The sequence below is a fragment of the Vanessa cardui genome, chromosome 3, assembly GCF_905220365.1.
Source record: "Vanessa cardui chromosome 3, ilVanCard2.1, whole genome shotgun sequence".
NCBI lineage: Eukaryota > Metazoa > Arthropoda > Insecta > Lepidoptera > Nymphalidae > Vanessa > Vanessa cardui.
Window position 1 is genome coordinate 14991334 of NC_061125.1, and position 60948 is coordinate 15052281.

General features: G+C 32.3%; 6 protein-coding genes across 6 annotated transcripts; 5 read left to right on the forward strand and 1 right to left on the reverse strand.

Moving 5' to 3' along the window:
• Positions 1 to 2603: 2603 nt before the first annotated feature.
• LOC124543899 lies at positions 2604 to 8876 on the forward strand. Its single transcript, XM_047122219.1, has 9 exons — positions 2604 to 2831; positions 3410 to 3573; positions 4628 to 4821; positions 5427 to 5651; positions 6616 to 6787; positions 6855 to 7029; positions 7435 to 8095; positions 8168 to 8283; positions 8742 to 8876. Exons 1-9 carry the CDS (start codon positions 2604 to 2606, stop codon positions 8874 to 8876), a joined length of 2070 nt encoding a protein of 689 aa, XP_046978175.1.
• An 18551-nt stretch (positions 8877 to 27427) lies between these two features.
• LOC124543900 (ubiquinone biosynthesis O-methyltransferase, mitochondrial-like) lies at positions 27428 to 31734 on the forward strand. Its single transcript, XM_047122220.1, has 6 exons — positions 27428 to 27483; positions 28064 to 28192; positions 28692 to 28800; positions 29119 to 29253; positions 29521 to 29791; positions 31554 to 31734. Exons 1-6 carry the CDS (start codon positions 27428 to 27430, stop codon positions 31676 to 31678), a joined length of 825 nt encoding a protein of 274 aa, XP_046978176.1. The 3' UTR covers positions 31679 to 31734.
• A 3082-nt stretch (positions 31735 to 34816) lies between these two features.
• Positions 34817 to 39490, forward strand: LOC124543800 (ubiquinone biosynthesis O-methyltransferase, mitochondrial-like). The gene is made up of 7 exons (XM_047122106.1): positions 34817 to 35119; positions 35190 to 35260; positions 35337 to 35516; positions 35924 to 36038; positions 36365 to 36499; positions 38283 to 38553; positions 39308 to 39490. Exons 2-7 carry the CDS (start codon positions 35223 to 35225, stop codon positions 39424 to 39426), a joined length of 858 nt encoding a protein of 285 aa, XP_046978062.1. The 5' UTR covers positions 34817 to 35119; positions 35190 to 35222; the 3' UTR covers positions 39427 to 39490.
• Positions 39491 to 40228: 738 nt separating this feature from the next.
• On the forward strand, positions 40229 to 43262 carry LOC124543652. Its single transcript, XM_047121912.1, has 4 exons — positions 40229 to 40418; positions 41205 to 41426; positions 42097 to 42264; positions 42998 to 43262. The coding sequence occupies exons 1-4, from the start codon at positions 40328 to 40330 to the stop codon at positions 43240 to 43242; spliced, it is 726 nt and encodes a 241-aa protein (XP_046977868.1). The 5' UTR covers positions 40229 to 40327; the 3' UTR covers positions 43243 to 43262.
• A 2-nt stretch (positions 43263 to 43264) lies between these two features.
• On the reverse strand, positions 43265 to 51157 carry LOC124543651 (aarF domain-containing kinase 1). The gene is made up of 6 exons (XM_047121911.1): positions 50566 to 51157; positions 49863 to 50273; positions 49532 to 49705; positions 48809 to 49009; positions 47445 to 47651; positions 43265 to 44570 (listed from the first exon to the last, which is right to left on the reverse strand). The coding sequence occupies exons 1-6, from the start codon at positions 51001 to 51003 to the stop codon at positions 44451 to 44453; spliced, it is 1551 nt and encodes a 516-aa protein (XP_046977867.1). The 5' UTR covers positions 51004 to 51157; the 3' UTR covers positions 43265 to 44450.
• Positions 51158 to 52728: 1571 nt separating this feature from the next.
• LOC124543796 (60S ribosomal protein L18a) lies at positions 52729 to 54917 on the forward strand. Its single transcript, XM_047122101.1, has 4 exons — positions 52729 to 52837; positions 53274 to 53450; positions 53833 to 54012; positions 54711 to 54917. Exons 1-4 carry the CDS (start codon positions 52820 to 52822, stop codon positions 54867 to 54869), a joined length of 534 nt encoding a protein of 177 aa, XP_046978057.1. The 5' UTR covers positions 52729 to 52819; the 3' UTR covers positions 54870 to 54917.
• Positions 54918 to 60948: the final 6031 nt, after the last annotated feature.

Consider the following 60948-nt stretch of genomic DNA (forward strand, 5'->3'; position numbering starts at 1 on the left):
TATGATATAACTATAATTTGTACTCTATAGAACTCAGAAATAGAGTAGCTTTCAAGCATTGAAAACACATTTAGAATAAGATCATTAGTTCAGATTAGCCCAACGTACAAAAAAAAGTAGAAATTTTACCTCCGTAGAAAATTTGTAGAAACGTACACATAAAAAATAAGACCAGTATTAAATATCAAACACAATGTAACAAACTAAAAAACGTTTGAAAATGCCAAAATACCCAAGAAATAAAATTGTTACACTACCATGTGCATTATAAAATTAACAAAAAATAAATTAAAATAATGTTATATTAATAGGTTTATAATAGATAGAACTGTTTCCCTTCAGGAAGAGAAAGAGAGGAAAAGTTCGCCTGACGGGCGCATAAGATTTATTTCTTTAAGTGACGATATTAACCACTCTACTTTGAGACGCATAAAATAACTCAAATTTATCTATACTAAATTAGGCAAAAAGTAAATTAAGAAAAATAAAAATGTTTTAAACAACTCACTGGCCTTGAACGGACATCTCACAGCAGTGGGTCTTTCTGTCTGGTCTGGGATTATGCAAAGAAAGAATGAGAAGAAGGAATTCCTTATGGACCCAATATGGGCAGGAATATTTACAATCAATATCCTAAAATGGTCAGACCTATTGGTTCTCAGAATCATTTTAAAGTCAATCAAATCAATCGCATAAATCTACATATAACTCATCAGAGCACTATAGTGGAAAGCAACATTCCAAGGAAGAGACATTTTGGTGAAATTTTATATTTGCTAGTTTTAAACTTCAACAACTCAAACTCCAGGAAAAATCCATATAATTATAAATTCTAGTATCACAAGACTTGTTTCGCACAATACTCGATGTAGTCTCGACTTTACTCATAACAGGAATTCCAAGACATGCATGTTTAATTAAAATTGTTCAAAAGTTAATGTTCATTATGCAAGTTTGAGAGTTAAAAGTGATCTTTTCTTTGTGACTCGCACTCTAAGTTCTGTGGCTATAGTGTGACTATGTAAAAACTATTGAGTTGGATAATATAGATAGATAAGTAGGATTGAGGCACGAACATATTACAAAAACAATATACACACCTTTAAAGTGTATGTAATGTATATTACATAATTTAAAATACAAACAAGAAATAAAATATTTACATATGTTTGCAATCGTGTGCCAAATGCATCATTCGGCTTCCAAGTTGGAATCCAAAACCCAGCACAGATTTTTAATTATACTACTTGCAGCTGTGACGGTAACAATGTGTCTGTGTAAGACACGTAAGATAAATATATATTAATAATATTTAAGGTTTAAAAATTAATAATAGACACAATAACTCACACAAAGTTCTCATAAACAAATTATATAAATGAAATAACTAACATTGCGCGTTTACGAGGTCTAATAAAGTAGGTATTCCAGATATTTTCATTATGTACTTGCGTCAGATATTTGTCCATTTAATTAATTACAATGAGCAATAGTCCGGTGCTTAATTGTAATCCTCTTTATTTAAGTTCAACTGTTAATATACATAATATATTAGTGTAGGATATTTCAAGTTTACGGACTCGTAGTGGTTGAAATATTATCAGTCCTCTTTGAAAATAAAAGCTGTAAAAACAGGTAAAAAAATCAGTACAAATTTGGAACAAATTTTCTACTTTTATTTGAAAATCCGTGGTTACTTATTTAAATAATTTCATAATTTTTTATTGCTGTAAGCTAAAAGAACTGTTATAGAAACTTTTTGACTATAAACTAAAAATATAATAATAGTATAAGGAGAATTAGTGTGACTTTCCGAACGTCATGCGTCAAGCTGACAGATGGCTTTTAAAATTCGTTCTCATTTTGGCGGGAGGGGGCGCGAAATGCGGTCAGGCGTATCATTGTTTTACTGTTTTTGTAATAATATTAGAAAACCAGAAATTGATTGAAGTAATGATTATTAGTTTATATCATTGTAATAAATTTGTTATAAAAGTAATTTTGTTTTGTTAATAATAAGTTATGTATACATTTTCATTCCCATTAAATATTTACAGCTTTTTTTTTTAAATAAGAGGCGGATCAACGAAACCTGCAACTGAAAATGTGTATTTTATTTTAAATCATTGATTTTTTAACGCATTTGTTTGTATAACTTTAAGAAAATTTCTAAATAAATATAATATAGATAAACAATTGTAGTTATGTCATGTATATATTGGAATCTAACATAATATATTACAAACACCATTACCTTATAAAAAGGAATTTGTACCTTATAAAACAAAATATGTACAATAATAATCTACCCATTTTTTAATTATATCCACATATCTCTATTTGAGGTACGAATCAGCTCCGATATTTAAACCTAAAAATTACACAACTTTACAACAATATTTTTTAAGATCAAATTTCGGTTTAAATATAAATTAAAACCGAGTTCAACAACTTGTAATCCAACATTATAATAGAAACTCATTATCTCTTAAGTCAAATGAATTATCCAAAAAGGTAAAACATATTTCACGCCTGACAGATATATCAAACAAATATTTATCATATAATCGTTTATATAGTGTTTAACATATAATTTTCGAGTTATGAGCAAGGGTACACAACACAAAAATGTCATTGACTTAACAATGTTTTCTAAAAGTACATTCACACTGACCTTTGGTATTGAAATTCTTGGTATGGACGTCTGGCACGACTGTATTGAAGGATGGTTGGATCTCGGTCCCTGCCATCAAGCTTTAAAGATACAATACCAATTATACGCAGACCAAACTTTTGAGTTAGACATACTAATATGGCCTCACATCGCAAAGGTAAGAACTTTAATCGAGCAAGGCTTGAATAGTTGTAATGTTGTCTAATCTTAAGTAGTAAAAAGTGTCTAATCGTAAGTAACTTTAGATTATATATAAAGATCTCGGTAATACAAAGAAATACAACTAAATTGAAAATTGTTTAATATATGTATGTTATGATATTTTTTTACTTGGTGGTAGGGCTTTGTGGCAAGCCCGTCTGGGTAGGTACCACCCACTGAGTTATTCTACCGCCAAATAACAGTACTCAGTATTGTTGTGTTCCGGTTTGAAGGGTAAGTGAGCCAGTGTAACTACAGGCACAAGGGACATAACATCTTAGTTCCCAAGGTTGGTGGCATGGCATTGATGATGTAAGGAATAATTAATATTTCTTACAGCGTCATTGTCTATGGGTGATGGTGACCACTTACCATCAGGTGGCCCATATGCTCGTCCGCCAACGTATACCATAAAAAAAAAACATATTTACATAAAATTTTGGTAGAAAATATAGGAAATCGAAGAAAAGAAGAAAAAATCCTTCAAAATATGAGTTTTAGCTTATATAGTGTGAACAATCAATAATATAACAGATCTGGTGTGGAGCTCAATACGGCTATGTGCGGACGTGGCAGTTTTTGGAGAGGCGTTGGTTCGCATTTTCAATTCGACACGCTTTTCCAGTCAGAGTGCTTGACTTAATGAATCACTTGGTTGTAATTAATTGTACTATGGGACTTAACGCTCTTAGTAACAAGTGGGTATCAGAATTATTTATAGTACAATAATTTGTTATCATTTTCCAGTAGTTTGAAAATGAAAACATACTCTTTAGAAAGAAAAATCTCGAAGTGACTTGGTCCAATAAAATGGCATTGATTTTTTATGTGAATTTCATAGTTCTGATGTTCAACCATTGAAGTCTCGCTTTCACGCCAAAACTACTGAATCGATTTAAATGAAAATTGGTATACAAATAGTCTAGTAACAGCTTGTAAATTACCCACTGCTGGGCTAAGACCTCCTCTTCCATTAAGGAGAGGGTTTGGAACATAATCCTCAACGCTGTTCCAATGAGGGTTGGTGGAATGCACATGTGACAGAATTTTGATGAAATTAGACACATGCAGGTTTCCTCACGATATTTAGTGAAACACAAATTAAGCACATATATATAGTGGTGCTTGCCTGGGTTTGAACTCGAAATCATCGATTAAGATGCACGGGTTCTAACCACTGGGCCATCTCAGCTCACATACAAATAGTCTAAAGCCTGAGAAAGGACGTGCAACTGTTTGGAAACAAAGAGGTAAGGCCTCTTAGTATACCAATCATCAACGTAATAATATAAGTTAATTAGTAAATATATTAATATTCTACGCGAGCTAAGCCGCGGGCAACAGTTAGTTATTAAATACCTAGTAGTAATCAATCGTTTTTAAGTTACGACTTGTTTAAATATAATAATATTTGAGAGACTTACCATCTCTTGTTCTTTAAACAGTAATAAGAAGGAATCTTTACGCTTGTGTATTCTATCACCAAGCAGCAGTTCTCAGTATTGTTGGATTCTGATTTGAAGGGTGAGTGAGCCAGTGTAATTAAAGGCACAAGGGATAGAACATCTTAGTTCCCAAGGTTGGTGGCGCTTTGCCGATATAACTTAAGAAATGGTTAATATTTCTTACAACTTGATTGTCTATGGGCGTTGGTGAGCACACCAACAGGTGATCCATGTACTTGTACATTTATTTTGGGTCATTAGAAATTTATTATATTAGTCTCTCTGATACGCAATATTCTTTATTTAGTGCCAAGAACGATAAGAACATAGAAGCGTTTCTCCCTTCCCTAAAATTTGGGGATCAGCGTTATTTTGCTCCGGTATTGGAAGGAGAATATACATTTGAAACATTTGTACAAGACATGATTTGGAACGTCACAGAACCCCATATACCAGCTTCCTGTTTAGATGGAACCTTCAATACACCCTCTAATGTTATAGGTACGTTGGCCAATTTAAACAGCACTTATTCAATTACAAGTAATCATAAGAATTATTATTAAGTATAGTACGACACAACTTAGATGCCGCATCGGCAAAATTCGTAAAACCGATCACATCCGAATTAAGTACGCTATCCCAAATTATCAATATGTATTTCTTATTTGAATATGATCTTTACACAAACATTATAGCTTGTAATTTCATGTGATCTAATATATTCGTCAATTTGACACGTCGATTTACATGCACTTGCTTTTTCGAATTAAACTGACGTGAGAAAATATAGCGACGAATAGCGTCGAATGTCGAGATAGGGAACTATATCTATTGGTTGTATAAATCGGCAGTAATCGGTTTTATACCCAATCAAAAATTCCTGATCCAAACCACAGTAAGATCTGTAATTATTGCCCGCTTAATTTGTATATATAGCTTATAAAAATGTTAAGAAGGTTTCCTTACGATATTTTTAAGAATTTCGATATATCTTTTGCGTAGAGGATATAATCTCGCTTTGAAGCATCGTGGTGGATTTAGCTCCCAGCAGAACTGAGAGATTCAATGAAACTATTATTTTACTTTTTACTTAATTACTGTTCCAGATAAAAGACATCAAGACACAGTTTTGTTTAAGGTAAGAGAAGCTATTTTAAAAGAAAATTTACCAATCAAAGAAGAAGTGGAAGTACCGTCAGATGAGTTTATAAAATCAAAAAACAGAAGAGAATCTAAAGTAACAAAGGATAAGGATAAAGAAAAGAAGAAAATCGCTGACGTACAAAAAGAAAAATTTATGATAAGCTTATCGGGAGACGCGATTATTGCTGGTTGTAACCTTTTTAATATGTCATTGGTAGACTAGCAAATCGACCACGTGATAGTGGTAGTTTTTTTATGGAATATGTTGGCGGACGAGCATATGAACCACCAGATGGTTAGTGGTCACCATCACCCATAGACAATGACGCTGTAAGAAATATTAACTATTCCTTACATAGTGCATCCGCCACCAACCTTGGCAACTAAGATGCTATGTCCCTTGTGCCTATAGTTAAACTGGCTCACTCACCCTTCAAACCGGAACACAAAAATACTCCGTACTGTTGTTTAGCAGTAGAATATCTGATGACTGGGTTGTACCTACCCAGGCGGGCTTGCACAAAGCCCTACTACTAAGTACATTGTACAGTAGTTACATTGGCTCTCTTCTGGTCCGAACACAACTGTACTCAATACACCATAAAATAGCGATAGACAATATCATGATATTTACTAAGTTTCTTATTGATTCTTCATTCCGAGCTGGTGTTATCTTTACATTTAATACAATATTTAAAACAGTGATACTAAAGTGTTTTTGTCAAAGGCCACTTAAATAAAATATATTTTGATTTTTATCTTATTAACTGGATGAACCTACCCAAATGGACTCGCACAGCCCCTTTAAATTAACACTTATTTCTCTGAAGATAGTATTAATTGCTTATGAAATAATTCACTAATGTATATGAATATATCAGAATTGTTAATACTAAAATGATTACTAAAAGATTCTTAATTATTTTAGTCAAGCCGTCCTCTTGGGTTGTTTCAAGTACGTCAATGGACCACTTGAGTCTATAATAAGTCTGTGAAGGGCCTTTTTAATAATAATTTAAGTAATATTTAAAATATATTGAATCGATCATCAATATTCCCTGTAGGATATCATTCCTTTTTTAAAAAAAAGGTTGCGAGATTTTTCGTTTCGATTTCGAATTTTGAAATTAAATTTCTGATCACTCTCATTAGGTACTGGAAGAATTTCCACTTTCGGATATTCTGGAGAACGTCCAAACGATCAAAGTGATATTATAGTATTGATCAGCACCAATAACCTCCCAGCGCAAGATGATTTGCCGATCATATTTGTTAACATTGGTCAGCTATACGATGCACCATTACCAAAGTTTAGAAAGGCAAGGTTAGGTTCTAAGCAATATATGGTGATTATTTAATTTTCGTAAATGTTAACATAAATATTTTTACAGAATAACACAGATATATACGCGATGGAGGGTAAATGGCGAAGAACATGATTCAGAAAAACAAAATATAAAAACGGGAAATCTTATTGATTTTAATGATCATCACATCATACCTCTACAACTTACAAACGCTTCTGAAATCACAGCAACGTTTTTAGACAATCCATTCGAAATTCAGGTTTTATTAATTTGTGATCATTTTTATCATATATAATTTGTGATTATTATTATATTAATTTTTACTTATATATTTTTAACGAACAATCATTACTGGTGTTAAGGAAATTTATGTTTATAATTTCGTAACTAGATGTTGAAGAAAAACATCGAGAAAAATCTTTTTTGTGACGAAATTCAGTGTGTTCAAATAAGGTCCAATTTTTTCCTTCAAACAAATAAAGTATCTTGCCAATATTTAAAAGCTAATTTCTACTTTTACTTTTATTGTAATGTTAGTTATTTATTCAGAATTAGAGAAAAGTATCTACTATAATAATCCGAATATATTTTTTATACTTATGTGTGTCTGTACACGGACGAGATGTTTGAAATAAATATGTCATAATAACCAAATTTATTTCAGATTCGTGGATTGCGAAATGCTGAAATAGTACATAGCCATCAAAAACTTTTTGGAAACGATAAAAATGATCACAAATTTGATATGAAATTACCATCTAATACAAGCAGTTACAGCGAAGATATACTAATTGCTGTAACTAAGATTGATGCCAGTATAATTGCGAAAAAGAATAGCACGATTATATCAGGAGAGTTTTCTCTTTTTCCACCTCAAATTTCAAGACATAAGCCTGATCGAATGGCTAATTCTACTAACGATATCAATGCTGTAAAAATATCTGAAACGCCTGATATTATAATTCAACCATCAATTATCTTGGACGCACATATGACAATTGATGTGTCCATAGGATTAGTTGGATGTAGACCACGAGATATTGTTCCAAGTTACTCAAGGATGTATTGTTCAACGGTTAATTCAGATGCATTTAAAGTTATTTTAAATGAAATAACAGAAGTCAATGAAAAATTTCACAATACAGATGATGTAAATAATATATTGACAGGATTTGCTATAGACACCTGTGATATGGTTATTTTCTATGTCGAAGGAGAGAGAAATGGACCGATTTCAGGAATATGGGAAATGTCGGGTCGTTTTTATCCAACAATTAAACCTGTATTTTCATGTTCGGAACAATATTTAGATCGAATTTATCCTGGTAACATTTTTTTTATTAGTGAAGACAGTCATAAATTCATGGACTTCTACTAATTTATTTTTTTATCTCTAGAAATGATATCAGCAATCTCACCATTTGATATGCTAAAGATGGTGATTCCACTAAATACTCTTCTAAAATGTCCACAAGCTTACGTCAAGCCTGCCTTGCCAGTGCCTGCTAAGTCTGTAAGTATATTCTTAGCTCTTCCGGACACTACATCAGACACAAATGATATCATTGTTATAAAGTCTATAATAACAGTTCACTGACCCAGAAAGTTATAACAATTGACTTATTAAATTTATATATATATTTATATTTTAAAATTGATGATATAAAACAATGAAAAAAATGACAAGTAAAATCGTACCTAAATCTTAAATATATATTACGAATTCAATGAAATAAAGAAGTAGGTGATAATAATTTACGTTATATGATTGTGGATACCATTTATATGACATCTAAAAGGGTACAAAATCAATAAATACTACCCAGTATCAAATGAACTCAGGAAGTAACAAATTATAAACATTTAGGGATGATAGGGTAGGGATTCCGTCTCGTATTCGTATATATATGTTCATTAGCTTTCAAGTGATTGACGAGCAAAGAAAATATTTATATTAATATATACTTACAGGCTTTGATGAAAATCGGTCGACTGGTCAAAAGCAAAATTAAAGTAATACCATTTAAAAGCGAAATGCCGACCACCGAAGAGCTGAATAGTTTTAAACTTGAGTTATGTAAACCGTTACACAATAAATCAATATGACGAAAGAATAAAATGGACTATTTAAAAAATTATAAAAATAAAATCATATTATATATAAACGTATTTTCTGTTTTTAAAACTTGTGCATGCTTAATTCCATCACAGGACACTAATTATTGATAAAAAAACAGCATTGTAAATCTGTTTGTTTGAAAAGAGCAATCATGCGAGTGTTCTGGCTGGAGGCCGCTTTCCGAAACGATGGTAGTATTTAAATGTCGACGATTCAAAACAGCTTCATTGTGCAGTTTACTTGAAAGAAAATTATTTGATTTTAGATTTGATTAAGGAGATTTTTATCCTGCAAATATCGAGGCCCTTGGTTCAAATCACGGATCGAGCAACTAAAGATATGTTATATTATTTTATCCGTAAAATTTCAGTAATTACATACGAGTTGCAAGTTCTCGCACGTCTCGAAAAGCGCAAAAAGATTTTTCGCCGGAAATTCTTACAGATCTTGTCGAATTGCCGTCCCATCGGGATAGTGCCACTTAGGGAATTTGAGTGCATCTGTGTATGTGCATTACAACCTCTCCATTAACTAGTCTTCAGGCTGAGATAGGCCACTGAGGTCATTATCATAGTAAAGGAAATAATTATTATAAATTACTATACCAACATCTGAAATATTTTATGACCTAAACCTGACCTGAAAAAGAAAAACGTTTCCCTTCAGGTTACTAATTACTTTGTAACTAAAATAAATGAATCATTAAAACTGAAAAGTTTTACCGAATATTAATATTTAATATTAATTTTCCGCTTCTTAACGTAACATAATACTTTAACCAGTTTTCAAAGGCGAGCAAGAATGTTAAAAAAAATCGAAAAAAATCCTCAAAACTTGAAGGCGCATAATTTTCAACAGTTTGAAACATCAACACTTTCTGACTAACCGGCCACACCACGAGTTTCTTGTGAAGCGTAATTACGGACTAAAAACTAGCGTACAATGTGAATTCGCTCATTAAAATGACTGAACTTTGCCAGTGTTGCCACGCCGCTCAAAGTTTTCCCCTCATCATAGCTGCTTTATTTTAAAACAAGCTGTGCCCGCGACCTTGTCGCGTCTGAATTTAACAAAACAAAAATATTATTGTACGTGTATACATATCCATGGAGTAAAATGGGCTATTTTAATATTACAAACAAACACTCCAATTTTATTATATGTCTAGATAACACGAATACTATACATAACACTGCTGCAAACATTTAAGGATATTCATTTATTTATTTACGAACAACCATCAAAATCAACACTTTAATTTTTAAATAAAACTAGCATTTGCCCACGACTATTCTCGCGTGAAAGTTAAACAATAAACATGAATTATTATATATGAAAGGGTTAATTGAGGGTTTAAATACTAATCCTCACTAATACTACTGAATTCGTGGGCTCAATTGATCTTTATAAGTCACTTTGTGAGGCAATACATCGTTAGGAAATTTAAATGTCTTGTATGAAAATGTTTCACCCCGAAACATATTCATCAGTATCGAAGCAGCGTGATAGTATAACTGCTCCCCTCTCTTTAACGATTGGATCTTTTTTCATGCATTGGAAGCCTACACAAAGGTACCTGTTCTTCTGGGAAGGATACTGGATTATATGGAAATCCTTCCCACTAAAACTACTTTTATGGCCCTCCTCGGATCGGCCCTTTGGTGCTCCGCTCCTCCGCTCATGGCCGGTGAAGCACTAATCTGAAGGTGAAGGTGATCTCGACCCCTGCAATCTCGCTAGAACTGCCGTCCTCTTCAGAGAAAACATGAAGCCCCCAAGGTGGGGGCTTTGGGGCCGTTGACACGTAAGGACGTGTCAACGGCCACATTCTATCTTTTAAGCCTCGAGCGTCGAGCCTGAAATCTTGGAGATCATCAAAACCCAGCTCTAATTCACTTACAAGCTGATACTTAAATATATGTCAAAGCAGATATGTGGAAATGATATCGCACGTATAAATATTTATGAAATAAGTTTGCAATTTCAAAATATAAACTATAGCATTCGACGTTCATTGCAATTCTGTTTGCGTCTCTGCAACCTCAAGCGGAATTTATTATTCCTATTTCACTCCGCCGCGCCGAATACATGCGGTAGTTGCTGAGATTAATACTAATTATGACAGCTGCATACATACCCTATTCTAACCCGAGTTATAATGATAAAGCAAAACAGCCTGTAAATTTCCCACTGCTGGGAAGGCCTCCTCTTCCATTAAGGAGAGTGTTTGGAACATATTTCAACACGCTGTTCCAATGCGGGTTGGTGGAGTGCACATGTGCCAGAATTTCGATGAAATTGGACAGATGCAGGTTTCCTCAAGATGTATTCCTTCACCGCCGAGCACGAGATGAATTATAAACACAAATTAAGCACATATATGTAGTGGTTCTTGCCTGGGTTTGAACCCGTAATCATCGGTTAAGGTGCAAGTGTTCTAACCACTGGGCCATCTGAGCTCAATAAAGGTAAACGAAATTTAAATTTACTAATAGCTTGCTATATTTCACTACATAGTATAAAATAAAAATTTTAACAAAAAGAAAAACCGACTTCAAACAAAACACTATTTTAAAACAAATGAATATGCACGAAAAAGTAATAAAAATAATTGCGTATTCAACATATTTTTTAGAGTCTTCCTAAGTTAAATGAAATGAAAAATATTAGACTACTTAAAAGTCGATTAACGATTATATCATGTAGTTATAGTTATTGGTATATTTGGAGCCGGTGTCAGCCACGGTGCCCTTGCCCCAACAATCAAAAGAAAGAAGCGATACGAGCCCCTTGATTGATCCAGTATATTATTGTGTAAAAGCTAATTTGTAAAAAACATATTTGTTAAAGCATTCTCGTATTGTTTTTTGATAGATATACTGTAGGGTTTTATTGGCTGACACCGACTCCAAATATAACAATAATTATAACTACATGATATAATCGTTAATCGACTTTTAAGTAGTCTAATATTTTTCATTTCATTTAACTTAGGAAGACTCTAAAAAATATGTTGAATACGCAATTATTTTTATTACTTTTTCGTGCATATTCATTTGTTTTAAAATAGTGTTTTGTTTGAAGTCGGTTTTTCTTTTTGTTAAAATTTTTATTTATTTTTTGATTTTAAGTGAAGCTGATGTTGACTAACTAATTTTTTTTAATATGGATAGATTTAGCGTTCCGTTTATATGAGTCAGAAACTACTTCGAGGACAATTTCAAAGGAAACTTGCGAATAAAGCAAAAATAGACTTTCGAAAATGCGGATTTAATACGTCACGCGGCGTAAACTACAAGGATCCCTCGAAAGAGCTGTAATCGAACTCAGCAAAAAAACTTTGAAAAAGACCAACTATATTTCGTACATCATATGACATCGTATCACATATACAAAATTTGATTAAAGATAGTAAGAAATTCTGCCCCATATCGCACCCTAACTGCGAGCCGTATAGGAGTTCCATCACTACATAGTATAAAACAAAGTCGCTTTCTCTGTCCCTATATCTTTAAATCTGCGCAACGGATTTTGATGCGGTTTTTTTTTAAAAGATAGTGTGATTCAAGGGGAAGGTTTGTGTATATAATACATGAACAATATAGTAAAGAAACACTGATAATTTTAGAAGTTTGCGATGTGATGTCGTAAATAAACAAATTCTGTAGTATATTTAGTATCAGTATTGCACCCGTGCGAAGCCGGGGTGGGTAGCTAGTTGATTATAATATTCGACTATGATAATTACATAAACATAACCACATTACGGAAGGTGACTCAAATATCCAAATAACCTATAAATAAAAGATTCGACTGAGTATCGCTAACGTGCTCCTCAGAATTGTTCCGTTCCCTTCCGTTCCGTTACTTTGTCATGGATCCTGTGCTCAGAACCTTACCAAACTTTCACCAAATTACCCTTGAAGTATATATTTTATAATAAAAAAAGAATTATCAAAATTGGTTAACGTGATTTTCAGTTATTCACCTATTTGTCCCGCATATACATAATGCAAATTTAAGACTTATGTCGTTTTCATATGGATACCATCATCGGAAAAAAATAAAAAATAAATGGGACCCCACGGGAAGCACTACCTTTCAAACAAAAAAAAAATTATCAAAATCGGTCCACCCAGTGAAAAGTTATGAGGTAACAAACATAAAAAAAAAAAAAAAAAAAAAAAAATACAGACGAATTGATAACCTCCTCCTTTTGGAAGTCGGTTGAAAAGAAAGTCGCTTATCGCTGTCTGCCTCTCTCTTTGAATACTTAGATCTTTAAAACTGCACAACGAATTCTGCTTTTTTTTTTTTAAATGGAGAGAGTGTTTCAAGAAGAATATGTATATGTATAATACATGCACAATATAGTTGATAAATGATGATAATTTTAGAGGTATTTCGAATAGAATATCGTAAATAAACAGCTTTTCTTGCGCTATCATTGCAAATGTTCGATAAAAGTGGTGCAATATTGTTCACCTCAAGATGGTCTACAAAAATGTCTAGGATGGTATATGTCCATGTCTTTTGCACTTAATATAGATCAATATGGCCCTTTACAGTATTACACCCTTGGGCGGTGGGGCTTGATTCAATTTTCTTTAATTATAATATAACACTGATCAACCTTCTTTTATCTTCCATAGTTCCAATCATAATTTCTACATATGTGGCAGTTTGAATACATTCAGAATAGGTAATCTATACTAATAATCTACTCTATTTCTGAGTTATACAGGGTACAAATTATAGTTATATCATATCCTTTTCTTTATTAACAAATTACTCGGGGGAAGTCGGGGCGGGTCGCTAGTCCTTTAATATAAACGTTTTACGTACAGCCTTGTTATATCCGAGAGAAGCAGGGACGTGTAGCTGTTAGATAAAAACAGTATTTATAGTTATAAATTAATAACCATGATATCTCGTATTATATTGTTTTTTTTTTATGGTATTAATTAGATTACTACTACAATTTTATTAACCGATAGAACGTCGTAAAGATTGGTATAAATTGATTCAATTTATGTTACACATGTGAAAATTATAACTGATTTAGTGTTTTTTTTTTATGTTGGCGGACGAGCATATGGACCATCTGATAGTAAGTGGTCACCATCACCCATAGACAATGACGCTGTAAGACATATTAACTATTCCTTACATCATCAATGCACCACCAACCTTGGGAATCAAGATACTATGTCCCTTGTGCCTGTAGTTACACTGGTTCACTAACCCTTCAAACCGGAACACAACAATACTGCGTACTGTTGTTTAGCGGTAGAATATCTGATAAGTGGGTGGTAGGGCGGGCTTGCACAAAGCTCTACCACCAAGAAAATATTAATTACTATTAGAATTAAATATTTCATCAAAAAATCAGAAGTACAAATATTATAGAATAATTACGAACGATCAAAGCGATGTATCTGTTGTTATGTACAAGTTAATTTTACCCCAAACCCCACTTGCTTATTAATCTTGTTATACTTCAAAACTACTCACTCAAATTGCAAGGTATATCGCAAACTATGTTGAACGGACTTAAGTTAACGTCGAGACATTTTGTGGGTACATATATAAATAGTGATGTATCACTTCATATTCTTGAGTATTGTCCCCTGACAAACAATTATACATGTATGGCGGTTATGTACAGTATGGCGGTTCTTCAGGGGTCTAATTTCGTAAAGGCAAAAAGGAAAATGATGGTCGTGGCACTCGCACCGGCGGCCCAATGGCGTGGGCTTTAATCGAACGCGTCGGAAAAATAACGTGTGTCGAACGATTTGTTCCACAAAAATGCTTGAATTTTCAGATAGTCGAAAAAAAAAGGAATAGGCGGTAGCGTAATGCCATACTTCTCGGGTGTGGCTTACAGCCCGCCATACCGTCGCGAATACATTAATTTTAATAAAACAATTCAACAATTTGTACCAGGCTAATTTTTGGATAGCTAATTATCGTCGAGTAGCCATTCACGAAAATCACCTTGACATACTTTTCCGACAGTTCCCAATGGCCGCCATACCACTGCAAAGGAGTAATATTTTTTTTTTCGCCAAACGATTAGTACCACCCTGAATTTTTTTTAACAGTTCCCTGTATGATCATAAATAGAAGTCAGATAATGCCATACCTGTGGGAGGCGGCGAATGTAAACAATATTTTTTTCAAAATCCTAAGATTTTATTCGTAATTCGAACGATTTGTACCGCCATACTGGGACAAATTAACAAATATTTTGTGTCCTCATCTCCCGGTCTAAATATATAATAAAACAAAGACACACGATATAGAATAAAATGAATCATAATACAGGGATGTTATGATTGATGACGTTTTATTCTTTATCGATTATTGAATACATTGGCCCACCTTATGTACAGACAGAAATAAATATTATAATTATCATATACATAATATGCTTTATGCCTTATTAAGCAGCAAGCTTATAACCCACGTGCATTTTTTTGACAAAACGTTATTGAAGAGATTAGAAGACTATAAATAATTTGAATTGAAAAGCTATAATTCAGAGACCAAATAAATTTAATGAAAATACTAATTTCGAGTTCCTTCACCTGCGTTGGGTCAGTAATTTTATAGAGTACAACGAGTATCGGCTGATGTGTATGCAAAAATCTTGAGGCTTGATTTCAAATTCACTTGATTGGTTTAACCCTTCGGGTGCCTGGTGGGTCTGACAGACCCGTCACTTCAAAAAATCAACGATAACTTTTAAATTTTCGTAGCAAACCCGCTGCACTCCCGAGTAGCTTCGCGATATAAACTAACGGCTATTTTGACTACTCTCCCGCTGTCCACAATGTACACCCATCCGAACAACACGCATTTTATGTGCGCTTGGGTCTCAGGGACCCGACCAGGCACGCGGCGTAACTTTTAATCTTTAAGCTATTATTTTTGTTTTGTCTCTTTAATTTATATTGGGTTGTAAATTATTTATGGAAAAAATATTGATGCAGTTATAATGACTGGACGATTAATAAATGATGAAATTCGCCAAGCTTTAGAGACAAATTTTTAAGAAAATGAAGATCAGAATTTAGTTTTTGTTGAAAGTGAGTCAGATACATAATTCTGATGTTGACAAGGAAGAAGTAAAAGTCTATAACGAACCAAATAACAGGGATATCATATATGTATATATCAAAAGTGATTTATATGTCCCAGCCATTAAGTAATTTTGGTCACAGATCAATATATAAAGGCCTTGATTATTGTTACTGGATTCTCAACACTACTGGCATAAATGCAATGTATACGTTATTCATATGTTAAACAATTCGCATACTAGAAGGAACTTCATAAAAAATGGGCATAGTATTGACTGCTCTACATCAGACTGAACGACGTTATAGTTGTAAGATGCAAAATCTTATATTACTTTACGTAAGAGAATCAGCTCTCATTTAGGGGAACCCTCAGAGCCACCACCCAAAAAACATAATGCTGGTACGAAAAAGCGTTGTTATGTATGTCCTAACAAAAAAGATCACAAGTCTAAATACATCTAGGTGTCTTGCACAAGTCATATTTGCTTGGAACACGCAATTTTTGATTGTGAAAATTGTCACATAAATACAAATTAGTTACAAGCAATACCTTTGTTACTTTTATATCAAAATATAAAAGTTTGTAAGTTGATTAATTAGTGCCTTAAATTAATGTAAAGTTTGATTGTTGACCTCAATTAAAAAAATTAATATTGTCGATTTAAACATAAGTGTTTATTTTTATTACGTAAATTAGAGACTTTTTAATTTTTTTCATATAACTTTATAGAAGAACTTTAGTTTAATTTTATTTTTCATTCATATAGCTAAACAGCTCTTAAATAAATATAAACACATTATTTGGCGTTCTGACTAATAAAATAAGTAAAAAACAAGCATTTGGTTACCGGGTCCCACAGACCCACCAGGCACGCCATGTAAGTTTCACCCACCAGGCACCCGAAGGGTTAAGGGCGTGATTCCACAATTTCGACGAGGAACAGTACGCCTATCGTCGGAACTATCCTGTTTTTCTTCGGAGTCAGGGAGAGAATAGTCTGCCTTACGTGGGTAGTGATCATTAGTTGTTTTTTAGATTACCTTTATATGTTCGAGTGCTAAGCGATGCCTATGTGTTTGTCAATATGGCGCGGTCTAGGATACCGCATGATATACGTTAGAGGTGTGCTTTGCGAGGAACATGGAAAGACAGATCCTTCGTCCCCCGGCTAGCTATTATGTCAAGGATGTAGATCAACGTAGATATCAGACAGAAGACCTTAGATCTTCTTCTATTTGTCATTAATAGCCCAGAAGCGAACGGAGCGAGTACAATTAAAGATAACGAAGGCATCGTCCTAGTACTTACTATGTACATGGACGACATACTTGTACTTACTATTTGAAGGTTACCTTTGCGTGGAAAGAAATATTTTTCATTATCGTTCTAAAATTAGTCTCTTATGAAAAAACTAAATATATTAAAAAAAGAATTTAAATTGAAGTTAGGAATCTAAATATTATATCTAATACGCGCGGATTAATTTGTGATAGGTGGCAAACGAGCAGGAGGCTCACCCGATGGAAAGTGACTACGACCCATGGATATCTGCAGCTCCAAGAATACATTGATGAAGCAACAAAAAATTAATACACAGGATGTTGTATTAATTTTTTGTTGCTTCATCCTATAACATCTGTCTTTTTCTTACGTCAAAAGTCCTATCACTTGAAGCAAATAAATACATAGCATAAGGCGTGTCACACTATCAGACATTTAAATTGGTTAATTTAAATTGGTCTAATCCCAAAGTAAATAATTAGAGTTATAGTTTAAACATGTGTACATCTGTAATGTACTGTCATAAATTTTCCACATGAACGCTCTGAGCGTCCCTGTCGGCTGACGAGTACGTGACTACTTTTGTAAATTGCTCTCCAGCTATGTATGTAATGTATACCCGCAAACATAGCTATATACATATACATCATCATTATAGAAACATCCTAGACTTTCTCTCGTTAAAAAATATGGCAGATACAGGATTATGCATTAGTATAAGTTACATTCGCGATCTTTTCATTATTTTCAAAATACTCGTAATTTTCCTTTTCAATGTATCTGGCAAGTTTAATAAATGGTTAAATACCTAGGTAGATAAATATTGGACAACGTCAGATATATTACTCTGATCCTGATGTAAGTAGCTAAAGCACACTTATGTTGTGGAACATCAGAAATAACGACGGTTCCACAAACACCAAAACCCAAGACAACATGGAAAACCAATGAACTTTTTCTACATCGACTCGACCGAGAATCGAACTCGGGACCTCAGGGTGGCATACCCATAAAATCCGGTGTTCACACTCCTCGACCACGGAAGTCGTCAAGTACATACGATTTAAGGAAGAAAGTAGTAGACCACTGGTGCAATAATGATACGCCATTTTGATAAGTATCTCCTACAAATATTATAATAATTAATTCACGGTCGTGTTCGACGACCGTGAATTATACTCAAGACGATAATAAAGAAACTAGCTGTTGCCCGCAACTTTTCTCGCTTGAAAGTTACATACATTGATGTGTATTTCACCCCATTTGAGGTAGAATATCCAGAAATGCTTAAATACGTATCTACTCATTTTTAATGTACATCCCATGAATAAAGCTACATGTTTCTAATTAAAAAAAAACCACGGACTTCTATACTAACTCTTAATCCTTAGATAACCTTATATTAAACCTTATATTAGGGTTATAATTTTCAAATTTCCTTCCCTAGTAGGTCTATGCAATAGAACGATGCTACTTACCAAATTTCATGGCCCTAACTTTAATAGTTTACACTCGGGGATATTGAATCAGTCGTTCAGGGCATTATTTTATATATATAGATATCCTTTATGAATTAACAGTTTATTAACATTAATGAAAACAGTAAGTAGCGTCTCAAGTATCGAAGACTGAAAGGACGAGCGCCAGACCGCTGTTCTTCGAGACCACTCGCTACAGCAGAGCGGAAAATACCCAAAGAGTAATCCTTGAACCTTTTATTTTCCACAGTTACATAATCACAAAGCAAGCATGATAAACAGAAGTTTACGAATAATACTAAATTTTCGTACTAGTAAGTAGTAATTCATAGAGTAGGAATGCTTCTACATTAAAATCTTTATTAACAACACGAATTAAAAGGATTTCTAAAGAAACATCTTGAGGACAATAAAAGCAGTTGATTCTAACCGAAAATATTGGTTGATTTAATTGAGCACGTATCACTTAAAAACTATATGTTAATAAAATTTTCATTATTTCGCTATCAGTTCCCGATAATTAATGTAATATTAGTTTAATTAATTCATTTGATGATAATAAACATGACAAATTACTTTTTGGCGACTTTAATAAAAGTAGGTTATCAATTCGTTTTTATTATCACCAACAATATCGTCATTGTAAGCCAATTGTGATGTTTTTTTTAATTATTTAATACACCGATTGCATTTTTTAAGAATTTTAGCAATGCCCCATTTTTAAAAATAACAAATATTCCTATTTACCCCTCTAATGCAAATTGCGGATTTCGGATTGCAATAGCCCAAAAGTTAAGAAGCACTACACGGCCTTTAAGCTATTGCGCTCAATAGCTCAATGGTTTAAGATTCCAAATTTGAAGGTATGGATGAAAGGATGGTATTTGACGAAATTGAATCAATGATGAAAGAAGAATGAAAGATTGAATTAAATCAACATCTATTAGTGGGGTAATGGAAAACTTGTGGTTTTTTTACTTGCTCTGTGTATTGCTCGATATCTTTATCAAAAGCGATTTAAATATTATTTTAATGAATAGATTACTACTTGCATATTTAATTTAATATTGATCAAATTGTAGGTTAAGCTTATCAAATGCTTGTATTTTAGTAAAATTATATTAATCATATGACTGCATATTCTTTCTTTCTTTTCTTTATGGAATAGGTTGGCATATGGGCCACCTGATGATAAGTGGTCACCATTACCATATAGACAATGACGCTGTAAGAAATATTAACTATTTCTTACATCGTCAATGCGCCACCAACCTTGGGAACTAAGCTGATATGTCCCTTGTGCCTGTAGTTACACTGGCTCACTCAGCCTTCAAACCGGAACACAACAATTCTGCGTACTGTTGTTTAGCGGTAGAATATCTGATGAGTGGGTGCTACCTACCCAGGCGGGCTTGCACAAAGCTCTACCACCAAGTAAATGCATAAAAATCCAATGTATTATAAATACATAGACATCAGAACGTATCCAAAACAAAATTCATACGTGCTTTCTTATGAATTATAAAATAGATACTAACAATAAAAAAATCCCTTTTCAACCCACTTCATTCCTTATCTAATTAATAAGAAATCATTTAGATTCTCCTTATTTGATTAGTCAGATCATTGTAAATTTTTCTATTAAAACACATCAACAATTTGTGTTCATGTCACAAAAACCAACATCGTCTTCGCTCCAAATTCCATTACTCTGATCTAATTGATGCTGACATATTTTTATTCAACAACAACAGTCTGTAAATTCTCACTGTTGGGCTAAAGGCCTCCTCTCTTTTTAAGGAGAAGGTTTGGAACATATTCCACCACGCTGTTCCAATGCAGGTTGGTGGAATACACTTGTGGCAGAATTTCTATGAAATTTGTCACATGCAGGTTTCCTCGCGATGTTTTCCTTCACCGCTGAGCACGAGATGAATTATAAAGACAAATTAAGCACCTGAATCAGCGGTGCTTGCCTGGGTTTGAACCCGCAATCATCGGTTAAGATGCACGCGTTCTAACCACTGGGCCATCTCTGCTCACTTTTTTATTCACCTGTACAGTATTCAAATCCAAAATTAGACATCATTGTAAGATAATAGTTTAATAAATTTTTATATTGATTTAATGTAATATATTTTTACTGTAATTTTACTGTGTGTTACTGTTATGTAACTGAGAAGACTTTATTTGTATTTAAATCTCTGTAATATTCCTAAATGTGTATATTTTATATATAAATTAATAAAATACAAACCTTAAATAATTTATATAACCGGTATTAACGGAAAAAAACCAAGTCAAAGTAGTTTATTGGATGACTTTTTTGTGAGGAAATATTCCTAATATTACTGATGATTATATATACGTAAAAATAAATAATTTTTTAAACGGCAACTTACTTATTATCGACTAATGGATTATGGACTATTTAACTTATATTTAGTTACTCGTGTTTATAATTTATATCTCCAGTCGCTCCCTCAAGCCTGAGGACATTGATCAACTTTATCTTTCATATGAAGTGTATGATCTGCCTTCATTCCTCAAACGCCTACACTACGACTTTGAAAAATTTGTAGGACGATGTGTCGAATCCATTCGTCTTCATGACGTATACCTTTTCTTATAGCTAGCTATATAATATATCTATATTAAAATATTATTCTATAGTTACATCATAAAAAGATAAAGAGTTTTTTGTTCGTTTGTTTGATAGCCCATTTATTGAGAAAAGTGAACTTATACATATGGGTACGTACCATCTAGTTATTGTGTATTGCTGTATTGCCTTACAGCAAAACTCTTAGTATTATATAATTCATTGTAGACGTAAGGAGGCCTATTTCAGACGGCCCATAGCGAGAAGTGTATATTACCTTCGGCCCTAAGGAGATCGCCAATGAGCCACGGCCGGAGCACTGCACAGAAGGGGAATGAATGCCCCGAATGCATTCGACACAATCCCACTGCCGCTCCAATCCGTACCGAAGCATTCCATCGTATTCATTGCAATGCGTAGGAATCTGACTTAAGTCAGTTGTCTCCTTCAGAAACTTTTCACTAGAAACCTTCAGAGTATGTTAGGGTATACAAAGAAATAAAAATGAATTATTTATATATCTTACAAGACCAACCAACAAACTTTTTCTCAAAAGAGAAAGGACATTTGAAGTCTGTTACCTTATACACAATATAGCTAGATAATCTTAAAAGCGACGTATATAGTTATTTAACTTTTGTTTTAATGATTTTCATTTTAATAATTATGTCTTTTGTTTATCTTAAGTAACAATTGTTGAATCATAAATGTAAATAAATGATTTATAAAAAACATACATTGTTATGGTAATATTAATGAGATGTAATTATAGTGTATGATCAAGCATTATTACACAACTAGGAATATTATATTCGCAACCTTAGATGTGTTATTATTAATTGAACAATACTAAGAATTGTGGTCGGCGGTACAATATCTGATAAGTGGATTGTACCTACCTAGACGGCTTGCACAGAACTCTACCTCTTAGTAGTGTTTGTCCTACTCAGGATCTACCAGTACGAAATAGATGTATACGTTTTACACACTGGAAAACATAAAGAGCAAAGTAAAGGTACAAATAAAGGAATACAACACTAAAAACTTTTTAACTTATTTTTGGATAGAAGTTCTTTTACGCTGCTAACAGTAGAGTGAAGTAGCATACATTGTCACGTTAAAGGAAAAAGCCATCTTTCCCTTTCTTTCTCTTATGATTCATGTAGCACCGTGTTTCCCTCGCATTTTTAGAGGTTGGTCGATAGGATTTAGGCAAAAAAGGAAGGCTAGACTCCATCCTCAAAGTTCTGTTTAAAATTCGTTCCAACGGCTTAGTCGCAAAACAACAACAGACAGACCGACAGACAGACATTTGTATTTATAATAGTAGTATACATTTTATTTTTTTCAAACGTTATTTTCAATAGTAATATTATTTCTTATAATTTAATTATTGTCTTAATTTGTTTCCAACGAAATAAATTTTGACAATAATCTTTTATTTAACCCATAATATGATATAGCAATAGCAGGATATGATATATACAAAAACCTTGACTCTATTTTATATGGTTTGTACTTGTACCCAGCGACAACCTTTTTGCTAAAATTATACCTATTTATTGACCGGAGAATGTCACAGATATAAAATTAAAAAAAAAAAATTTCGAGGTCAGTTAAAATGTCACTTCCATTTCGGTTATATTTTTTATATTTGTTTCCTCATTGCAGATTCATTTATGAAACGATTTGGATTTTAACGTTTATTTTACAATGTAATCTTCCCATTCTTTGCAATTTAAATTGTGCGATGTTTTTTTTAATAATCATAAGGTATAATATAATAAACATTATGCTTTTTGTAATGTTTACATGTAAGGTCAATTTACCAAATAGATTAAATAGATATTATATTTAAATTTCAGCTCGCATACACATCGTCTTAACCGCGCGCCCATTTTCATATATCCTCTTTTCCCGCGCTTTTGCGATGTGTGTCACTCGAGATGACAGATGCATAACTACACAGATAATATATATTTATCTATACATTTAATAAAAAAAGTCTCCATTTACAATATTAAAATAGCTCTTTTTACTCAATGCATATTTATGTATATATACACCGTATATATACCAAAATAACATTATTACATTTTTTTTCTGTCAGTCTGTCTATATGCCTGATTAATCCAGCTAATCTCTGCAAAGGCAAAACCGAGTGTGATAGGACTTTCACTAGCAGATAATAGATGTAATAAGGAGCAACTTAGGCTACTTTTATTCTAGAATTATGTATAAAATCTTCTCTCCATACGAAGCCGGGTAGGGCCGCTAGTACAAAATATAAATCTAATATTCCTTAATATGTTAGTATGAATCTACATACACTAAACTTCTAACCCGAATGCTAACTCTAAAATTGCTATGAAACATCATTGAAAAAATCATTTTCATACAAAAACATTTAAAGATAAAGCATTTGGTATATAATAATTAATATAATTAATTTAATTAACGCCCACAAAACAAAAGCATTGGTTACATTAACAGTTTTGTTTTAACTGTAACAACTACACAACGCAAATATTCTAATTCCAAATTACATCTTAGTACGTTCGAGGAAACCAAATTTCACAAGAACCCATTCGTTTAACGTAAATGAGAAACAGACGTACACACGTTCGTAATTATAATAATAACATCTAGAACTAACATTAAATACAAGAAAACGAAATGTAAACTGTTCTGTCAAGGGGTATTTAAAGGGCATATGTGCTGCACTGACGAATTTCCATACAAAATTGCGAGTATACCCACAATTTACTATCAACAACAACAACAAAATTGTATTTCCCTGTAAATTCCCCACTACTGGGCTAAGGCCTCCCCTTCCTTTGAGGAGAAGGTTTAAAACATATTCCACCACGCTGTTCCAATGCTTGTTTGTAGAAAGCATATGTGGCAGAATTTCTATGAAATTATACACATGCAGGTTTCCTCACGATGCTTTCCTTCACCACCGAGCACGAGATGAATTATAAACACAAATTAAGCACACGAATATGCAGTGGTGCTTGCGTGTGTTTGCAATCATCGGTTAAGATGCACGCATTCTAACCACTGGGCCATCTCGGCTCAATTTACTCTCAAGGGAGATGAATTTCGGGAAATCCCCTATTTGAGCTCACGTCCTACGTTCCGGAAAGAATTTCTACGCAAAATTTTATCCTGTTAAACTCACCAGCTTAGGCTGCGGGTTCCACGTCAGTCAGTCAAAGTAAAATTTTATTAAGTAGACTTTATTGAATCCGCATACATGAAATTCGTTTTCTTTTTTCTAAAAATTCATCCCACCTATCCAATCATTTTGATATTTTAACAAGGATTTTGATACTTTACATACCTACATACAAACAATTTACTTCTTATATTATATACTTCTCGTTACTTGCAGTTCCATAGAGGCAAAAAATTCTAAAAAAGGTAGTTTAGGAACAGTTGTGTGCCGTTTAAAATTCAGTGAGGCATTTTGATTAGGTTTTCACCTTCTTTATTCCCTCCATATGAGCTTAATTATATAGCTATTTTATATTGAAGGCAATCGAAACAGGGTAGACCTTTTTTAGACGCCACTGCACTTTTCACACGCTTAACCAGCTAGACCATTGGAAATATATTGATATAATATTGATCTAATGGCTTAATAGACTCCTGCCGACTGAACATTTTCTATATTCAGAAGATATTTATTAGCCAATTGTCCCGAATTCGCCTCTCTTTAATTTTAAATTTCGAAAAATCGTACCTTGAAAAAATCTTTTAAATAACTATTAGTAGCCACGCCCGGTTTTAGGGTGTTGGTTGTCATGAGGCAAAAAAATGTGGCCCAGAATAGGTCCATGAAGCCAACTTGAACTCTAAGAACCCTTTCATACCAAATTTACCCATACCAAATTTGATCAAATTCGCTTCTTTGGCTTGGTTGTGAAGGGGACAGACAGACAGAGTTACTTTCACATCTATAATATTAATATATATTTAATTATAGTCCAGGATATTATGGAGCTCCGTAATCGTAATCGAATCATATGTAAGAAATGAAGATCTATCCGTAATCTTAATTGAAACCGAAAAACAACAATTATATTATTTCATTTTTATACTAAATTGTAGCCCAATAAAGCCTATATTCATTGTAATTTTATTCTTTTACAATTTATAATTAATGTAATATTAAGAAATTACTGAAAAAAGTGGATAATCCGAAATCGGTTTTCACACCGCCCATAGACAATGGCGCTGTAAGAAATATTAACCATCTTCTTGGGAACTAAGATGTTCTATCCCTTGCACCTGTAGTTCACTGGCTCACTCACCCTTCAAACCGGCACACAACGATACAAGGAACTTGTTTGTTTTGGCAGAATATCTGATGAGTGGATGGTACCTGCCCAGACTTGCACATAGCCCTACCACCAAGTAAAAGATCATTCATATATCCTAGGTTCCACATCCGAAATTACAACACCATTACATCCCTGATTATAATGCCACGTATAAAATTTCACTTTAAAATTTTTATAATAAGTTATCGAAGATAAAATATACATCGTGTTCTAGTTAATTTTATTTTATCTTTTAGTTACATATATAATTTTATAATAAATATCAGAAGAAACCACGATTATTTACAATTATATTCTACAAAAAAATCTATGTTTTTTAAACATGTGAGCGTTAATGAATAATTCCGAGTAGCGCTGCGTAAAGTATCCTATACCGGGTCGAATAATATCATACAGTTTCTAGTTAATACTGGAAATAATCATGTTTTATTTTAAGAAAAACATAAACAGATATACAAAAAACTAATTTTATATTTAGAATATAAAATTTGATCCAAATCAAAACATATTTCATTTAACAATTATATTAAGCGGCCACCACTAACACCGGATCAGAATGTAGATTCCAGAACCGAGAAGAACCGGCAAGAAACTCAGTTGTTAATCATATAAATAAACATAATCATGACATTTAATATTTCGTGACATAATTTATATTTAAATATTTACAATCGATATAATTAAATTAAGGTTTTATTTAATACTAAAAAATTAAACATTCTCTGTAAAAATTATAAGCACGTAGAATGGTGACAAGAATAGGAGCATCCCCATTCAATTGCAATTTCAGTCCACTGGACAAAAAATGTACCAAACTAAGTCAACATATGGAGACAGCAAGACAGGGTATGACACTCTTTATAGAGGATTTTCACTATTAATCCAAGATAGCACTTGGAGTGTATTAACAGCAAATGAAACAAAGACACAGTTTGGAATAACAAACGAAATCAATGAGATTTAAAAACAATTATTTTTCACTAAGTTTAGTTAGTGAAATAATTATCTACATATTTTATTTTTATAATAATGGTATATAATTAAGTGTTTATATGTAGTAGATGAATATGTGGATACGAGGAAGCATCTATGCTTTCTCTTTACTCCAATAATAAAGGCATATATAATAATAGGGAGACAGATGGATGGTATATGAGCAAGAGCTCAGAGGGATGGAAGGCCAAGGACGATCTAAGAACACAGATGGAAAGTTTGAGGAGAATGTGAACGATCAGGTGTAGAACTAAAGAGGAGAATGGAGAAAAGACACGCCGACCCGTAATAGGTTAATAGTTTGGGAAAAAGTAAGAAAATCTATTCACTATATATAGTATACACACCACGCAACATGAAGGAGAAGAGAAAAACAGCGGACGCATTACAACATAAAATATTATCATGCCATTTGCATTTACAACGCAAGTCTTACTCCCAAAGGGTGCATGTTATTGGATGAATATTAATTTACGCCAAATCATTCTTACCTTATTTTTTTTAGATAGAGTCGAATGCATCATCGTTTCAGCATAGACGTCGTTAAAAACGTTCGCTCAAACGCTGCGACAGTGTTACGTCACACGTGACGCGAAAACGATCAAAATGTAGTTAGTCTGTAGACACCCTAAATAAACTGTTATCGAGGCCAATCATCACTGTAAACGTATTTAAACAAGTAATTGTTCGTTAGTATTGTTTTCTTAATAAAATTTTCTCGGCAGTACATGATAATTTATAAAGCTATGGCTAAGCATATGTTAAGTGAATCAAAATGCGTCTCCAGATTATTGCGTATCCAGTAAGTACATGTACAAAAAATTAATAATTATTAAAACTATAATACAAATAAAACCCTAGTAGAAGTTCTGATTTCATATGATGTGGTGATATATAAGCTTTATTATTGGGAAGGTATGATAATACCATAAAACATATAGCAGTGTTTTATTATTATTCCACGTATCCTCAATGCGTCTGTTTGTCTACACGGAAAAAACACCAAAACTTGTAAAAGGATTTTCATACGCTTTCACTAATGGACGCGGTGATGTATGAGGAGGGTTCAGGTATAAATTCGTGAACGTTTTGTGTAAATTGGCTATAATATGACACTGATTATTGGAGATGTCGGAAAAAGCATGTCGACTTGCAGCTTTATGTTTAGAGATATCTATTATGATACATATGTTTTATATAGAACCTAGATTAATAACATATATAAGAGTATACTGGCAATGCACAATAAGGAAATGGGGGGCTGGGGTCAAAAAAGTTTGCTGTTACGCCATACGAATCCTCCAAGGCGCCCTAATATGTATATCACGTCAGTAAGGATGTAGACTTCAGCTACTAGTACAATTCTCCATTATATATTTTAGGAACTCCCAGGCAAGACAAATTCAGACGACTGTAGATGCTTTAGATGTTGACAGGCATAGCCGACTTATGAACACATGGTGGGATCTGGATGGACCAGTAAGACTTCTACATACCCTAAATAATCTTCGGTAAGTTTTTTAAGTAACCAAGTCTCTCAGGCATAACAAATTGGTTCCAAAGATTGGTGGCGCATTGGCAATGTATGCAATGGTAAATTTCAGATCTGTTTTATTTGTTTTATTTTGATCATACTTCTTATTTATTTTGCACACAAATTTTGCTTGAATTTTTTTATTATCAACCCTGAATCCCAAACTACCTTTCGTTGTGTTTTGGAACTCAGTTCTTTTCCAGATTTTAGGTACATAATTGTTTCTTATTAAGTAAAATAAAGAAATAATAAAAATAATCGAAAACGTAAAAAAGTAATTAATTAAAATAACAATTACTTTTATGGTTTCTCTCATTGCCAATGTTTAAGAGTATTGACCCCTTACTGTCCAATGTCTGCATATACCAAATAAGTTAAGTTCATACTAAGAATAAAATTGAAGAAAAGGGGTCAAAATTTTATATACGACAAAACTTTTTAATCATAGGTATATTCAAAACAATGGTCATTTGCAGCATACCCTTTATTCAAGAGGGACTAGCTGAAGAGCAGGATAACTTGTCTTCTGTATTAAAAGGAAAAACAATATTGGACGTCGGTTGTGGAGGCGGAATTCTATCAGAGGTAACTATTACTATTGTATTTCCTTACTTTTTGCCTTACTAGGGTAGATACATATTTAGTAGTGCTTTCCTGGGTTTGAACTCGAAATCATCGGTTAAAATGCACGTGTGTAACCACTGGCCCATGTCGGCTCTATTATCGGATATTAGTAATGTTTACAATACCTTATCTCAAAAGAGAGCTCGGTGCTTGCATACGAACTTGAACACTAAAATATTAGGCCTTACGCATTTACCTAATCTGTCTCGAGTCTGGTCACTGTAACCAAAAATTGATCATCACTTCAATCACGAATGGTCATGGTGCTTTCTTTTACAGGGTCTGGCAAAGTTGGGAGCCAAAGTTGTCGGTATTGATGCAAGCAAAGAGTTAATCGAGGTAGCAAAATACCATTCGTCAAACAACAAAGAATTAATTAATAATTTACCAACATATATAAACACTACGATAGAGGTAACTAGAATTTATATTCTTAATGTAATTAATTAAGGATGTTCTAAATTCGTTTGTTCATATACAAATGTGTTTTACGCATGTTCGAGTATAATATTCATTATGAAGTTAGATAATTATTTCTGTTTTGGATTTAGCGACCCATATATCGGTATATATTAATGTCAATTTTATTGGTATTTGACAAAGATTGCAATTTGAGTGCTTTGTTATATATTTTTTGTTTATATAGGTTATTTGTCTTACTTACTGAATATTATTTTTTAGGAACATTCCGCTATTCATGCGGAAAAGTACGACGCTGTTGTAGCTTCGGAAATAATAGAGCATGTCGTCGAAAAAGAATTGTTTCTGGAGTCCTGTGTACGCGCTACTAAGCCGAACGGAAAATTATTCTTTACAACACCCAGTAAAACGCGGATGGCTCAATTTTTGATTATATTTGTCAATGAAAACATACTACATACAATTCCGAAGGACACTCACCAATATGACAAATTATTAACTCCAAGGGAACTTGAATCTATGTTGGAGATGAGTAAGTTCACATAATTTTTATTTTATTACTATTTACTATGGTATAGGTTGGCGGACGAGCATATGGGCCACCTGATGGAGAGTGGTCACCATCACCCATAGACAATAACACAGTAAGAAGTATTAACTATTCCTTACATTGTCAATGCGCCACCAACCTTGGGAACTAAGATGTTATGTCCCGTGTGCCTATAGTTATTATATATATATATATATATATATATATATAATTTTAATTTATCAACAACCTGTTAGGAAATAAATATAAAAATCTTCTCCTTTATCTAGCGCTTGTAAATATTGAGACTGTGAATGAGAAATCTCGGTCAAATAGGTTTTTTTTCACCCATAGCTCGATTAAAAAACCATAATAGAAAGTTCTACCTAGTATATACTGAATTAACTATTAATCGATGTAAAATGCAACGAAAAGAACTTTTATTTCAATCTGAAAGTATTCATAAACATTTTATTTATGAACACAAAATATATATAACCTTTTTTTTAATACTTGTGTATTGTAGATAGACTTGTGTTATACAAATTAGTTGCATAAATCTCCTACATAATTCTTAAAATTCATGTGAAATAAGAAAAATAAAATAGTACTTAAAATTTAATTTAATAAATAATACGGAATAGAGAAGATACCTGAGTCTTTGCAAATAAACGATTCAAGTTCGGTATCGAGTTTTATTTCTTACAGAACGACTGTGAAACTAAATAGACTTCATTTGTCAGAGAAAATAAATTTACTTTTCGTATTATATGCATCACTTGCTTGATTGAACGCGATTAACTTTGGAAACTCAGGTATCTATTAACAATAGGCTATTTGACAATGCGAAAAATAAATTGTGAATTATTGTAATCAGTGTAGGTATATTATGTGCTTAAAAATGGTTATTTACTAACGAAATTTGAAAATAATACTTAATTTATTCAAAAATCAATAAATAAAAATGCATTTTTTCAAACGTTTGTCACGTGACACAAAACGGTCCTAATTGGTCGGGCTTATGATGAAGTCACTTTCTTGTAAACTTTGCTTTTCTACTATATGTGAGCAAAGTGACGTCACTGACCCTATTGCAGCGCCATATTGTCCAAGTAGCGTTTTCGCGCGTTATTTAAATATGGAGTTTTTAATATGATATTTTTCGGCAAATATGTACTAGAAGTAAAAAATCTACTTTTACTGGATTCCTTAACCTCTACAAAATAATATAAAATGGATTTTAAAAACCAGTCAAATAGCCTATTATAAAAGTGGATTCACCTGAAGGCCTAGAACTGCAAAATATTTTTTTTTTACAGTCGCTCTCTTTATATGAAATTCCGATTATTAAAACTTTCATGGAATATGGAGTACTTATCTTCCATAGGTCTTTAAACCTAGAAACCAAGGTATCAAATGCGCCCGTGCATAATATATGACGTATTGATATAAATTAACATCACATATACTTCGACATTTTTAAACTATATTTCAATTATTTTACCTCCTCACACCCTCTCATACGTCTTCAGTAAAGTTGCTAACTGTCACTGTCATTTGACAGGCCCCTAAGAAGACCGGTTTACATATAATGCCACTTAGATTTGATCCTAACTGTCACTGTCATTTGACAGGCCTCTAAGAAGACCGGTTTACATATAATTTGATCCTAACTGTCACTGTCATTTGACAGGCCTCTAAGAAGACCGGTTTACATATACCACTTAGATTTGAATATAAAATTAAATACATTTAATTGTTTCAGACAATTGCAAGGTGGAATCAACGCGAGGTTTTGTCGCTGTTCCTTTAACGAAGAGATGGAAGTGGACTAACCACAAATTATTCATGTTCGCGATGCAAGCTGTTAAATTAAAACAAATTCAATGATGTTATAAAACTACGAAGTACACTTCCGTATTTGCATTTGCGTGCATTGTATGTGCACTAGGTAAGTGCACATACAATGCACGCAAATGCAAATACGTAAGTAAGGATAAGCTAATAACGCCCAGTTTCCGACTCCGCAAAGTCAATAAATCCTTCTTGGGACAAGGTATCCGTTTCTATAATAAAATTCCGCAGACATTTTTAACTTTGCCGTTTAGTAAATTCAAATCGTTTGTAGAAAATACATTAGTAGAAAAAGCATATTATTCGATACAAGATTTTATAGATGATAAAAAATTGTAAAATGACGATTCAAAAGTGCTTATAAAAGCCTACTTGAATAAAGTTTATTTCGATTTGATTTAATTTGATTTGTATAATATCATATACAATATTAAGTTTTAATATTTTACAAAGTTAATATGAAGATAATATAGTTACACCAGAAAGATGTTTATTGAAGATATTACTAGAAGTTGGAACGATCTTTTTAGAAACTTTGCAAATGAGACTTAGGCTGATGTGAGCGTGAAATTTCATCACAACGCTTTTTATTTTTTATTGACATACGTTGATTGGGGACTGGAAACCATTCCTTATATCACCAATGTGCTTCCAATCTTGGTTGGGTTAATTTCTTGGACCTGAGGCTACGCTGATTTACTCACCTTTTGAACAGAAACACAAACATACTATATATTGGTGCTGATAGAATGTATGATAAGGTGGTATTTACAAAGTCGTGCCACCAAAAAAGTATAATGTGTGTATGTATGTGTGCTTACGATTGGAGTTTATTTGTGTATAAGTATAAACATAAAGCGTTGTCATTAACTGTATTTATATTTTAAAATAATTTATGACAAAATGATTAAATTACAAACTTTTTAAATTAATTACAATTTAATTACCATTCCTTAATTAATTTTTCATTTCATTACCCTCGAAAGATGACAATTAATTTAATTGTACCTCTTCTTCAATACATAATTTATACCTGAGAAAAGGTATTTCGTTCCAAACTGGTGTTCCACAATGTCTCTTGTCTCCACTCTCTATTGACTCGCTGAAAGTAATTTACCAAAATTATAGAGTTATAAAGTGGAAAATCTACGGTTGATCTGAAAGTACGTATAGTAACACACGACACAACTTAGATGTAGCATCGGCAAAATTCGTAAAACCGATTACATCCGAATGAAGTACGCTCTCCCAAGTTATCAATATTTATTTCTTATGTGAATATGATTTTACACAAACGTAATAACTCGAATTTCATGTGATCTAATATATTCGTTAATTTGACATGTCGATTTACATGCACTTGCTTTCTCGGGTTGAAATGACGTGAGAAATTATAGCGACGAATTGCGTCGAATGGTGTGATAGGGAACTATTTCTATTGGTTGTATAAATCGGCAGTAATCGGTTTTACGAATTTTGTCGATGATACATAACTTTTACATTTTCATGTCCTACTCCAAATCGGAATAAGGTAAAATAAAACAAGTTATACTATACCGTTTAACTTATCAGCCCGCAAATCCTAGGATCAAATCCCGAAAATAACCCTGTGTAATCGGGCATGCTAGTTCCTAGTATCTGTCAGTCATTATTTTACGTTCTTTAAATTAACATCTTAACGAATCTTTTGGCCCCAGGTTTTTCTGTAATACAAAAATTGTATTAATATCGACTGCATGCACCTCAGAATAAAGTGACGTAATACGTGGAAGTTACTCAAATGAGTAAACAGACTGATCTTTTTTTATCTCGCGAAGGCGGTAGAGCTTGTTTAGCCGCCAGTCTATTTATGTGGGACCCATGTATTCGATCTTAAAAGAGTTCTATTGTTTCTAGAACATATACTACCTCATTCAAAAGTATATTCGTTTTGACACATATTACGTTAGGAGTACCTACGTAGTAAATTTAATAGATATTGTCTTCCTTCTATTTTGCACTAATTTATTAAAACAAAACCAATGTACTATTTCAGAAAGAGTATTGTTTACATCATCATATATTGAAAGAAGTAATTTAAAAATATAATAATTATCAGCAAATAATACTATTCATTTATATAAACAAGAAAAAGAAATGAACCATTAAATTATGCCAGAGGATAACCCCACAGTGTTTGGAGCCTTGGAAGAGTTCTTTTCACTTATACGAACCCTCGGAATTAAATTGCTAAGCTACAAAATCAAAATATTGAATGCAGTGTCTCTTATGCCATAAAGACGTAGCTTCCTGACCGTTGTTGCAAATAATAATCTAAGGCCACAAATAAATCACACAATACCTCTAAGGCATTCTGTCAAGTGACTATGACCAAGATTAAAAAATATTATTAAAAAGCTCAACACCAGCGTTGGTTATCTAGCAACCCTCTTATGCCAAATTGAATTTTGTACTGTGTAGAAACTGGTCAGTGTTACAACTAACGAAGAATTGATTTACTAATCATTTTTGAAAGATCTTGCTAAGAATTGATAAGAAGTAACTATAATTACTCGTACGAAATGTTTGTTTGAATATTGTGGTACTCTACTATATTTCATGAGGTCAATAAATGAGGTGAAAACATTTAAAGTTATTGAATTAATTACCTTAACAGAGATCAACCGTTTTCTTAATGTTTAATTATTTAAAAAATAGTGAAGTCATATAGTAAGGTAGGAAAACATGAACGATAGCCATATCTAAATAAATTTACGTTGTCAATTTATTAATAAAATAACTTGTCTTTAAATGAAAATTGCCAATTCACTAAATACATACATATATTTATGTACTTTACTTTTTTTGAATTACAAGTAATAAATTTTAAAAATCTTAAGTAAATCTTAAATTTACACGTACGAATTCAAAACGAATGGCTAGCCAACGATTCCGATTAAGAGTATTTTGTTATTAGATGGCAATATTTAAATTATTTTAACCTAGAAAATAAAGCACATAGATAATGAAAAACTATTGAATGTGATTGTAACTGATTATAATGGTAATTTCTTTATTTATTTATCATTTCCTTATTATTTTTAAAATACTAATGAACTAAATATTCGCAGGTTCTTTTGTTAGTAGTATATAAGGTTGGCAGCACAGACTGTCAGTATTACTGACATCTACATGACTGACATTAGAATTCTGACAGAGACAGATAATTTTCTAAATAATATTTTAAAAGAAAATTATATCACATTTAATGTTGAAACTATATTATGTCGTCCATAAAATAGAAAATGAATAATTAACCTCAAGGCCCACGCAGTTCCTTTAAACAGGACTTTAATAAATGTATTGTAGTATTAGGCTCAACTTTTAAAAATAGTCTTAACCTGATAAAAACGTAATAAACGCAAATTTAAAAAATATATATTTATAAAGATATATTATTTTAATTGTAAGATATGTTGCTTGTTTGACTTCAAAAAGGTAATTTTTAAATAGTATTAATCGGACGATGATATCTTCTACTTAGGATAAAACTTAATTATATTTCCAGTCGAGAATATTGTGATAAATAAAACAATCAAATATGACCCCATTCAGCAAAACATTTGTTACATTGAAACAGTGAGTTTTTTTTTTAATTGTTCAAAATATTCATGTCAAAAGAATTTATTTATAATTACACATTAATTTTTTTTAGGATATCACGTTTAAATAAAACCATAGCTAGAGGAATTAAATTAGCACAAACTTCAAACAATGTTACGGCAGAAAAGACAACAATTGACACAAGTCATGTAGAGAAACACTCACAGCAAGCCCAAGTATGGTGGGACCCCAATGGACCTATGAAAGCACTTCATAGTTATAATTTAATTAGGTGAGTTTTATCTATCACAATCACTTAACATTGATTTTGATGTGTAAAGATATTAGAACTTGGTACATGATCCCAATCATTAATTAAAACTTTGAGTTTATATGTTGTCAATACAAAACTTATTTACATAGTATAATTTCAAAGTATGAACATCTTTTTAATTCTTTTAATATTATATACTGATTTTCACAGAAGTAAAAAATAATTTATAAGATTAATAGAATAAACATGTCATATCAATGCTGTTACACAATTTAGAATGTTAATATCATCAACATTAATGGAGATGTCAGATGTTTTCGCTAAAAAGGCAGTTTAGCTTATTTTCTCTCATTCAAGTCCATATTATTTGCAAACTAGGCCATGATACATTAAAATATATTAAAATTTTTATTCTTATTCAACAGAATACCTTTTATAAGAGACGGACTTGTCTCCTGCTCGCTGGATGAAAGAACACCATTGCCTTTATCTAATAAACTTATATTGGATGTTGGTTGTGGGGGAGGTATAGTTTCAGAGGTGAGCAATCATATTTCATACAATGCTTTGAATCATGAACTCAGTATTATAAACTTTATTATAATAAAGATCATAAATATATATATTTTACATTCAGTTGAATTAAAGTCCTTTAAAATCATTCAGTTTCTTTTTAAGTATTACAAAAAATCTTCATCAATATTATAAGGCAGGTAGTTTCAAAAGAAAAAATTGTTTTGTAGAAGTAATACTTTTAATTATGAATTAATAAAATATTTCATAGGTACTTTTTTAAAGTTTGGATACCTCCCGTGTGTCTCTTAATTCAATTATCATCCTTTTAGATTAGTTTTTTTATTTTTTAGGGAATAGCAAGGCTTGGAGCGAAAGTAACAGGAATAGACGCTAGTAAAGAGTTAGTAGAAATAGCTAAAGAGCATTGTACAATAGATTCAAGACTAGAAAACAATCGGCCATCATATCATTGTACCACAGTCGAGGTGAGTTTTATATTGTTTTATTGGTTTAAATGTATAAACATTATTACTGATTAGTGTTTGACATTTCATTTAGTACTAAAAAATACAGATAAACAAAATTCACAGTTAAATAGTTACATAATATTTTGCCATCTTTATACAAATGTCAGAAACTCGATGACGGAGAGAGATACATTTATTTAAATCTGTTTATCAAATTCAAAAGACATACACAATATGAATTCACCTTGTATGTGCTCGTAGATCTGTAAATGATAAATGTATTCATGCTAAGACTTAAACTTATTTTAATTGTGGGACAATTTGTATCGAGCTAAACTGTTATAAAGATTCTACCTTAAATTCGATTATTATGACTTAATCCCATAGAGATTGGTTGTCTAAGAAATGTGATCTATGTCCAATATGTGCCCAATATGCCACCAACTTTAGGAACTTTGACCTTGAGATATTATGTCCCTTGTATCTGTAACACTGGTCCATTCAACCATCAAACTCACAACAATATCTTATGAGCTGATAGTTACCTACTCCCAACAAAAAATGCGAGGACATGATGACACAGGGCTATAGCCTATGATTCTAATAGTCAGAAACTGCCTTTACTTGTGTGTAAATTGTTGACTTATTTTTTTTTTTAAACTGATATTGTATCATAAACTCTTGTTTTGTGATGAAATATAAAGATTTATTTAATTTGATACCATAATCCTACAAAATATATTGATATCTGTTGATTCTGCAAATAAAGGAGCAACAACTCACTCACGTTTTAATAGGCTATGTACTTGATTGGTTTTTTAAATCCATTTTATATTGTTTAGTCGAGGTTAAGAAACCCAGTAAAAGTTGTTTTTTTTATTTCTACTACATATTTGACAAAAAATATCATATTAAAAATTCCATATTTAAATAGCGCGCGAAAACGCTACTGGGACAATATGGTGCTGCAATAGGGTCGGTGACGTCTCTTGTCTGTATTTTAATCTGCGGTACACATACCTAGTAAGCAAGCAAGGTTAACATGCAAGTGACTTCATTATAAGCCCGGCCAATCAGGAGATTTGTATCACGTGACAAACGTTTAAAAAATGCATTTTTATTTATGGATTTGTGAATAAATTAAGTATTATTTTTAACTTTCGTTAGTTAATAACTATTTTTAAACTCATAATATATACTGTACTGTCAAATAGCCTATAATACGACTATAAGCGTCAGCATTACCTGAAAGTCCTATAAACGATAAATGGTACATATATTTTTTCCGATTAGTGATGTGACAAAGCTAACTAATAATCGCAAATAGATCGGTGCTTTGTCAATAAGACAAGCGGTTTAACGTGCTCTTTGAGTGTCGAAGGGGATCAAGCTTTATGCCAACATCGATTTATGACTTAATACACAAAATTAAATAAATCCTTCTTAGGCAAGGTATCCGTTTCTATAATAAAATTCTTCAGACATTTATAACTTTGTCGTTTCGTAAATTCAAATCGTTTGTAAAAAATACATTGTAAAAACAGCATATTATTCGATACAAGATTTTATTTATAGATGATAAAAAAGCGTGGAGTAAATAAGACAAATGCAGGTTTCCTCGCGATGTTTACCTACACCGCCGAGATCGAGAAGAATTATAAACACACATTAGACACATGAATTCATTGGTGCTTGCCTGGATTTAAACCCGCAATCATCGGTTAAGATGCACGCGTTCCAACCACTGGGCCATCTCGACTCTAAAAAACAAACGATATAATTTTTTTCCTTTAATTGACAGGAACACTCACGACATTTTACCGACCACTATGACGGTGTTGTGGCATCAGAGGTGATCGAACACGTGGCCGATAAGGAACTTTTCATTCAGTCCTGCGTGAAAGCCTTGAAGCCAGGTGGTAAAATATTTATAACGACACCAAACAGGTCCAAATTGTCGGAATTCGTTACGATATGTCTCAGCGAACACGTCTTCAACTTAGTACCGAAGGGCACGCATGAATATGATAAATTCACTACACCGACTGAGCTCACGTTTTTGTTGGAGAGAAGTGAGTATTTACGAATAAATATTAAAGGATAATTTGAAAGAACATTTAACTAACATGACTTTGTATTTTTTTAATGTTGAAAAAGAGTAACTACTGAATTTCTTGATGATTCTTCTTGGTAGAATCTACTTTCCGAACTGAAAGTAGCTTCACTTAATTGTAAAGCGAAACGATTCAAAAGTGCTTGTAAAATCCTACTTGAATGAAGTTTATTTTGATTTGATTTTGTTTCACAAACGTTGCATGTGCGGGTTTAAGTAGTTAGTTAAATGGTAAGGGCTTACTGGTTGTAGAGCCGAAATTACCAAAGGCATTCTTTGTAGATTTCAACACTAGAAAACTCTGATCTATAATAGATAAACATGTAAGATCAATTTCAACATAATTTTGATAAACGAACGATATGGAAAAAAAATTGTTGCATTTTTTTATCGTTAATAATAAAACAAAACTATTATAATACATAAGACTTACTTTTACTGAAGATTATTTAACTAAGTGTTGGTACCTTCCTAAAAAGTAATAAACATTGGGGGCGCCAAATTTAAATCTTTACAGAAGCGCTCTTAGCCATATTTTTGCACACATTACACATATGTCTGAAATTATAAAATATAATAATAATTAATTGAATTCGTCAAATATTTCATATTATGTGTTGTTTTTAAATAAAGATTTGAACTTCCTTTAGGAATTTATTAATATGACAGAAATTAAAAAACGATTTTGTTAATGTTTTTTCCCTTTGTTACAGATAACTGCCACGTCCAATTGGTTCACGGTATGATGTATTACCCCATCATAAATAAATGGGCGTGGAATAGTTCCCCTCTACTAATATTTGCGTTACAGGCCGTCAAACTTGCCGAATGAACGAATGATAAAATATTTTCATTCATTGTAAATATTTGTTAGAAATAAATATGATATTATCATACGTTTTTCATTATATAAATCCAATGCCTTATTTTAATTAATCTATAAATCCTAACAATTATTTTGTTTTAAGTAAAATATTTCATTTCGCGGCATTATGGAGAACCAGAAGTAAGAAGTAGGCTAACCTCATCAATAATCACATTACACCGTAATAATCATAATGGCAATCCCAATAAAAATTTTTAAGGGAAGTTCTGTGACTTGACGCAGATGTTGCTTGTTTATTCCAACAGTATATTTAACAGTATGTATATCGTATTGATTTGTCGAATGAAGTTGAAAACTATAGATTGACTGTTTTGTGTAATGATTTAAAAAAAAAGTAAGATTTCACTCACACATTGTAACAGGATTAATTAAAAAAAATGTTTCCAACTTAGATAAATTTTAAAACTTACACCTAACTTCTTATTACTTTATTTCCAAAGATCATCAAAACGCATTTTTATGAATATAATAAATACCAGTCTACGTGGCCAACAGTAAAAATGTCTTAAAAATAATCTTCAAATAATTATCTGACTTTGTAATAAATAATATTAAATCAATAACAAAAACTACACAAATATTCTACGAATTGTATGTCCGAAATATCCAAACTTTGTGCCAAGAAATAACAATCGCGTGGTTTTTTTTTAAATTATTTCACGCTATAGAGTAATGACGACTTAACTATGTTAGTCCAACGAGGCTGTATATAATGATATCGTGTCAAATACTATTGTCAACTTATTCCTTTGCGCGAATTTAAAAGTCACGAGCACAAAATTTACGGTAAATGCGGTGATTTTTATAATCAAATCCTCTTCCGAGGGGAACAGGGGGTGTAAAAGCAATGTCTTTTATAAATTTCCTCCGAATTTCGAGTGGATTATTCAAAAAGGATGTTATCACCTTCCTGATTCTACGACGTCACGATTTGAATAGTAAGTTCAGAACGATAAAAATAGCATAATTTAAAAAGGGGTTCCAATTATATGGTGTCTAAAAGGTGTCCTGTACTGTAGAAGACTAGAGACTAGACAATCAGGGTGGGATTATTTACCATTTTTTTTTATATAAATTAGGCTAAATAGGCTAAATAGCCTAATTTATATAAAAAAAAATGGTCTACTAATCTGATTGCCGATATAATGGTAAAAAGCCTCCATATCATAAACCATAAGTGGAATTAACTAAATATTCATAAAGAAAACAACCAATAACCTTTTTTTTAAATAATTCACTCTGCATCAACCCAAATATATGTGGTAAAGGCAGGCAAACGATTATGGCTTACTGAATTCCTCACTATGTCAAGTATCTTGAATCATGATATTTTGTTACTGCAATTTGTACATTTTATAGTTGAATTTGTTTGGATGTATAGCAAAATTTAGAAACAAGAATGAGAAAATTAGTCCGCGGACTTAATTTGATGATTTACCATAAGTAAAAAGAAGTAAAGTAAAACAGTCTGCAAATTTCCCACTGCTGGGCTAAGGCTTCCTCTCCCTTTTCAGAAGAAGATTTGAAACGTATTCCACCACGCTGCTCCAATGCGGGTTGGTGGAATACACATTATATACACACAAGCACGAGATGAATTATAAACACAAGTAAGCACATATATAGTGGTGCTTGCCTGGGTTTATACCCGCAATCATCGATTAATATTTATGATTTACCAAATACTTCATTAAATACCTTTAAAGTTATAAACTTCATTCTAGTATTCGATGAGAAACTTCGCTACATAGCAGTGAAGCCGACAGCCTCTGTATCCCAACTGCGACATAAAGTGTGGTATCTCCTTGATTTGCCGGATTACTGTGACGAAATAATAATACTGAAATCTGAAAGCGATCGTGAGTTACCGTTGACAGAACTCCGTAAGGGAAATGACCCTCAACACCCGTACATCTTGGAAGTCTGGCTTCCTAATAAAGTTATATGTAAGCATACTTTAATTTTACAGGAATTGATAGTTATGTAAAATATTAAACTGACATAATCGTATTAGTACTTGCTAAGTTTGTTAAATTCGAATCAGAATAGAATTAATAATATTCTTACAGCACTAATATCTAAAATATTACTTACAACAACAGCCTGTCAATTTCCCAATGCTGAGCTAAAGTCCCCTCTCCCTTTGAGGAGGTTTGGATTATATTCCACCACGCTGTCCCAATGCGGATTGAAATACACATGTGGCAGAATTACTATAAATTTAGACAAATGCAGATTTCTTCGGGATCTTTTCCTTCACCGCCGAGCCCGAGATGAATAATAAACACAAATGAGCACATGAATATTCAGTGGTGCTTGCCTGGGTTTGAACCCGCAATCATCGGTTAAGATCGCGTTCTAAACACTAGGCGGTCTCTTTTAATAGCACTTACTACTTTGTTATTTATAAAAATAAAATGATGTAGACGAATGAAGTTTCTACCCCCGTAGAAACAGACTTCTCAGTAGTTGACTACCCAATTACAAGAACATTGTCTTAACAGATTACGTAACACTACATACATACTCATGATCATTATTGTTTTTATTTTGTAAAACCAAATCAATGTTTTTCTACTTTTCCGTAAATAAAGTGCTTGTTTTTTCGTCTTATAGCCTCAGGATTGCTAAACAACATGATAACTATGGGTAATAAGAGCGCAGGTGGTGACAATTATGAATCGCCAGATACCGTGTTTGAGGAGAAAATCAAAGACGATTACAAAGAAAAAGGCATTGAAGACGAATTATGTAAAAATTTCAATTTTAAAAACACTACAAAAAGTTAGTATTCATATTGAAATAATTAAATTCGTTATATGCAGGCAATTATACTCATACTTCCCGCAATCTTCCGGTGTGTAAATGTGTTAGGTGTGTCTAATAACAAAATAGGTACTCATCTGTAAGTTACAATATTAAACAACAACAACAACAATCCCACTCCTGGGCCTCTCCCCTCCCTTTGAGGAGAAGGTTTGGAACATATTCCACCACGCTGTTCCAATGCGGGTTGGTAGAATACACATGTGGCAGAATTTCTATTAAATTAGACACGTGCAGGTTTCCTCGCGATGTTTTCCTTCGCCGCCGAGCACGAGTTATAAACACAAATTAAGCAAATGAACAAGGTGCTTGCCTGGGTTTGAATCAGCAATCATCGCATGTTTGTATTGTTCTATTCTACGAAGGCGCGCCCCTCCACGCCAAAATAAACGGCGTTCGTTTGTGTGAGTGAAAGACGCACGTACAATATGTCTTAGTGTGCGTGAGACGTCTGAGAGTAAAATTAGCAATAATATACAAGTTATATTATAATTTATATAGTGAGTGACCTATGAGTGAGTGATAGACCTATTCTATACTTGATTTTTGGTGAGTTTTGTGATCGTTCTTAAAGTTCGTCTTTGTAATTGTAAATATTACAAATACTTATAATTAATAGTAAAGTCTGAGAATAGACAATAAGTTAAATATAAACAATTTAATCGAGCTAGGATTATTTACTTCACAACAGCTGCAACCATCAACGAAACTGTAGCGCTCAACAAATTTCGAATGAAGGATACACATCAAATGAAAAACAAAGAATGTGAAAAGAGATCTGACCTAACTTGCAAAATTTCAACATCGTCGATATTCTTCAAGCTCCACGGACGAAAGAGCAGAGATAACTTCGCAAATATTCTATTAAAAATACAAAGTGATCTTACGACTTTAACCAACAAACTATCGGACTTGGAAAACCGGATACAATTGTAATGTTTAAAAAAATAAAAACTCATGCCAAAAATAATTCATTTTATTGGGTATATTTTACAATATATGAAATTTGCTGAAATGCTTACAAAGTAAATAAAACATATGTATATATATAAGAATTAATTCTTATCATCTAAATTGGTCTAAGTGTATATATCGCAGTCAAATGGTTGGAATAGTCATCAATTGCAAAGATAGTCCTTTCGTTGAAAAAGGCCATTCAAACACGTGTCTAGTTTTATAGTCGAATCATTATGGTGTTTAAAACAATTATCGTCATTGATGTAATTTTACATATCGACTAGACTAGATATCAATTTAATTATTTAGTTTAATAAAACAAAGTTGATATCCATCTAAGTATTGTTGAAAAAGTTCAACCACTTGGCTAATCAACATTTAGTCGTATAATTGAATGACGTTTTTAATTAGAGGGCTAGTCGTACAATTAAATGTTTTCTTCAATGACCATGACGCGATTAATACATAGTATATGTGATAAAAAATTAGAGCTAGCACCATCGAACGACACGAAAATATACAAATACACAATTTAACTATTGGTATGAAATATTTGAGGTAAGATTCAACGAAGCTGACTAGGACATTACTTTGTATCATTATTGAAATAAATAGGGTTGCCAACACGATTAATTGTAGAAAATATAATATTGTTTTTATATTAATTTGTTGCAACATTCTGATAGGGTTTCGTGAAAGCTCTTAGTGGTGTCATCAAACAAGAGCATTGTGACGTTTTAATTGGAGGTTAAATGAGGTGACATATCTTAGTTTTAATGTGTAATAGCATTTGGCAGCGTGTAACTAAACTAGAAATATTCTAAACAATAGTAATAATATTATAGTCAAAGTTTTTGTGCTTTTATCTAATACAATGTTTGCAAAATAATATTAAAAAACTTTCACAACAAAAAAATAACAATTTGAAATTCTTCTTGTATATAATTTATAGAAATGAGACGATTTTAAAACCGGTATGTAAATAAAAAATATACAATATACAATTATATTTAATATTTACATTTTTTTATATATTACAACACACATTTACTATTTTGTGATTCTAATACTGGCAACCCCTTTAAAATATCCTTAAAACTCTTAAAGCATCATACGCAAAATAAATATTTTTTGGTTACCATCAGACCCGACTTATATAATACAATTGGGTAGTGTTTTAAGAAATTCTAGCTATACAGATTAAACCTAGTTCGTAGTGACAAATATATCCCGTATATATACAGAACGAATAGTGACCACACATACTTCGTGTTTAGAAACTGCTTTCTCGCCAGTGACCCCGCTTTCTGAAAGTGTTAAAATAATATATTATCACTCACGAATTGTTTATACAAGCAATATAATAAAATATGAAATATTTCTTCAATTTATTAGCATTACACTTTACTGAATAGGGATAATTCTGTATAATTCTGACCGAAATCGATGAGAGAAAATATTTAAAAATCCTTAATTAAAGTACGGAACCACATTAACAAACAATATAATACCACAAATACGTTTACATACAATAAGAGATCATTTATACATACAAGAAATAAAAAAGGACCTAAAATTGATACATGAAAACTCAAGTTTAAGGTTACAACTTTATCCAAAACTATGTGTTTACAGTTACTACAAATATATTTTTAATGGAAATAAGGCATCGAACATACATATCTTTTTATTTCTTTTGCACTGTTCGTACTTTTTATGCCAACTGTACATCTTTCATTGTACTTTTAAATTTACAGTTAAACACTTTTCAACTTTCTCTTGGCTACTGTTGTAATAAAAAACGTAAAATTTAGTCCTGATCAATATTTAAGAACTCTTTGGTTTAAATTAAAAAAAAAATCCTAGAAATAAGATAGCTATTGATTACATGTAAATGAAAGACCAATTGAAAGCTGTAAGTTAAACATAAACCTAAGTCAATGATTGTAGGAGCATGAAGTTTTGCACGGTAGGTCTTTGTTTACATGAGCACTAAGGGATGCAAATCTATGCCCTATGGGAAACTTCTGAGTAAGGGACAAAAGTTTGTGTGAAATTGAAAGGGTTCTGTTTGTAAATATGTATACGTTGTCAGTATTCTTGGAAATCATCATCTAAGCGCTTAACTAGAGAATTAGGAAAATTGGAAGATCCTTTTAAGTCTTTATTTTTTTACATATACAATCTATATTTTTCTACCAGATGCAGGGAATTTCGAAAAAGGTTTTATATGAGTAATTGAAATTTTTCCATTTCATCTTCTTTTATAGTAGCGGCACGCTATGATGGCCGTTTTGACGTTTGCCTGCTCATGAAATTTCGTATTTAATAAATAATTACATCAAAGGAGAAAATTGTTGTTCTTTATTGTCAATAGTGACGTGCAGTTAGTCATAAAATTTATATATTTTTTTTTTGCGTAAACGTGTACGTCACACTCTCACACTCGACCTCGTAGTCGGTGTTATATTTGTGTTGACAGTAAACATTTTATCTATTTTATAAATTATTTATTTTATTTTATTTATATATGTTTATTGTAGAAAATTATTAATTAATTAAGTTATTCATTCTAATTCCAATTTTTGATTTAAATTGATTTCGTTCGAATATATTACTTAAACTTATTTAATATTTTTTTTAATAAATATTTTTAATCAGATACTACTTGCAACAAAAACTTGAATTAAATTACTTGCAAAAAAAACAAAGATTTGAATATATTATATCGATAATAAATTTACATTTCACATCACTTTTTTAATGTGTCAAAACGGCCATCGTATCTTGCCGCTAGTATAATGACTATTGACATAACACGCCTGATTTTGATGTTTTTGTGTACAATATATAAGTATTAAGTATGTACCAAATCGCTGCGACTAAAGATAAAATAGCTAGTAGTTATTCAAAACTATTAACCGAGAAAAATCGAAGAGTACCTATGATTGGCGATGAGAAATTCTATCGGGACTACTGTTGATACAAATATATTTTCTCATGACACAGTACAAAACAAAGTCGCTTACCGCTGTCTATCCCTATGTATGCTTTGATCTTTCAAATTACGCGACGGATTAGGATGGGGTTATTTTGTATAATAGATACAGTGATTCGAGCGGAAGGTTTTTTATATAATACATAGATAATATAGTAAAGAAATACTGATCATTTAGACATGCTCTACTATATTAAGTAAGAGCATTGCCCACGTGCGAAAGCGGTTAGGGCTGCTAGTTTTAAATAAATCTAATAAAGAATCATTTTAATATAATGTAATGACATACAAGTTTAATTCTATAGCCGGAAATCAAATGACATTGACAATTTAAGTGCCTGTCGTTGTATTGCTAATTAGTATGCGGGGTGCGTTCATTATAAATCAATGACAGTTTGTACCAACTAATTTCCTTATATTTTATTTTATATAAACTAGACCCTATTATAATAGTTTCTCATCTTAACAAAAAGACATATATAAAAAACACGATTGAAGATATAGTCTATCGTGAAACAAAAATGTAGTAAGCGCCAAAACCATTTCTTTTTGGAAATATAAATATTTTGACAAAAAAGGAAGTTAAGTTAGTCCTAGTACATAATAATAAATGTGAAATTAATTCTATCTGTCTGTGTGTCGCTCTTTCACGATCAAATCAATGAACAAATTTTAGCTACAAGGAAGGACATAGGCCACTTTTTTTACCTAACAAATGACAACAAACTCCTTAAAACACGAGCGAAGCAGGCGACAACTAGTATGTTATTTATTACAATTCCGCCGTTTTTGTGTCAAGAAACAATAAACAGAAGAAAAAAAATTCTTAACTGTTGTAAACCTAAACAACAACAACAACAGCCTGTAAATTCCCACTGCTGGGCTAAAGGCCTCCTCTCCCTTTGAGGAGAAGGTTTGGAACATATTCCACCACGCTGTTCCAATGCGGGTTGGTGGAATACACATGTGGCAGAATTTCTATGAAATTCGTCACATGCAGGTTTCCTCACGATGTTTTCCTTCACCGCTGAGCACGAGATGAATTATAAAGACAAATTAAGCACATGAATCAGCGGTGCTCGCCTGGGTTCGAACCCGCGATCATCGGTTAAGATGCACGCGTTCTAACCACTGGGCCATCTCTGCTCAAAACCTAAAACTTCAATATAATAGTATGACTCACCGTAAACTCGTGCTGGTATATGCTCTTAGTACAGCACTTTGTCATGACCATGAACCCGCACATCCGCTCCTGCATGCCGAGAGCGTACTCGATGCTGCGGATGAGGTCGTTCGTCTTCAGCACGAGCAGCGCCTGACGGTCCACGTGCTCGAGGCAGCGAGTCACGTGGTGCAGGAAGTTCGGGATCTCGTTTTGGAAGGTCGTTTTCTGGAATTCGTTGGTAATATGTAATGCTAAATGGCAAATCTGTGCAAACCCTTCAAATTACACATTAAATATTCAACGCCAAGAAGCAATACTGTTGTGTTCCAATTTAAAGAGTGAGTGCCCTCAGTCACCCTTTAAATTGGAACAGGTAAGGTAAGGAGTCAGTTACATCCCTATGTGACTGCAGACACAAGGGACTCCGTAATACTTAAGCTTGATGTTGCAAGAAATATTGACCATTCTTTACAATACTCCAACTGTTACCAATGGTTGATGACCACTTACCACCATATTTTAAAATATCTTATTACATTTTAAAATATCTTATATCTCATTATCACCAAAAACATTGACAACCGATCTCATTGTAGATTCATGGAGATTAAAAAAACAAAATTAAAAAAAAATCCCAAGTACTAATATCAATGCATCGCATCTATTATCCTTAAGCTCCATAACTACATAGATCGAGGAAATAGAAATGGAATTATAAATTAATTATTCATGGTTCATATAACTTAAAAGTAACAGTCAGAATGACAAATCAATTTACAAAAAACACACTAAGAAATGCATTATTTTCCTCAGGGGACTTGTAACTTGCAAAAAAATTTGTTAATAAAAGACATTGTTTTGTACTAAGCACACTAAAGTAATTGCTCTATAGTTATATTAATAATATATATGCACAAGCATTTACAAACTATATACTGGCTATAAATTCATCATTTAACCTTTTACACCAATAAAATAACCTTAGTCTTATTTAAATTTTATCTTATTTAGTTTTTTTAATTCAATTGTATTGTTTTTTATATTTTCTTAAGTTTATTTTAGTGTGATTAGTTAGCTGTAATTTTCGTTAAAATTTGTGTTTAATTTATGTTTGTTTTCATTTTTGTCAAAATATTGTCTCACATTTTTTTTTAAATTTGATATTCGTATTGTAGCAAGTGTCGTACATGCCTGTAATGGTGTACCATACAGAATAAGTCTGATGTTCTTTATTAACTACTATTTTATTGTGTGTATGCCGATGGTGTGTCTTTTAAATAAATAAATAAAAATATAGTTATGTATAAATAATAGTGTAAATTAACTAAAATACAAGATAATGAGTTCTTACTGTTAAATTATTCTTAATAATATTCACAAACCTCTGCAGACGATGGTTTAGTTTTGTCTATGCCTTTCATGATGACATCCCACGGTCTCCCAGTCACCATACAAGCGAAAAGTCCATACAATTCTTTCTCTATTCCTAATTGCTCCGCATGCTCTCTGATCTGATCTCTGTCCCTTGCAATTATTGAGAGCCATAACTTTGAATAGTGGTAACGGAATTTGTCTGTAAGTTGCTAAAAAATATAAGGAACAAATTGATTTCATACTTGAGTGTCACAAAATAATTTTTAATTCTACAATAATACTAAAACCTTTTTAATGAAAGAACAACCTCTGAGAGACAAGCTTTGGATTAAGATGAATGTACAATGTACATAATAACTTTATTTATTGAATTTTAAGAAACATACTGTTCATATTTACTTAAATAAAATTTGAAGCATATTTTTAGTTATGGGAAATAAATGATGATAATTATTTTCACTGTATCTTGCTTATTCTATCATGGACAAGTCAGGGTACCAATTCTGCTAACAAATTATCAGTTTTTGCAGTTGAAAATATTATTTCCATTCAGCTGTAACCCTATTTTTCTAACACACAAATCCAAACACTCAATGTTAGATCTAGATATTCAGTCAAAGTTAGATCTAGATAGATATTATAATCTTTATATGTTATTAGAATAATCCCCCAGTAGTGCAATCTCAAACATTTACTATTATTTTATAAAAATTTTAAATCTTAAGACTTACAGCATAAAGACCGTGGTCCAACAAGAATACTGTCACATCCTTGTCCTGAGGTTCCTTTTTTACAAGAATGTTACCAGGGTGGGGGTCGCTGTGCACAAAACCAGTCACGAATATCATATGTGAATACAGATCACCTAACTTTTGACATAAGTCGGGTCTGCTTATTTTGTGTTCCTGTTAAGAAAAAATAAAGAAAGTTAAAAAGACTGCATACCAGCGGAAGAATCATAGAACTTGATTAAACAGAACACTTTTATAAATTAATATTGCATAATATTTCTATTATTTTCATAATTAAAATATAATTCAAATAATTTTTTTAAGTACTTACATCTATATATTTGACATCATTAACCTGGCCACCAGTAACATATTCCATCACCAAAACTCTCTCGGTACTAAAATCCCAAAATATCTTAGGAACTTTTAACCATGAATAGTTTTTAAACAATTCTGCAACTTTCTCAGCGTTTCTGCCCTCTTGCAAGAAGTCCAATTCTTTTGCAATATTTTTCTTTGTCTCGTCGATAAGCCATTGCATTTGAAAGTCTGGAAATACTTTTGACATTGTTTTAATGATAAATTCCATCCATTTCAAGTCAATTTTTGTATTTTTTCTAACAAAATGATGTTGTACTTTAACTGCAACTTCCGGCCCATCTCTTAATTTAGCCCTATGGACTTGAGCAAGCGAGGCTGTTCCAAGAGGTTCTAGATCAAATTCTTCAAACAATTCCTTGGGCTGTAATTTAATCACTTAATTATATAAGGCATTATTATCCTTACTTAGACAAGTATTTAGATTGTGATGACGTAACTATTGTGTAACTAAAATATATGCATGATATAAAACTTATTAATTTTTTTTTATTATTATTGATACATTGTCGTTTTTAGTTATATTCTCACACAATCATTAGGTACATTATAATAAGTATGTACATAATATTATGAAATATACACTTTGTGCTCATAAAAAAAATCGTAATATCTGTATTAAATATATCAAAAACTTTGTATTGAGGTATACTTACATCTTTCTGAAGATCTTCTTTTATAACTTCATATAATTCTTCCACTGTGTTTCTGGGTGCATCTTTATGTAAAATTCGCATAGTCGTCACATATTCGCTGGGAAGTAAGTAGTCAAGAGCACCAATGTGTTGACCAACCTTTATGTAGACCCCCTTGTTTGCTTTGCATAATTCAAGCAGTTTCTCTGCCCCAATTTGATGAGCTTGGCTTTTAACCTCCAAGTATTCGTTTGAATTTTTATCCCATTCTTTGCTATATAACATGGATTGGTATGTCCTACCGATATCGACGGCCGTGTAAGCAGTCCTAGTTAGTCTCACTATAGCCAAAGAATTGTAATCAGTGTCATTATATTTTAAAGCTACAACAGCACTTCCTACGGTAACACCACCGTACAATGAATACTTCACGACTTTACTTAAATTTCTCGACAACATATTTACATTTGGACACTTTTTAAACTTAAGTTAATTTTTATCAACATATTATTTTGAAACTTTAATTTTATTTTACGACAAACATCACATAGTACGTTTACGTCAAGACGAAGACAGCGAGACAGTCAACAGTCAAGTACAACTTCTTAAGTTCGAATTTCATTGTCAATGTCATGTCAATCGTCAAAGTTGTATGAGTTACATGACTTTACTGACTATATTCATAGTAGGTACCTAACTAAGTAACTAGCTACCTAATTGCCAATTACTAGAGAATTCCTAAATTTGATGGTATTCTTGGACAGAGACATAAAAATTATATAAAAAAATTCTAATTAGAAATTAATCAAATGTTAATCTATTACACAGTACGTTTTTAGAACATTAATCTATATAAAAATATATAATATATACCTATACATATATAAAAATAACATGTCTTGACTATTAATGTTAGGACCATGAAATTTAAGTAGGTTCGTTTATTTGAGTAGACGTGACGTAGGAACTAGGAAGGATTCTTGGAAATTTTACCACTAAGGGGGTGAAATAGGGGTTCAATATGTGTATGTAACAAGCCCGTCATTTTCGAAGTTCTATCTTTTGGACAAATGTGTTATACAAAGAGGCTAAAATTTACTTATTTTTTTAAGTTAGCTGTAAATATTTTCAACCTACTAGCGAGCAAAGCCGCTGGCAAACTGCTAGTCACAAAATAAAGATAAAACTCAGTCGCAGATATGGACTATTTCGTTCTTTAGTCACTAATCTGTCATATCCTTATCATTGTAAGTAACGAAATCAGTTAATAATTATTATAATTATGATATATCTCGAACGTTTGAAACTGAGTTTGCTATAATCGTTCCAATAATCTAACAAGACAGCAAATCCAATAAAATATCAGGCTAGGCATAATCCATTAATTTTGGTGTTTTGACACTTTTAAAATATTTCAGAAGTTTGAAGGAAAATACTTTTTTTTAAAATTAGGTATAGAAGTTTTAGCGATTGGTATGAGGCATTATATACTAAATCACAGTTAGCTAAAATTTGCCTTGCTCGTGGTCAAAAAGTGTCTCAATTATCAACTAATATTAATAGAAGACTTGTATTTAAACATATTTTAAAAAATAAGTCCTTCCAAAGTTGTAACCCCCTAGCTCAATTCATACTCTATGCAAACGAATTTACGTTTGCATAGAGTATGAATTCTTTTAAACCGATAAAAGCAATACTTTGTTAATAATTCTTAACTGATTTGAAAAGGATAAATGTGGGAGTATATTTGTAAGTAATCAAAAATCAAAATCAAAATCAAAATCAAAATAAACTTTATTCAAGTAGGCTTTTATAAGCACTTTTGAATCGTCATTTTACAATTAAGTGAAGCTACCTAGCCTAGCTAATAAGGAACATAATATATTAATACTCAAGATTGGTAGTAATTTTCAATGTAAATAATGGTTAACATATCTAACACTGACCATTATGTGATCCTGTAAATTTCCAAGTAAGATTATGTTATAAAAATATAGTCTTTTTGGACTCAGGTGAATGGTTTGCTAAATTAAAATAAAATTGATATAAATATATAAATGTGAAACTTTTTTCTTTAAATGTGCAGAAAGTGAGTCTAAATATAAAGATAAATAAATAGAAATTAAAGAACAAAATAATAATGTAACGAGAAAATTAATACTTATGTTTTAACATAATTTGTTTTTTTGTTAATGGCAATAATAATTATGACGCCATTTTCTTTCCTCAGTGATCCGTTTCCGTTGACAGATCTTTTTAGCTAAAATCTCTCAAAATGAAGGCTAAAGGAGAGGTAAGTTTTATAAAATTAATATAATTATAGACAGAAATAATGGCGTTTCACATTAATAATAAAGTAAAAATGGTTGTTTATGTGTATTTAATTTTAAAGTGCCCAAAAGTTTATGTTTTCAAATGTGCTACAGTGACTTTATGTGAGTACACGTTGCCGCGGCTATCTCATTTGGATATATCGTTTATGTTCAATTAAATTTTTACATTATATTTTAACTGTTATAAGTTAAAATAATCTGCATTGTACTAATTAAAACAATGTTGTGAAAATAATGTGCTTTTCAATAACTTAATATAATATTATAGGTTATGTCATGTTGTGTTTGTATAAAACTATTGATATTGTATTTCATCGTTCGAATTTGCTCATAATACATGAAGAATATGTTGTTTTTGTTATAATATTGCTTAAGTGAATCCTATTTTTATTGTAGTTGAAAGAATTTGAAGTCATCGGGCGCAAGCTGCCGTCTGAAAATGAGCCGAAGCCGCCCCTATACAAGATGAGGATCTTTTCCCCAGACACCATCGTCGCCAAGTCCCGTTTCTGGTACTTTTTAAGGCAATTGAAGAAGTTCAAGAAGGCAACTGGAGAAATTGTTTCCATTAAGGTATGCAATGGTTCATATTGGTTAATTGTATATTATAAGTGGTATCAATATATTCTTGATTATAAGGATTGATGTGGAAAAATTTTTGTGAATTTGATAAATATTTTCATGTGGATTTTGCTCTAAAGCTTGCTGGTCAAATTATATTGATAACAATAAATGTCTAATTTTACTTGATTCACATTTTTTCGATTGTAATTCAATATACGTACACACTATTTCTATTGTACTTCATAAATCTTTTTTTCTTAATGTAGTAGTGATACATAATTAATAATAAACATTTTAAAGATACATAAAATTATTGAGATTAATTATTTTAATTTAATATATCTACATTTAAAACATGATGTTAATATATAAATATTTTAATTTTTTACAGGAAATCCCAGAAAAGAGCCCAATAAAGATCAAGAACTTTGGTATCTGGCTGCGTTATGAATCCAGATCTGGTGTCCACAACATGTACAGAGAGTACCGTGACCTGAGTGTGGGAGGTGCTGTTACCCAGTGCTACCGAGACATGGGTGCCCGTCACAGAGCACGCGCACATTCCATACAGGTTACAAACTTGATTCACTTTAATAAACCGATATATTCCACATGGATATTACTATTTTGATTATGTCTTGCTTGTATTCAATCTTGCAACTGATATTTCGTTAAATATTATTTTGAACCGTTTTAGAGCTCTATGTTATGCTTATAAGTGCTTAATAATGTTTTATAAGTTCAGTTTTTCATGCAATTAGACTAAGTAATGTTTTTTATGCATCAATGTTTTTGACACTTATAATATAGATGGTATAGACTGTCAAGTATAAGTTGGCGTTCCTGTGACAGCACCTGCTACACCCTTTGTCTTGCCACTTTTTTGTTTATTTTACCAATATCTCCCTAGATAATAAATAGATTTTGGGTAAGTTTTCTAAATAAGGGTAAATAAAAGAAATAAGATATTAAACGAACAAAAAAAAATTAGTACATGTTTTTGCCACACGCCAACTTACACTTGACGCGCTATATTGCTTTGTCTGACTATTGACTGTCTACTGATGTAGCAAGTTAAGAATATAGTGCCAAAATTATTTCGCTACACAGATAAACAGATTAAAATCAGAAATGACACCAAATTTTTACTAATATGCTATTAATATTAAGAAGTTTACATATTTCTCTGAGATATATGTATGCCAGCTTACTGATAACTAATTCCAGTTGTTAAAACTGAAATGTTAATTTAATTAATTTATATTTCAGATCATTAAAGTCGAAGTCATCAAGGCTTCAGCGTGCCGCAGGCCGCAGGTGAAACAGTTCCACAACAGTACCATCAAGTTCCCTCTGCCCAAGCGTGTACACCACTACAAGCGACTCAACAAATTCGCCTACAAGAGACCAAGCACATACTTCTTGTAATTTTATTGATATATATATTACAATAAAATCCGCATAAAGTGGACAAAACTTTTGTATTTTTCATTATTTTAAACATACAATAAAAATACATTCATTTTATTTAATAATAAAAAAATCAGATTAATTGGGAATAGGGTTATAAATGTTTGTTTGTAGTTGCTGGGTTATGTATTTGACGCCTTCAAATGCTTAACTCAGCAACTACAAAACTATTTTATATTAGTATAGTCACTGAAGATTGAATTAGTTATATGATTAATTAATTCATTAGCCTTACTAGAATTAAAAAAAAAACTGCTGATATAATTGGGTTCATAGTGCTGGTAATACTTTAAACTGAAAATAATATGATAAAAGAAAATACTAATCCTACTAAAAAATCAATAATTACGGGAATAATAGGATTATACACTGAAGGATTCCTAAATTGCCCAATTTTTAGATTCAACTAAATCAAAATATTGGAGACTCAACTAATTAAAAAAAAAAAACAAAATGGAACTGCAGTGAAACATAAAACTAGCCGGAAAAATAAAATTATACCTAGTCTCAAGCTCTGTATTATTAGAGTCGAGTTTGAAATTGATTCTTCATCTCGATTTAAATGATCACTACAGTATTATTAAGTCTTCAAACTCGACAAAAATTTGTTACCATAAATTTGGATACTTCATCAGAACAAGCCGCTCAAATTGCGGCATTGGTGTGGGAAGGATTGAATCAATGATTACTAGAAGTTTAAACCACTATAGTATTCCGAAGCTTTGTAGAGTCAAGTTCTTACATAAGGAGAACTGGTACCAGCAGAACGAACGATTTATATCATCAAAACGGAGCTGAATGAAGTGCGTTTTGTAAATGCACGCACAAACAGTTGCGGCGTAAGGCGCGGACGGTGTGGGTCACCGCCCACGGCCTCGCGGTGCCAAGGGCCTTGCGCCCGAAATTTGAAAAAGTATAACATAACATTGGAAAAAGAGTACTGAAAAAAGGCCTCGCAAGCTGTATCTTGCCCAGAATAAGATTCGAGATTTCACCCCTTTAAGGCCAAATGGTCGATAGTTCTCGTAATATTTATTATATTAAGAATGTTAGAATAGTGTCGTCGGCGTATATTATGTTCAGTTGCATTGTGGAGCGGGTTGATAAGTTGAACGCCACTTTTATTCTTTAAATTTAAATTTGATTGGTGTCCATTTATAAATTTTGTATTGACTTGGTTTGAAATACGATAGATTGGTTTTACGGCACAACGTTATAACAAAGGTTTAGAGGTTCACGTGGTACCTTAAATTGGATTAATAGGCGTAAAAGTTTGCTGTAAGGCCAGATGATGCCTGATCCCACGCAACAATTCGACTATTGCGAAGAAGTTGGGATCCGTAACATAAATTGGCAACGTCTCTTACCATAAAAAATATTTTATTCCCAAAACCTAATTTACGTCTAATTTAATTCAGCTCGCAAGAAACAAATATCGCAAGTGAAATTAAAGCTTATAAACCCTTTATGATGATATTCGTCTGTCCACTGGAAATTAGCTATTTTATTGTTACTTTTAGAATGTAATGACGATATATCAAGCGCTTGGAGCGCTCTGAAGACAATATCATCATTACATTTCATCATGATTATCATCAAATAGTACAACACAAAGTCGCTTACCGGTGTCTGTTCTTATGTATGCCTACATCTTTAAAATTACATAACGGATTTGATGCGGTTTTTTTATTATTAGAGAGCTGAGATGATCCAGTGGTTAGAACGCGTGCATCTTAACCGATGATTGCCCGATCAAACCCAGACAAGCACTGCTATATATATGTGCTTAATTTGTGTTTATAACGAATTCATCTCGTGCTTGGCAGTGAAGGAAAACATCGTGAGGAAACCTGCATGTGTCTAATTTCATCGAAATTCTGCCACATGTGCATTCCACCAACCCGCATTGGAACAGCGTGGTTGGAATATGTTCCAAACCCTCTCATATATGGAAAAGGAGACCTTATCACAGCAGTGAGAAATTTACAAGCTGTTACTTTACTACTTACTTTACTTTTTTTATTAAATAAAGTAATTCCAGAGAAACATGGACAATAAAAAAAAAACTGAACGTTGTAAGACATACTGTAGCATTACTGTCAGAATTGCACCCGTGCGAAGCCGGAGCGGGTTGCTAGTTTGTTATAATATGTTGCAAGCGCCTGTGATGGCTGGCGGTGTTGTTTATACGAGCTGCGGTTTTTGTATTTATAGCTGAAGTTGAACTTTTATCACAGTGGGATTTGCGTCACAAGTTCAATAAATATATAATAACAATGTTAGCGAAATATGCAGATTAAACATCTTACATTTTTGAATCTACGTGCCTTAATTATTATTGGAATCAATTGTTTCGATATGATAGTTTGTAATTGCTAAGTGAAAAATTCAAAATAAGAAAAGAATGAAAATATTTAGTTAAAATAAGCAACACTAAATGCACTCTTAAGTATATCCAACGATAATCAGACATGGCCGGTGTCATGATTAGTACTTACCGCTAACGCTGTATGCTGCTTTAAATAGTCCAGTGAATATCTTCGAATTTTGAGAATTTGTTGTGTTGTCTGACAAAAAAAGAGTCAAGATGGCCCAGTGGTTAGAACGCGTCCATCTTAACCAATGATTGCGGGTTCAATCCCAGACAAGCACCACTGATTCATGTGCTTAATATGTCTTTGTAATTCATCTCGTGCTCAGCGGTGAAGGAAAACATCGTGAGGAAACCTGTATGTGACAAATTTCATAGAAATTCTGCCACATGTGTATTCCACCAACCCGCATTGGAACAGTGTGGTGGAATATGTTCCTAACCTTCTCCCCAAAGGGAGAGGAGGCCTTTAGTCCAGCAGTGGGAATTTACAGGCAGTTGTTGCTGTTGTTTGTTCTTGTGTGACAAAAGGTTTAGGCTATTTTTTCCGAAGTGCAATATCTTTATTTAATACTAGTTGTAGCTCGCGGTTTCGTTCACATTTTAGGGGTTGGTTATCATATTATGTTAGGCAAAAATAGCCTTCGTCCGTGTTTGGAGTTCCAGTTTGCTGCACACAAAATTTCATTAAATTCGATTCAGCTGTTTGGTCGTGAAAGAACGACCGACAGAAAGTCAGACAGAGTCACTTTCACGTTTATAATATTAGTATATATTTCGCAGGTTTTACTTATTTACATACACTTTTTGGTTTATTATAAGACAATATCGAGTAACTTTTAACACAAAACAAATATTGTTAAAATAATCGACTTTATTAAAAAGATAAAACCGACTTCAAATGCGTGAACATAAAAAAAATAATCGTTCAAATTGGTTTATAATCGGCGGAGATATTGCGTATAATAATATAATATATATAATAATATAAGTTCATCCCCAATTTTCCACCTTTGGGGGTTGTTTTTTTATTATTAAATTTAAACGGGACCACCCTATTACCTATACGCCAAAAAAAGATTTGTTCAAATCGGTTCATACTTGGCGGAGTTGTCGCGTAACAAATATAGAAAAAAAAACATACGGGTCGAATTGAGAACCTCCTCCTTTTTTTGAAGTCGGTTGAAAATACACGATTTTAGACTCAAAAATTCAATCATTTCAATAATATTTGAATGAGATATATTAATGCATGTCATCATTCTTTAACACTACTAACACGAATGATTTTAATTAGCCGAAATACAATTATCAGGCAGATTATCCATTTAAGGAAACCTAGGAAAAAGCATGTATGGCCTCTCAATTTGTAGGTAAAGACTTACAAATATCAGATTGTATCTAGACTGTTCTTTAACGTTTTAATCAAAATTGATATCCAGTTACAAAATTCAGTAGGTATAAAAACTTACAAAATTCAATAATATTATGTGCCACCTGATTTTGAACTCATAATCTAGAGGTTTCTTCAATCCTCGTAAGCTACCGTAAGTCAGAGTCGGATTTAAAGTTCTAGAGGCCCTGGGCCACAAAGCAGTGGAGGCCCTAGACCAACAGGAGTGTGGAGACCCCAATTGTTATATTATGGATTATTAAACGTTTTGTATTTCAATCAGTAAGCTATGATTTATTTATTGGTATCGGTAACTTTGAACACATTAAGTAGTAAGATTATTATAATTTGACTATATCTCGGTATTTGTTAACTCGCTGAAAAGTGTGGCCCCCGCTCATGTGGAGGCCCGAGGGCAGTTGCCCCGGTTGCCCTCCCCTAAATACGGCCCTGCTACCAGTTCTAGACCAAAGAGGTTATAGTTGTTTTTGATCATATTGGGTTCATACAATACTTTATTATTTTTTCACTTATATACAGAAATGTACTTTTAAATAATTTAGGTGGGTACAAAGTTTACTTCTATATGCCAACCAGTTTTAAACAATGACGTAAATGTGATGATAAAAAACTTATCAGATGTGATTAATAAGATAAGTGAATATCGAAAAGACGGATTTGAAATAGAAAGCACTAACATGACTTTGTATTTTTAAATGTTAAAAAAGAGTAACCACTGAGTTTCTTTCCGGTTCTTCTCGGTAGAATCTACTTTCCGAACCGGTGGTAGCTTCACTTAATTGTAAAATGACGATTCAAAAGTGCTTGTAAAAGCCTACTTGAATATAAAATTTATTTTGATTTAATTTGTTTTGATTTGATTTTATATTAATAATATAATACGTTAAGGTTAAGGCCTCCTCTCCTTTTGAGGGGACGGTTAGGAGCATATTACACCACGCTGCTCAAGTGCGGGTTGGTGGATTTACATATGGCAGAAAATCGTTTCAAAGATAAACAGTGTTCATTAAACCTGTTAATCTTCGCTTATAAGAAAGCCTTTTTAATACTTGGATGTCAAATGCTAGTATTAAACTACGTTACGTTAGTATTTAATTAAATCACGTGAAATGTCCAAGCAATATTCTATATCATTCTTAGTAACGTAAAGATTTGGTAAGCCTAGGATATTTCTAGGAGACGATTTAATTTCTTTAGCGATATATACGGGGATTTTGGGAAAACAATTCATTAAAGTTGATAATATTTACGTTATCGTGAATAGTCTGTTTATATAAAAGGATACTTGTCCTATATCAAATTTCAGTTTATCATGTATGTCTTATATTTGAGAAATGGCGAAAATATTGTAAATAAAGTTGATCGACAAGTTTCACCAGCGTCCAACATTCCCGCGTGAGATTGAAGAAAAGAAATTTCAAACTTTAACCGTGAAAATGAGTTGTGTAACTTTGTAAGAACTTTACTCTTACGAAGCTTGACGAACTACGAGTACAAGATTTATTGTTTTATTTTACAATTTTTGCATTCTGTGTGAGATATTTTTATCCGTAAGAATGTGGATATTTTTTGTTTCATAATATCTCTTGTAGTGGAAGCGGGTTTGTACTCCAAATAGTCACCCAAATGCCCCCGCCTTTCTAGTACGCTTGGAATTTAAACACTGCATACATAATATACGTTTTTCCTACATACATAGTTTAATTAAATTTCCAATTTAATTTTTCCTTGGTAGGGCTTCGTGCAATCCCGTCCGGTAGGTACCACCCACTCATCAGATATTCTACCGCCAAACTATAGTACTTGGTATTGTTGTGTTCCGGTTTGAAGGGTGAGTGAGCCAGTTTAACTACAGGCACAAGGGACATAACATCTTAGTTCTCAAGGTTGGTGGCGCATTGGCGATGAAAGAAATCGTTAATGTTTCTTTCAGCGCCATGGTCTACGGGCGGGACTGACCAATTTCCATCAGGTGGAACATATGCTCGTACGCCAACCAATAGAATAAAAAAAAAAACGAAATTGAATCACTCAGGAAATAGCTGCTATTATTGACACTAGTGCACGTGTGTTAATGATAATTACGGCCAGTAATTACTTTTAATTTATATGAATATTCATTTCATTAGTTGATGTCATTTAAAATATCAATCATTGTACTATTTTTTTAATGTTATCTATTCGATTATTTTGCTACAGCTTACTTCTGTTGTAGCTAATAGTAAAACTAGGAGTACGGTGAGATGGGTTAG

Coding starts and splice junctions, on each gene's coding strand:
- LOC124543899 (XM_047122219.1), top strand. CDS start 2,604: ATGAGCAAGGGTACACAACACAAAAATGTCATTGACTTAACAATGTTT. Junction 5,652..6,615: donor GGGAGACGCGATTATTGCTG/GTTGTAACCTTT, acceptor CACTCTCATTAG/GTACTGGAAGAATTTCCACT. Junction 7,030..7,434: donor ACAATCCATTCGAAATTCAG/GTTTTATTAATT, acceptor AATTTATTTCAG/ATTCGTGGATTGCGAAATGC.
- LOC124543900 (XM_047122220.1), top strand. CDS start 27,428: ATGGCTAAGCATATGTTAAGTGAATCAAAATGCGTCTCCAGATTATTG. Junction 27,484..28,063: donor TCCAGATTATTGCGTATCCA/GTAAGTACATGT, acceptor TATATATTTTAG/GAACTCCCAGGCAAGACAAA. Junction 28,193..28,691: donor CATACCCTAAATAATCTTCG/GTAAGTTTTTTA, acceptor GGTCATTTGCAG/CATACCCTTTATTCAAGAGG.
- LOC124543800 (XM_047122106.1), top strand. CDS start 35,223: ATGACCCCATTCAGCAAAACATTTGTTACATTGAAACA. Junction 36,500..38,282: donor ATCATTGTACCACAGTCGAG/GTGAGTTTTATA, acceptor TTTAATTGACAG/GAACACTCACGACATTTTAC. Junction 38,554..39,307: donor CACGTTTTTGTTGGAGAGAA/GTGAGTATTTAC, acceptor CCTTTGTTACAG/ATAACTGCCACGTCCAATTG.
- LOC124543652 (XM_047121912.1), top strand. CDS start 40,328: ATGTCTTTTATAAATTTCCTCCGAATTTCGAGTGGATTATTCAAAAAG. Junction 40,419..41,204: donor ACGACGTCACGATTTGAATA/GTAAGTTCAGAA, acceptor ACTTCATTCTAG/TATTCGATGAGAAACTTCGC. Junction 41,427..42,096: donor GCTTCCTAATAAAGTTATAT/GTAAGCATACTT, acceptor TTCGTCTTATAG/CCTCAGGATTGCTAAACAAC.
- LOC124543651 (XM_047121911.1), bottom strand. CDS start 51,003: ATGTTGTCGAGAAATTTAAGTAAAGTCGTGAAGTATTCATTGTACGGT. Junction 50,274..50,565: donor AAGAAGATCTTCAGAAAGAT/GTAAGTATACCT, acceptor ATTAAATTACAG/CCCAAGGAATTGTTTGAAGA. Junction 49,706..49,862: donor ATGATGTCAAATATATAGAT/GTAAGTACTTAA, acceptor TTTTCTTAACAG/GAACACAAAATAAGCAGACC.
- LOC124543796 (XM_047122101.1), top strand. Junction 53,451..53,832: donor GAGAAATTGTTTCCATTAAG/GTATGCAATGGT, acceptor AATTTTTTACAG/GAAATCCCAGAAAAGAGCCC. Junction 54,013..54,710: donor CACGCGCACATTCCATACAG/GTTACAAACTTG, acceptor TTTATATTTCAG/ATCATTAAAGTCGAAGTCAT.